Raw genomic sequence first — 72,089 nt, 5'->3', positions numbered from 1 at the left:
AAAGATTCAGCCACATTTCAATAATAATAGGAAATGTTGGTTCTACACACGCTTTTTGGACCTTTTTCATTCACTTGTTCTTTTGAAATTGTGAGCTAAGCATTCGATTACCAGATTTTCCAACGATGTGTATACAACAATTGATGAAAGTTTGCAAAAAATTATCCTCTACAAATTCATCCACTCTAAAATTTATAATCGATAATGAGAGGTCTCCACTCGAGCTCCTCATGTGTATGACTTACTTTCCTTCTGATCTTTCAATTAACTCCTGCTGATCAAATATCTACCTACTGGTGAAGCTCTACGCATGATCTACCTGCTGATGTGAGATCTACCTCGATTGCGCAACTTACAAGGTCGTCTCTCCGACACTCGCACTTTCGTCGTGCGCTCTAGCGACGATATGCTATATCGACGGTTTGCTACATGTAGCGCGCTACTGCCCACCTCTGATTATACATGATTTCTTGCCTATAGATACTTTGCTATCAGCCTCTATTTTTCTGCATGACCGGAAATATTATCTTGCAAATTTTTCATTTATTATTTTAACCGGAACAATATTGTCACAAGCCTACTTCCCAAAAAAGATACGTTCTAGTGAGCGCTAAATGACTTACACTGATGGTTGCCGCCGCGTACAACTTTAAAATGTTCTCTGTTGCGTACAAACGTCCTCAGGTTGCTACACACAATAGTTTACGTATAATTTAAGTTGTAAGTTATGTTCCCGGAGAGTGACACACGGCGGTAGAGGGTTAAGTTCTGTTGCTCTACCCAGTTTAGAGTCGTAATTTACTATATTTAAATTTTCTCTACTGAAAATTAATATGCGATGTCGCAATTATTTTGAGTATACGACCCCTTCGTCCTAGCTTGCAGTGAATTGTGAGAAAATTATACCCGGTTTATGGGCGGCCAGCGAAGAAATGGCCTCGTGTTTCAGGGTGCAGCTTATTGCAGCCTTTACATGGGTGGCCAATCAGTGGCCATCGTTGTATCGGCTTTATTATTCAATAGGCCAGCACATGCAGCTAAACTTCATCCTGTCTCCTTCTTAGTGCCCAGGTCTCATTCAGTCTCCGTAAGAGGATGTGTTTGGAAAGCAAAGCTCGGATTACCAATTATAGTTTTTACGTGGGCATCAATATTCGGGCTGCCGGTTGTGCTCTTGCGTTCACTTTCAACTCGACGTTGCTCTGCCCTATAGTCTTTGCACCGATTTTCTATTCATTTTTTAGAAATAACCGCTCTATGGGCTTATTATTGAAAAGAATTCTTGAAAATAGAGTGCAGTAGTTCGAGTTTCGTAAGGCAACTGATCATATTCGTAGGACTCCAGTGCGTGGTTGTGAGTGTAGATCACAATTCCCTGAAGGATTAACGATGTCGCCACATTTCCAGAGAAGTCCTGTTATACCTCGTCCTTGACAGCCCTCCTCAGGGGGGGGGGGTTGTTGTGAGGGTTGTGAGGCATAAGGGCGTGAGTTGTGAGGCAGAAAAGCGTAGAAGGGTTGTGAGGCANTCTCCCACTATCTACGGTAGTTGAGCGAGGCTAGTTGTACCAGCGAGGCTAGTTGTACCAGCGAGGCTAGTTGTACCAGCGAGACTAGTTATACTAGTGAGGCTAGTTGTACCAGCGAGGCTAGTTGTACCAACGAGGCTAGTTGTACCTGCGAGGCTAGTTGTACCAGCGAGGCTAGTTGTACCAGCGAGGCTAGTTGTATACCAGTTGTCTAGGTACCAGCTATAGTTGCACCGACATAGGTTTCCAAGAAGCTCTTAATATTGATTGTCAGATATTGCAGCACTTCCGACCCCCTCCCTATATAATATTGGTCAGTCTATTTACTAGAGTTTTAGATACGAATAGCATTGCCGACGCTTTATATATCCGTTGACTAATTTATTATTTATCAGCCATTCACTCAGCCACTTGCAATCACTTCTCCACCACCCCCACACCGAACTCCTGACGCAGTTCCATGGCCTGCTTGTTATTCCTGTCAGATATTGTTATTAGTTGCGATGAATGCATGGAGCAATATAGTCGACTTCAGTATTTATTCTGGCGACGTTTTAATAATGCAGTTCGGGAACTTGAAAATTGTGCGCTGGATGAAAGAGTATATGGTTGTATATATAAGTAAGAGTATGTATATATGAGTATATGCCACATCAGACCTACACTTCAGCGCCGAGATCACTATGTTATGTTATGTTTGAAGCAAGAATTTCATGTCAGTTTATATGGTTCGAAAAATTTGCTTCTGGCACCCGCGTACTCCGAAAAAATTTCCATCTGTCGACGATTCGTCCGTGTATAACTCAACAATTTAAATTAATACAGTCTGTAATTAATAGTTAATAGCGGGGTGCTGTACAGTCTGTATTATTCACAAATGACTATAAATATAAAGTAATTTCTAAACAGTATTCGCACGCTGGTCTCCTACACAAGTTACGAAGAAGCTCGTGTATTTTCTGCTATCAAATCTCAGGCCTCCGCGTTCATTATAAACAAGAGATTTTTATCCATCGACGGCTGTTCGTCCACCTAAACACGAGGTGCGATGACCTATCTTAATGTCATTGGGAGCACACACAGCGTGTGACCTTTAATGTGCTTAATTGGTATATGGGACGCGGGACGTCATATGGGACGCGGGACGTCATATGGGACGCTGGGGGGGCCCTACGCCATGGGACGCGGGGGGGCCCTACGCCATGGGACTCGCGGGGGACCATGGGACGCGGGGACCACGGGACGCGGGGACCACGGGATACGGGGACCACGGCACACGGGTGACCACGGGACACGGGAGACCACGGGACACGGGGGACCACGGGACCAGTGTCGCGGCTGGCGTGTGTTTCACTTGCGCACGCTCAAGGCTGGGCATGAAAAAGTGACGCTAATCTTTTAAGGAGCGAGGACCTTGACTTATATTTATTCTCCGTGTTGAATGTATAGGTTAAAATGGCCTAGTTTACGGCGGTCAAACTTCTAATCGCATTATTATGATTAAGTGGAATTTGTTTTACTAAGTAGAAAAAATTATTAATTCCCGGTCTTATCAGCTATTGAATAGATTTTCCTGGTATTGAATGACCATAATTAATGACGCATTTCATTTCCTTTTGATGATTTTCGTTTGAAATCCTATTTGCTGGAACAGGTGACATTTAATAAATTTGAGTTGTTTTAACGTCGGCAAGTCGTTCGCCTACATGCAATCGGGACCCGGCCTTGATCTATTAATAATAATATTAATAATAATAATAATAATATAATATTAATAATTAACCTAATAATCAACCTATGGCATCAGCAATAATAATATCATAAAATTAATTGAGTATCATAAGATTTGACGAGTCAGGCGGCACTGCGACCGGCTGTCATTGATTACCTTGTATGCCTACTCATAATATTTGTATATATTATACACAGATCGAGCTGGGCAGCTCTACTTTGAAATGTAGCGGCCGCTACCGCTACCGCTACATGCTCTAAATGTAGCGGGCGCTACCGCTACCGCTACAATTGCTTAAATGTAGCGCCGCTACTTCTGCCGCTACTGAAAATGTGCTACATGTAGCGCGCTACTGCCCACGTCTGATTATACATGATTTCTTGCCTATAGATACTTTGCTAATAGCCTCTATTTTTCTACATGAACGGAAGTATTTATTACAAATTTTTCATATATTATTATAAGTCGTTTTAGGATTTGGACGGTTATCGCACTGCGTCGTAGCTAGGTTTAATTTGTTTTATTGATTACCTAGTAAACGCGACTTATTTTATTGGTATTAACTTATCAATAACCATTAACATTATTCTTTTTATCAATAATTATCAACAATTAAATGACGTTTGAGCCAAATGTGGCTCAAGTCTGCGCCGCTGCTTGCATCCACCGAACGGGAGACAATTTTTCTTCAACAATACCTTCACACTTTTTTTCTAAATCATTATTGTCAAACGTCACGCGAAAAAGTGATTATTTAAAAGATGATATTTGCTGTAGGTCAAAAAGAGTATAGATCATTGCGTAACAACTGGTACGATGAAGGTTGAACGAGTCATAACGAGATGTTAGTTAACTGTTGAAATTCGTGCAAAATACTATTGCGAATTGCTCCTTCGAATTCGGTGAGATGGATAATGATATTCTCTTAGATAATATGATATATGGATAATGGCATTCTCTTAGCTAGGGAGAGGCTCAATTCGAACGAGAAACAGTTCTCCTTCAGAGAAATTCCTTCAACTTATTATTCGTCTCCTAACTCATCTTACTGGAAATTTATAACTAAACCTCACACCGTATTTTGCAGGTATTACGGTATTACAGTAATTGTGCATACATGCACAACTACTGTTGCATTACAATGTTGATTATTAAAATCGTAGGTGCCAAAAAATGCCGTTTCAAATTGACTTTAATATCTGACAACTTTTTTATCGCTGGAACTTATGCAATCGCTTAACTCAACTGGAACTTAGGCAATCGCTGGAACTTATGAATTGCCTACTTGTACAGGTGGCCTTCCCAGCGCAGAGGCGGGAATCGACGTTGCTTCTCTCAGTGGCGCTTCCCCTTCCAGCGGCCATTCCCCTTCCAGCGGCCATTCCCCTTCCAGCGGCCATTCCCCTTCCATTGGCCTTTCCCCTTCCAGTGGCCCGTCCCCTTCCATTGGCCTCTCCCCTTCCAGTGGCCCGTCCCCTTCCAGCGACCCTTCCCCTTCCAGCGGCGTTCCGCCATCCAGTGGCGTTCCCCTTTCCAGCGGCCATTCCCCTTCCAGTGGCCTTTCCCCTTCCAGCGGCGTTCCCCCTTCCAGCAATGCTTCTCCTCCGAACGAGGCATCTCCAACCCAAGTGGCTTCTGTGGAAAAAAATGCGTTAGTGCTAGAGGATGAACAGTCAGTGGCCGCAGACACGACTAACAAAACGCAATCTGTTGCCACTGATAATTTGTCTGTTGCGCCCACCGGCCAACAGCCAACAGGTGTTGTAGCGTTACCCGAAAATACTGGAAATAAACAAGCAAATGTTAAGGCAAGCAAGCCAATTTCTACGGACGAAAAATTAACGGGGTCCTCAGACGGTAATGTTTCCAAATCAAATAATAGCACTGATACCAACGCATCTGGTGGCAAAGCTTCAGTAACTGCGAACAAATCGACTAATTCTGATGGGCAAAAGATTGTCAAAGCGCCCGCTTTTGTTGCTTTGCCTACTCCTCTAGCTACACAAGGTTCTACCTCTGCAGCAAAGAACCCTTCTGCCTCTGCTGCAAAGAACCCTTCTGCCTCTGCAGCAAAGAACCCTTCTGCCTCTGCAGCAAAGGACGCTACTGTATCTGCAGCAAAGGGTGCTAATGTATCTGCTGCAGTTGCTCCTCCAGCATCAATCGCTAAAGATATCCCTAAAGTTCTCACGAGTCAGAAAGCAACAAAAGGCAAAGTGACGGCAAGCACAAAAATCTTGTCCAAGTTCACCGGCAAGAGCAAGACACAAGCCATCAACTACCTCAAGGGAACTGTCAAGGTAGGAAATTTGCTCTCTGACCCGAATAATTTCTGAAACGTTCTACTGGCAAATACGAGTATTCATTTGCAATTAGGTTTTAGACTCATTGTAGTTATCTCTTTAACCATTGATGAATGATATGTTTCAGTAATTATTAAATTTAATGGATGTTGTGGCTTAATCATCATGCAGAGATTGTCGTTCAATCCTTAATCACGACTATTCCACAGTAGGTTCGCTACGATTATTCTCATGGTAACGGTTTTTCTCTCCCTCAGGTTGGCGACATTTACACGGGCGGTTTCTCCGCCCCCCATGAATATATTTGCCCTAACAACGGGCGCGACCTGAGCCTCCTGATCCTGGTGACGACCGCCCCAGTGCATCGTCAGAAGCGCAGTGCCATCCGTCAGACCTGGGGCCACTTCTCCCTCAGGCGGGACGTGGCGTTGGCATTCCTCGCTGGTGCCACCACTGCCGATGTCCAGGCCGAAATTGATAAGGAGAATGTCCTTTATGGTGACGTCATTCAGAGCAACAACATCGATCAGTACAGAAATCTTACTCTGAAAACCGTATCCATGTTCGAGTGGATACAAACGTATTGTTCCGAAGTTCCTTTTGTACTCAAAACCGACGATGACATGTTCATTAACATGCCGCTTCTGTTGGCGTTCATCGAGTCTCAGAAGAACCAGAAACGAGTCATTTTCGGACGCTTGGCGCACAACTGGAAGCCCATAAGAAATAAGAAGTCAAAATATTACGTAGATCCTTCTCATTATAGCTTAAAAACTTTTCCCGATTTTACCACGGGTCCAGCGTATCTTTTCACGTCGGACATCGTTAGCGAGATGTTAGAGCAACTTTTAGATACGACTTATCTCTTCCTTGAAGATGTTCTCACCACGGGCATCGTGGGCGAGTTCCTGGGCATAAGGAGAGTGGGTGATGCCCGCTTTAAGAACGATAAAACTTCGTTGACGAACACATGTAAAGTTATGGACATTATATCTATTCATATGGTAGGATACGCGGAGCAGTTTGATCTCTACAAACGAACCTTGGATGGTAAAACAACGTGTAAACACAAGTAGCGTTTGTTAAACTTTTTCATTTCTTTCGTGCGCTCTTGGTTATAGCTAATTATTGTTGTCGTACCAGTCACTGGATGCCATATCGCCCCACACTCGAAGGCAGGGAACATTTCCTAGCTACCCTTTCCCGTCTCGTATTTCGTTTACTTCGCATCCATAACACGAGAATTGTGAGTTCAAGTCGAAGCCATATTATATTAGTGATACTTTCTTTGCCAGGGCGTTGAACTGATCGTTTTTCTAATTTTACACTAGAAAACCGTAAAACATCTGATAATAACGGAGAAACAGTTTACTTTCACGGGGCGACCTGCCACTAGAACGCCGGTGGGACCGTTTTTTCTAACAGTGTGTACGTTCTCATGGAACACAGTTGTGTGTTCCTATAGCGATCTGTGTGGTCGTGTTCTATCAAGAACGCTCTGTATACCAGAGTTCTTAGTCCATTAGTCGTAAGTGCTCGTTACTTTACTTTATAATTGAAGACATTCGTGTTCCGTATTGATTTTTGCGATTGAAGGGCTTTCGCAATAGTAAACGGGTTATGGAGCTTTGAGATACGTGTTAATTTTGATTTATTGAAGATGTTACAATAGGATAGGTGAGACATTTAAATCAGGTTTTAATGAGAAGGTTATTAGGCTTCGTGAGACGTTTAAATCACGTTTTAATCGTAACCTTAAGGAATAAGTTTGTGACGTTTTTTAGCATTGGTTCACAGTGTTCTATTTTATAGAAGTGTTGCGTATTATCTTTTCTGTAGAGTCGTAAGGAGAACTATATTTTTGTACAGTGTCGTGGAGCTTGGTTGTGGTCACTTCATTCTTAACTAGCACCAACTCTGCCTCCGTGCATGGCATAAACTTTATCTTTATTCCTATTTCATGTAATAAACGTCTAACATTTATTTCGTATACGTGCTTTCTATGCTTCGAATACGATGAAATCCCACATATTGTCGTCTCGCAGCAATAGTCCCAGTCATTAGGGAATTGCAGGAGTTTGAAACTAATGCATTGCTTTCGATCAAATTCAAGATATAAAAAAATTAGTTCAGTACTCACTGCAGTGAGCGACAGCTGGAGAGCGCATTTTCTCGTCCGTCCGTGAAATCACGGACGGACGGATGGGCGGACATGACGAGCGCAATAGCGCATTTTTTCCATAAATGAGAAAATGCGCTAAAAATGATGATGCCCATCTATTAGTTCGCATGACGCGTTAATTTGTAACAAATTTTATCGTCGCTATTTCAGGTTCAAGTTCAGCGGCTTGAACCCTAGCCAAGAGGGGTTTAGGGTTACTTTTTTTTAGGGTCACCGCAACTTTTTCTGAGCCTTGAATAATGAATTAGTGGGCATTTGCTGCCACCGATGATGCCTTGTACCATCATCGTCATCAAACGGTTGACTTCACCTGCATCATTGCATGTCATGAGAAAAACCGTTTGTTCGAAATTCAGATGCGTTAGGATCTGAAGCGTAATTCAGAGAGAAAATCCAACCGTAGAGAAATTCAGATCCGAAATTCTCTACGGTTGGATTTTTTTCTGAATTTTCTGCCACGATTTTTCTCCAAGTGACAAACCAACTTTTTTGTAATTTTTCATAAGGAATTACGAAGAAATTTATTTTATTTTAATGTGGCCCGAAGATCGAAACTTCAATTGACCGCTTGACTTCACCTTTTTTTTGTTCGTTCGATCCCAAATTTACTTTGAAACTCAATTATCAGAATATCTTCGTTAAATTAACTATGGAGGCCAGCATTGAAAATTAGCTTTAAGAAATAGTGATCAAAACTATGATTGAGAGTTTATGATTAAAGCCTCTATGACTTGGTAACGTATTGTTTTGCATAGGTTTAGCTATAGTAATATGTCCGTGCCTTGAGACGTCAGCTGCTCATTATTATTCATATTGAAGTAATTTACAAACGTCTAATTTAAACCACAACATTTCTGGCGTTGATTTGATGACAAAAAAAAATGAAAAAAGCCATTGTATTTCAAAGGAAAGACAAGATTGTGTCATTCTTAATCAACGGTACTCGTATCATCTCCAAAGTAATTTACAAACGACTAATTTAAACCTCAACATTTCTGGCGTTGATTTAATGATAAAAAAAAAGGAAAAAAGCCATTGTATTTCAAAGGAAAGACAAGATTGTGTCATTCTTAATCAACGGTACTCAAATCATCTCCAAAGTAATTTACAAACGACTAATTTAAACCACTACATTTCTTGCGTTGATTTGATGACAAAAAAGTAAAAAAAATCATTGTATTTCGAAGGAAAGACAAGATTGTGTCATTCTTAATTAACGGTACTCGTATCATCTCTAAATCATGCAAGATGTTAACCAAATTCAACTGCGGTACTGTGACTTACCGTTGTGGATTTGTAATAAGTTGAGGTTCCTGAAAAATTTTTTCGATCACTTTGTAAGCTGTCCTCGCGATCTCATTTCAGAAGGGAACAAATTTTGAAATTTGATCAATTTGTCAATGGAAGTTTTTTTTTCGAACTTTCATCTTATAAATTCTGATCCGTTGCTGCGGATTCAGTCAGACTCTTGCAGACGAAGCGCTGTGGCTGGCTGTCATGTAGCTTCATCAAAATGTAAAGGTTTTTTCCATCGCATATTTTCTTATCTGATTAATTTTATCTATTTCATTATTTTTTATTTTATCTGACCAGTTCATTTTTCGGGAATTCTCGAGTCCCAAAATTTTGCTTCCACTGTTCAGGAAAAAGTTAATCAATCCATTATAAATTCTGATGATATGTGTGAGGCTTAACGTCAATTCTAATATTCGATGTTTCCCTTTTTGCTCAATCCGAAAAGTCTCTGCAAGTTTCCTGCAGCAATTTTCCTGCTAGTGAAGCATCTTATTTTTATTCTCACATTCATTTTCATCAGAGAAAATTCATCAAATTTTGCCTCCGATTACCTCGACCGTAATTTGCCGCGACTCCAGAAAAGCGCGCTCGTAAAATCAACATGAATTTATCAAATTCAACGCTGGTTATTTATTTATATGACGAGTTGTGATGGTCGTGATAATGAAGATGATTATGATCAAGCTAAATTTAATAATAATATTCAATATACGAACTCGTAACATTCTCAGTACTTAATCAGTGTCCCGCGCTGATCCTGCCAGTGTTCAGAAGCTCCTATATTAAATGCTTGCATGTCCGCTTCCAGGGCCTATACTTTCAAAAAAAGTTAAGAGATCGTAAGTTCATCAGCCAATCATTGACGGCCTTTCAAGCAAAATCCACCAATCATAGACAAGAAAATAGAGCGTAAGTACTTACGCTCAATTAGCAAGATTTGAAAGTATGGCCCCAGGTCTTAATATCTACCAGAATTCCCTTAAGATTTACAATCGACCATTAAATACTAGTTGTAAGAAACGTAGAACTTACCAGATAAGTTGGGCTGTGTTTGACAAATGTTTTATGCAGCTAGACCAGAATATTGTTATTATTCAACTATGAAGAATATGATGCCTAATGTAGCTGCTTGAGCAGCGAACAAAAATTGGCTCGAAAACTCCGAACTTTTCCAAATTTGTATTTTTTTGCTTATTTATTGTTTGAAGTAGAATGTTTTGAGCATTCCGCCTTGAACACAATTTTTGATCAGCATTTTGATCAGCTTCTGGTAATCCAAATCAGAAGCTGGGGCGACTCTAAATTTTGTTAGGGATTGTTTGTTAGAAGTCGAGCGAGTTGTTCATGTGCTTTTATTGGTTAGGAAATTGTGAGCAAAAATTTTATATAAACTGCAGGTTTATTAATATGTCAGGCTGACTTGAGTAGCCAACTTAGGAGAACTTTTCATCGAAGGTTTGTCGTAACCTGTTGGCAGTCAATACGTGAATGTTGTATGTATAAATTGATATTTATTTCGCTGCTTCATTTCTTAAATTAACCCTGATTTTTATGTAAAGTCTTTGATGTGCAGTTATGATCACTTTGTATACTTCGTTACTAATGTATCTTTCATTCACGATTAACAGTTTTCAGAAGCAATCAAAAGATGTAATGGTAAAATTCAATATTATAAGTTTATACGTAAAACGTTGCTTTTCTGGATGCAACTTCTGCATTTTTAAATGCCGTGCATTATTAAAGTTTGAACATATATTATGTACTTCAAGCTTAATTCTTAAGTTTCTTTTAAGTTACAGTACGTATTTATTTGCGTCGTTCCAATGAGTTACCGAAGTCTCGCTCGTAGTAAATGTTAAATCTTCTTGTTAGGGCAAACCAGCCCAAGAATTGCAATGTTTCAGACGAGAAATGCTTTTAAAATATGTTGTTTCTATCCTCGTTCTTGTTCATGAATAGAATTTTGTGTGTGAATATGAACTTGATTAGCATTTACTCGGCCCTGAACATTAGTAAAATAGATATTAAAATATTGGCCGTGGCAAGAAGATAAGGCGTGCCGTTCTTAATTAAGAGGACCAGGGAATCTTAATTTTTAATTAATCAAGAGGACCAGTGAATCTCTCACCACAATTCCTGTTATTGATTGTTATGGAAAAAATCTTAAATAAAAGTTGGCAATATGTTGATTGAATTAAACTTGTCCGAAGATTATATTAGTCTACAATTGGATATTTATTTGCGGATATTTTTGTTTCAAAATTGAATTTGTTACAAAATTTTATGAATTTCTAGAATAAAACAAATCATTGGAAATTAATAATGTTACGGATGAATCTTTTATGAATTTTATTTATATTTTACAAACAGTTCGTTTCCATGCGTTTTATGTTCCTGTTAAGTGTCGACCGCTAAAACTTGTATTTTATTATGTTTAAGTAGGAAATGTTTTTTTTTTAATATCGTCTTTACAAAAAAGTTTGGATGAGCTTTCCTGACTTTCTTCCTTTCTGCCACTAATTGCAAATTGGTAGAATAAATAAATTAGTATGACTCCATAAGTAAGTCATGCTCCATAAGTGAGTCATGCTCCATAAGTGAGTCATGCTCCATAAGTGAGTCATGCTCCACAAGTGAGTCATGCTCCACAAGTGAGTCATGCTCCATTTAGACTTTTAAGCTCTGGAAATAACCGAACAATTTATCTTTCTTCTATAAAATCAGAAGAAGAATTACTGCACGTGAAATTATAACGTTCACTTTTACAATCAGTTAGAAGTATTTTTCATTTGACATTCACTATAAACTACTCACGCTTCGTGTAAGTTCCAAAGTAATTTGTACAATATTGTTGAACGAAGTTAGTACGCTTCGTGGGTTAGTTTACACCGTCGACTTGTGACGTCTTCAGCCAAACTACAGAAAAATTGAAAGTGTCATCAATGGTGCTTTCCTAGCGACGATGTCCTCATTTTTTATTTAAATGATAAATAAATGCTTTAACTTAAATGTCTTTAAATCTATTTCCTTGCTACCATTCATCTATTTAGGTTTAGCAGTGGATCCACATCTTGAAACGGTGAGATTGTCAACACTTCGCCTGTTCTTGGGGCGCCAAAGATTAGGTGTACAAAATACATTCTCACTTTGTATTAATTGATATTTTAGATGACCTATTCCAAAATTTGTACGTTAATATAAATTAATAAAATAAAATAGCACAGTTATATAGATGTAGATAACCATAGTTTCTATGTACTAAATATCAATTGCAGCATTGAAATAGTTCGGAAACAGAAGGCTGGCAATAAATAATGTCGAATTTTCTCGATGCCATTATTTCGTTGCTAAAGAAAAATTCCGTGATTGCTCCAGGATTTTGTCTGCCATATTAGGTTATGTGGCAGTGCCAGAATGCAACATATGTACCTATATAATCAACATGTATGATAGGTATCAGAAGGTTTAATGTAACTACTATTGAAAATGTAGTGATGTAGTGTGGGTGATGGTTAAGTTGATAAAACTCGTCGTCCACTTCGGCGGAGGCGACGCGAGGGCAACCATGAACATCTCAGGCCCAGGGGTTACATGCATATACAGTTCATAGCCTGCTAATCTCCATCTGGACAAAAAGGTTCAATAATTTAACACTATGTTCACGTCATTGAGCAACAAAGTTCCAATTAGTGATCCAATCTGTTCATTGCACCTAGAAAAATATATATCAGCTATAAGCACTTAGGAAGCTATAATAAATAAATATAATGCAGAGTACCAAGATTGGAGCAGAGAGGCGCGGGTTCGATCCCAGCTCTGTGTGCCAGTTTCTGGTCAGAATCGGCGAGAAGGCCGGGCGGTTAAGCACAGCAGAATTGTAGCAGAGAGTTGTGAGTTCGAGACTGTATTACTTCTACCAGATGTATTACTACGTTGAGCATTTAAATGCTACTGTTACAATAAACAACTACGTTCCATGATAGTCATCGGCTTGGGGCCATCATGGCTGACATCCGAATCGTATGAGGATTATAATATGTAGAACGCCGCCAACTGTAGTTTTCGTCATGATCAGTATAATGCTCCGGCCATTTATTAACAAAATATTAGGTCAACTTCAAGCAAAAAGACTACTCAAGTAATGATGTATAATTGGAATTTTAACTTTTTAAACCGACATTGATATACAAATTGCAGAAAGGTTGTTTTAGTATACCGCCAAACTAACTAGGATGCCAACTTCATGCAAGTTGTGATCATGCGAGTTAAAAAAAAGTATTTTTCCACATAGTTTACTGTCTGAACTCATTCGACCGGGCCCAGTTGGCAAGCGAGAATTGTATGATGTTTTGGATAACATGAGTTTCAATTGAAGGGCGTACGTGGCATTATTACAATATCTGACCTCTAACGTCTAACATCTCGTCTAGAGGTTCCAAGCCTGTTAGGAGAAATTACTCGGACAGGCGTTCCTTAGTTCCACTCAATGAACAATGAATCTTTATTTGTAGACATGCATCAAAAGTAGTTGATGTGTGTTGACCTTCTGCCTTATCAATCTGCTCAACGTAGCGTGCTATGTTTTGACCATCGCTGGTGCCTTGATAACCATTTTCGCAAAGTTTTCAAACTCATGTCGGAACGATCTTGCGAAACGTATTTTGATAGTTTTGATCATTTTTACCCAGTAGTTCTTACATGAATGGGGCGTAGATTCCCATGCTGCAGATGAACATGCAGGATCATGATATTATATATATTGCTACACTTGTATCTAAGACTTATTGTGACAGAAAACACTGAGTCTTTAACGCAACCATGATGAATTGAGTCTCTAAGTCGAGCATGAATATGCCTCTTAATTGTACGTGTGGTTATAACCACTTCTTTGCATGTTAATACATAGTATTTACCAATTCCTTTTACCATTCACAATTCATTTCGAGAAACGCAAGCATATTCAGGACCACTTCCGTGCTTATTAAATGCAAACTTATTTTTTACCTTGAATAAAAATGTAGTGCCCACATATTTGATTTTCTTCACTGCGGGAGTTCCATCGAGGTGAATAACTTACAAACGATTTTATTGTGTGAAAATGAGCAATGTCACAGGTTCTGCTCCAAAACCAGGATCATTTGTGGAAGAAATAATATCATATATCCAGACGATAATTTCATTGCCGCCGATGTTGCCGGGTGGATGTCTCACGTTGCTTGTGAGGTAACCGTGTTACCTACTTTGAATTTGGTTTGGCAACAACCCTTCTATCTAGTATGTTAAAGGTAAATGAAAGACTGGTGTCTTATATCTTAAATTGAAGTAAAAATACGGTGACAATGTAATGAGTGAATAAGTTTAACTGCATTCAGGAGTTATGATTAGGGATAGGGAAAGGGAGCATGGACAGGGTAACGGAAATAGTTTCATAGTCATCGGAAGCGATGAAAATTTGTACACTTGCCGGCTTATCAGACCCTATAGAGCATTCTAAGAGTCCTTTTGCCTTTATCGAATCCTGGGAACGCTGTTATCATATTCCGAGAATCCCATTTTCAAATACCGCAAATCGTTTTACCGTTATCAAATATCGATAAATGTCTTCTCTTTATCAATTAGTCTACACTGCCATCATAATAAATGAATATCAGTTTCAAGTTTTAATAAACCCCCTACTCGCGATGATTTCACTAATAAAAAATAAACACAAACGATTAATATCCTAGGACGATGGGTACTTGGAATACTCGTTCATATTGCACCCAAATCCAAGAATTAGCAGGCTTTAGAAGTTTAGATTCACTCACCTGCACATGCACAAACTTTTACAAATATATAATGATTTAACTGCAGGTTATCCCGACGACGTCGGGTTGTAGAAGCTGAAGCGTTCCTACAGACATAAATGTGTACACAATTGAAATTAATATCAATGTTAGGAATCGGCAAAAATTCTGATGAACGCTGAAACCGCCATAATTAATCTATAATAGATCGCAAATATCGTGATTTTCTTTATGCAAACAATTCGTTCGAATCAAACTACAAATACACGAATGGCCTACCTAGAGTTAATTTAATCAAAATTCTTGGTCACAACTCACAAAAGTTAAGCCGCGTCGCACAAGTCACTAATTAAGCCGAGAAATGAAATAAATTGTTTAAGCTTAATGAAATACTAAATGCCACCGCGTATTTAATTATTTGTGTAGGAAATTGATCACTGAGCTAAATAGTTATTAGTCAAATCAGGTCACTCGAGACAATTATATTCATTTTCGGTATGATTTAATATGCTGGAATAAATACAAATGTTACCAATGGCGTAATTGTACTAGAACACGAATTTTGCCAATGAGATCTATATGAAGGACATATTGAACGTGGTTTATTTTAAAGAATATATGACAAAAATTTATTTATTGCTGTACCAATGATACAATAACCTATTTTTCCCCTGTATACCTATATGAAGAACCAATGGCACAAATGATCAAAAACGACTTTTTTTGGACGGCTTTAGACCTGTTTCTGTACCGTTATATGCGCTGCTGACAATTTGCCTGGAGTTCCGTTGATGACTAAGTCTTCTAAAAACATCAATACTTCAATAAAATATGCATTAACTTTCTCTTTCTTGTATTAAGTGTTATGGTAGTTTTAGAATCTTTATTGATATTTATTTTAATAAATTTTAGTTCCTGTAAATTTTATTTTGGTGATTGTCTATCGTACAGACGCGACTCGACAGTCGACAGGCAGTGTTGATGGCACACCGCTGGAGAAGTGAAATGTGATGATGACTAACAAGTGGAAATCCACTAACTGTATGATTCTGTGAATTGGATTTTTAAGATATTATGTAAGAACAATGATTTCATGAATATTTAAAGGAGCCATTATGGGTAACTGTTTAAGCAGCGCTAAAGGATCAAGCGGCAATGAATCGGCCTCCTTAGCTGATAGAAATCTGCAAGCCAGAGGACAACAGTTCAAAACAGATTCGGTTAGTAGCCTAGGCCTACCTAAACGTTATTTTTTTTGCAGGCAAAATACTTAATTTGTTTTTGCTTTATTGTGGAATGATACGAATCTTATTCTGATGCATTACTACTTCAAGTACTTGAAGTAGTAATGCAATCTACAACAGCTGATTTCTAGTTTTAATAATCAATAAGTTATTCCAATTTTTCAAAATCCAATACCTAACAATTAGAACAAATTTATTCTATTTGTGTACTACTAAATTTTATTTGAAATTTATTATGATTGTATAATGAATATTATGCAGGATGGAATTCTATAAATGATGTGACAAATGAGGAATTAATGTTGCACCTGAAAGAATGAAAGTTAAAGATCTACCTAGATTTCAATTAGATTAAGAAAACAAAATATTAGTTAAATATTAATTCATTAATAATTTGTCTCTAACTCTAAGTTAACACAACAAATTTACTTCTATGCATTAGGGTAAACGCGGTACGTACTACCTATATTCCGACACATTAAGGACGCATCGAGAAATGAAAAACTATAAAAAACAGTATGCGTTACGTAAGTTCTGTAACTTCTGTTGCCTTCACATGACTCTCAAAACACTTCTCTACGCGTCAGCAACGATGAAACGTCACAAAATGTTGCCATATTTATTAAAAAGCCTTTAGAATGGAAACCTACCAAATCCCTATATTCTCGCCAATATCTCGAGCTGAAAGGCCCTACTCTACAGCCTGGATATTGCACCTGAAAGAATGAAAGTTAAAGATGTACTACCTAGATTTCAATTAGATTAAGAGAACAAAATATTAGGTAAATATTAATTCATTGGTAATTTATCTCTAACTCTAAGTTAACAGAACAAATTTACCTTCATGCAGTACCTAATAAGAAATGATGCCAAAATAAGATATCAAGTTATCAATGCAGTGCACAATGCAGTCTGACACCTAACTCAGTAACTGTCCAACCCCATGCACCATGGTCTCATTGCAACTCCCTCTAGAAATATGTGGAGTTTCAAAATTGATGTAAATGAATCGGTAAAGATTTTAACTGGGAAATTCCTTAGTTACTCATGTTGGTTCCAAAATGATATCAATGATGTAAAAAGTGACAATGACTTACTTTCATGATCATTGGTTGCTCCTGCTCAGCCAGTCAGCCATCTTTCCAGCTCCTGATTTCAGTCCTTTCACTTCACTCCTTAGTTTCTCTTATACCCTATAACTTATGATGTTAGAACTTTGATGTTCAATTGTTGACAATACTGTCAATATACTGTCAATACTGTCAATCAAAATTATTCACAATATCACAATCAAAAATATATATTACACTATCACAATAGAAAATTTTATTCACAAATAACAATTGGNTGGTTCCAAAATGATATCAATGATGTAAAAAGTGACAATGACTTACTTTCATGATCACTGGTTGCTCTTGCTCAGCCAGTCAGCCATCTTTCCAGCTCCTGATTTCAGTCCTTCCACTTCACTCCTTTGTTTCTCTTATACCCTGTGACTTATGATGTTAGAACTTTGATGTTCAAATGTTGACAATACTGTCAATATCACAATCAAAATAATTCACAATATCACAATCAAAAATATATATTACAATAGAAAATTTCATTCACAAATAACAATTGTCCGTAACGCTAAACAGCTTCCATCTTGACTTGACGCAGTGACATCAAACAATGCAATATCTTACTGCACCAGATATAAATAAATTTAAATAGGTAATTAGTAATGGAAAATATGTTACTGGAACACTTTAAGAGACTGTGCCTAAACAGAATAGGACATTATTATCATATTAGTCTAAGGTACTATACAATAAAGTAGTCCATTTGCTTGCTGCTGCTGGTGCTGTCATCTGTATGTGGGCTATTCTAAACTTGAAATATGCTTCACATCTTGTTAAATTTTATAAAATTGAATAATTGATACTTGTCATTATTGAATATCAACAAATATAATTCATTCTATACAGGGTTCAAACCAGCCATGGAAAACCTGGAAAGTCATGGAATTTGGTTTTTCATTTTCCAGGCCTGGAAAGTCATTGGATTTCATTTCAGGTTATAGAAAGTCATGGAATTAGCAAATAAAAGAGAAAAGGACATGTTTTTCTGTGCTGCATGTGTTTACTATGTGTGCAGTCTCTTGTTTCCTGCGTTCTGATTGAAGAACCAATTATGTGAGCTCGGTCACCGAGCTCAGTTGCGTGAGACACCTTTTTGATCTGTTTCATGACTTGTAATTAAGAATAGAAGCTTATAGTGACTGGCTTGCTTGCCATCCGAAGCATGAAGGTAAAGCATGAAGCATCTATACATTGTGCGGGAAAGACTTTGATGTGTCAAATATGGGGAAGCAGCTCTGAAGAGTCATGCCTCATTTGAAGAGCTATGCATTTACAAGTTTGCTATTTATCAACTGTAGGAAATGATAGAATATGCATGGTTAGTCTTGGTCATGCTAAACCTGTCATATATGAAACTTGGAAAATTATATTGATGGTCAAGGAGAGTCATGGAAAAGTCATGGAATTTTTGTTCTAAATACCGGTACAAACCCTATTTATATTACTAATTACTTTTTGTATTAACTTATTCTTTCTTCTCATGACTAGTTCTCGTGTGTGTATGGAGAATTCACGTGACAACTTTTCATGTTTTCCTTGAAAATCATGATTTCAAGTGATGAATTTCACTTGGAAGGAAATATGGAGATACAACTTCAATGATGAATTTGAAGCATAAACATGTACCTAATGCATAAAATAAGCAATCAATAATTCAAGGTACTTTTGTACCCACTGAAAACTGCATTAACATGTATTGGCATCCCTTGGTAAAAATGGGCTAGATTCAGCTAGCTGTGGCAGCAGCTGCAGCAGCGTGATTGATTGAGAATTTTTAATTTGGAATTAAAAAGCTTGGTTTCAGTTTTTTAGGAGCCTAAATCTCAGCCTGAAACATTAAAAATTTATGTTTCTGCATGGATTTTAATGCTGTTAACATTGAGAAACTTCATAGTATCTCTCGAGCAAGAAATACTGGCTAAATAAATTTCAATTTAGAAATGAACGTCACTTCAAATCTGAGTAATCCAAGCAATTTAACTGGGGAAAAAACCCTTGTTTTTGGAGTGAGTCATTTTTATCAAAATTAAAATTCTTATTCTTCAATATTTGCCCTATTAAAAAAATTACATGTAAAAAATTAAAAAATGAGTGTTGGTTTAGAAACTTTAATGAAGGTATCTGCATTGCTCAATCAAAAAAAAAAAAAAAATGGCAGCCATGTCTGCAAGATGGGGTAATAAGGGACACCCCTAAAGACTCATTTACAGTAGAACCTTGGTTAGCAAAGGATCCAGTTAATGAGCAGAATGGATTAACAACAAGGAATTTTGATTACATCTACCTCTGTCTCTTATACACATCTAGATGTGTATAAGAGACAGATGCATAACAGGCCTAAGTTTGCAAAATCCTGCCTCATTTATGAAAGTAATTCACACTTATGAACCATGAACATTTTATAAATGACATGACATGTTTGAAAACTCATCATGGGAGAATTATTCTTAAGCCCTGTTTTATTTTCAGCATTATCTGAAGTAAAGTTAGTAAATAATATTGATGAAAATGCGCAAAAAAAAGTGATGGTTTTTGTTACCCATGCTCCTGGGGGTTTCTTTGACCGGGTGATAAAATCAATTTTATTTTTTGGTAAAATAACTCCAAATAACTCCAGGTTTTGGTGCATTGTAGTAGAACTCTTCTAGTTACATATGCAAATGACATATTTGTCATTTGCATATGTAACTAGAAGAGTTCTACTACAATGCATCAAAACCTGGAGTTATTTTACCAACAAATAAAAAAATTGGAGGGGGTACTCTGACAGGCTTTAAATAATAGCTCTATTTCGTGGGTCACATTTTTAATTTTTCAACCTATTAGATATGCAAACTTTTTAAATCTTTCTATTGTGTTACGTAGCCTCAGTATTAGGCCTTTTGTGGCCATTGACAAAATTTTTCTATGTCAAATAGTTTTTGAGTTTTGGGGGTTTTTGTTAAAAAAAACGAAAAGTGGTCAAAGTAACCCCATTTTACGGTATAGGTATGCAGGTTAATAATTTCTGACACCTGCATTTTTAGGGTGCTGCCTATGTCATTGTTAAATATATCAACTGTTGCTAATTATTGCTAAAAATATCAACTGTTGCTAATTATTGCTAAAAATATCAACTGTTAACCTAGCTTAGGTACCTAACCATTTCATGTTTTTAGAAGATATGTACGTACATGCACTTGGCAGGGAGCCAATATTATTCATGCATATTGGGCATTTTATAATTTGAGATTCATGTGAACTCAATTTTTTTCTATATTAAGTTATTATACAAGGAATAGAACACTTTTCTCTCTGAAGAATCATGTGGCATTCTTCTATTCTAGATAACTTCTCTCTATTTGTCCAGATCTAAGGGCCCCGTTAAAATGTTCATTATCAAATATGCATCTATGCAAGACAAACCTTGATAAGTAATGCAATGCTGTTCAACGTCCATGGCTGGAATTCATTCATGTGTTCATGTATGAGGTTCCATGTGCTCAGCCAGGAGTATTGAAAATTAGCCCACATAGGCATTGCACAGCTTGAATTCTTATCTCAATGCCTCATTACTGATAACATAGAGATAGTGGCAAAGATAGTTGCAAGATATGAGCTTGGTAAAAAGTGCCTCCTTGTTGTGAGCTCAGTAACATATGCTTAGTTGAGGCATATCATTGTGTTCAAATGTGTTCCAGATGTTCATTCTTATAACCACAGAAAACTTCCTGTGAAATTTTTCTGTTTACTAATATAAAAGTTGTTCATGTATTAACAGTGCTTCCCAAGATTGGCAGAAAGAAAGTTGTTGTTACAATTCCTCAAGAGATAGCTATGTTTAGGATTGAGAATCTAAAAGTTTTTCTGAAAAATTTATCATTCAATTATTATACCTTGTGGACATTTTGTGAGTGAATAATGGCAGCTTTCCAGAAAATTTGGAATTGGTTTGTCAAGAAAATTTCCAAAGATTCATCTTCTGGTGATTCATCTTCTTCTGCCAATTCAAAAGGCAAAAATATCAAGGTAGTCATAGAACAATTATTTTACTATTGACTCACTTACCTTGATTGCAGATTATCAATATTGATTCTATTCAAATTTATGTGCACTCATTCAGATATGTGTGCATCTCATTTGGATATGTGTGTGTCTCATTCAGATACTATGTATATATATGTATTCAGTGAAGCACATTGTGCAATGTTAATAGTATTTCCCTTCCCCAGTTGTACATATTGCTGTTAATCAGAAATCTATTAATTGCTGTTAATCAGAAATTATTGCTGTTAATCAGAAATTAACCTGAATTGTTATTTACAGAAATCTGTTATAAAATTTTAATAGGATTTCTCATGCTTTTCTCATAAAATCTGTTTGCAGGTGACAGTGCCATCACAAGCCAACCAGTCATTGACAGACCCATCCCTCGGAGGTCGGTCAGCTGGCAGTGGTCTATTGTCTGACAGTGGGGTCGGTGTGAGCCAGGCTGCGGGTGTAGGCCCCGTAACAACTTCAGGCGTGGGGGTGGGAGCTGGTGGCCGTGTCAATGGCATGGGGTCACTACCTTCCTCCTTACCTGACAATGAAAGCAACTCTACACTTTCTGGCAAGGTTTGTACTCAGTGGGGATATAAAAGGAATTGAATTGTACACATTAATTATTATTCTGTTTACTTCTAGTCTTTATGATATGTTTATAAATTTGAAGTTTTATGAAAATTTGAATCAAAATCTTGTTTAAATGTGAGATTTCGCTTTTTGTACCACATACATTAAGCTCAATAAATAACATCATATTCACATGAAAACTGAAACCCATTATAAATAAAAATTGGTGAATTTTTAGAGGAAAAAAATAAAGCTACTGGTCACAGTTGGCTGTATTGCGTCTTTAGTTGATGCATGTCAATTATTTCATTTGATTCTTCATTGTTTCTCATGCAGTTCAGAGAAAAAAAAAACTATGCTCTCCACAAGTTGCACATGAAATGTCTGAATATAGTAATTCATTGAGTTGAATAAACCTCGAAGCCCCCCCCCATCATCAACTTACGCAAGGGACTGATGAGTGCTAATGCAATTCACTTGAAAATGTTCAGTACTTCGCTGTCTTTTGTTTTTTAGCTCAGCCCTCACTGCTGGATAGTTTTGTTTGTAACAAAGGACGGATGACGTGACAGCTTTTTAGGCTGTCAGGAAATTGTTGTATACCTCTGCAACTTTTAACGCTCTTTTGTTTTATATCTGAATTATGCAATAATTTTACATGCTGGCAAAATTAGCTGCATTTATCAGGTTCAATATCTTTTTGAAGAAGACATTCTTATTATTAGGGATGGGACTTTTGAATAATGATGACAGTTTACTATGAGTCTTGTAAGCTATTACCAGCTTAAGATGATCATGTTAATGTATCTTGTGTGTTAATTTTTCCAAAAATATTGTGGCTCCGTGAAAATTCAAAGCTTGATAATTACTTGAAGTTATTTTTTAGCTTTTTGTTTCACTAGTTATTTTAACAGTTACTATTACTGAATAAATTTCCCCAGTGAAGTCTTGGAGCACGCACTAAATTACAGAAAATAATTCTTTAGGCTGGGTACTCATCTAAGGGTTAACAAACCCAATTATTTGCATACAAAAAGTCTTGATCCATGGACACAATAATTGGTTCGTCTTGCTATCTTAAACTTGTGCAGATATTTGTTGCCCTGTACGACTACGATGCTCGTACAGACGAAGACTTGAGCTTTAAGAAGGGGGAGCATCTGGAGATCTTGGATGACACGCAGGGCGACTGGTGGTTTGCTCGGTCCAGAGGAACAAAGAGAGAAGGATATATCCCTTCAAATTATGTTGCCAAATTAAAAAGCATTGAAGCTGAGCCGTGAGTATCGTGTGCAGGGTGACGATTAGATCTTGCAGATTTCTGTCACAGGTAGACGAAAATTTTGAAATTCCAAAAGACTGGTTTTAGCTAGATAGCAGAATTAGTTGAGCATGAAATGTAAGGTGATTGTGCGCAAGCATGTATTGACTATAATTATACAATAATGCAAGATAATATTAATAATACAATAATTATATATAATATAATTACAATATAATAATAATTACAAAATAATAATATTAATAATACAATGATAATACACGAACTGTTGAGAAGACACAGCTCTTCATTTACTTACTTGTGTATCAAGGCTTGAACAAATCATCACTTTTTAATAGGAAGTAAGGCAGAATATATCACGAATTTTTTTTTCAGATGGTACTTCGGCAAAATTAAGAGAATTGAAGCAGAGAAGAAACTGTTACAAGCTGAAAATGACCACGGATCTTTCCTGATACGCGACTCCGAGAGCAGACGAAATGATTACTCCTTGTCTGGTGCGTGGCTGTTGGCATTATGATTTTCTTATTATTTGTTGTGCCAGATACGTAAAGTTCAACTAAACTAAGGGCGGCTCAGGTCTATATGATAGAGGCATGAAAAGAAAGGAGCGCCTCACTCTAAGAACATTCTTTAATATGGGGTTACATTGCTTTGACCAGAGCTGAACCATAGCGAAGTGTAATTGTTGGACTTGTCAGGTAGCTATTGGTGGTAGCCTTTTAGGCAGGACTTGGTTGTTTCTAGCTGCATCAATGGTGCGGGCGGAAGCTTCTGACGGAGTGATTGCTTCACATGTCTTGAGCTGGATGTGCATGCTACAAGCAAGGAGCCAAAGCTTGACAAGAAACGAGACTGGCAGCTAGTCTTCATGAGCCTTTGTCTGGAAGTCATTGAGCGGAAGGGTTGGGAAGGTTGGTCTGACAATCACTAGCTTCAATTGAACACTGGAAAGGACCAATTGAGCTGAAAACAATGGTCAATGGCGGCATATTGAAGTACCGTATCTGGTGCAAAGCCTCAATTAGCAGTCTAGTCTTGTTTGAAAGCAAGTAGCAGCCGTGCATGAAGCAAGTAACCATCAAATTAAACTTGTGTAATTGTTGAAGTAGCCTATGAAATTCTTAGTCTAAACAATGAAAGAAAAGTAAGGATCTCGTAGAACCCTGATTTTGAATAATTTAGCTAGAGTTAGATAGATTTAGTTTAGAATGTAGAGTTGGGTAGAAAAATACATCTCTGATATATCTGTGCCAGAGATGACTGCAGAATTACTAGCAAACCCAATTCCGTTGAACCTAGGAGAAAAGATACACTGCAAAGTCTTCACCCTGTCTCTTATACACATCTAGATGTGTATAAGAGACAGCCATACATCACTTGTTCATTTTTGCTGATCNCCCCTATATGCCAGGTGCACCTAGACCCCTATATGCCTGGTGCACCTAGACCCCTATATGCCAGGTGCACCTAGACCCCTATATGCCAGGTGCACCTAGACCCCTATATGCCAGGTGCACCTAGACCCCTGTATGCCTGGTGCACCTAGACCCCTATATGCCAGGTGCACCTAGACCCCTATATGCCTGGTGCACCTAGACCCCTATATGCCTGGTGCACCTAGACTCCCATATGCCAGGTGCACCTAGACCCCTATATGCCAGGTGCACCTAGACCCCTATATGCTGGTGCACCTAGACTCCTATATTGCCAGGTGCACTTACACTCCTTTATGCCAGGTGCACTTACACTCGTATATTATCCGGTGCACGTTCAATCCTACATTTCCAGGTGCAATTAGACTCCTATATCAGGTGTTCTTTCACTCCTATATTGTTAGGTGAACATAGACTCCTATATCAGGTACACTTAAACTGCTATATCATCAGGTGCACTTACACTCCTATATCAGCCTATCAGGTGCACTTACACTCCTATATCAGCCTATCAGGTGCACTTAAACTGCTATATTATCAGGTGCACTTACACTTCTATATTGTCAGGTGCACTTAGACTCCTATATTGCCAGGTGCGCATGCACCCATATATATCTCCAGGTGCACTTGGACTCCTATACAATCAGGTGCACATACACTCCTATATTGTCAGGTGCACTTACTCTCCTATATTGCCAGGTGCACTTGCACCCATATATATCTCCAGGTGCACTTAGACTCCTATACAATCAGGTGCACATACACTCCTATATTGCCAGGTGCACTTAGACTCCTATATTGCCAGGTGCGCTTGCACTCGTATATATCTCCAGGTGCACTTAGACTCGTATATAGCCAGGCACAGCAGATAGTATTAACTTCCGATGTACTGCGTTGAGTGTTGACTGTTATAATAACTTGTGGTGCTCTCTCTGTGGTATCCTCACTAACTGGTTGCTGTTCTCCCCTCTCCCTATGGCGCCCTCCTGCCTCCGCTCTGCTCCCTTCAACGCTGCAGGCGGTGAGTTACTTTCCCTGCACGAGGCTCTATGAAATCTTGTTGCATATTCAGAGAAAAGACGGAGATTTTAGTCTAGATAGCAATGCACTTTTTGCCCTTGTATGATACCGTTCTCAGCAATAACAAACTATGTGAAATCGAACCCACACATGATATGTCGAAGTGGTAGCAGAGTCTAATTTAAATAAACTAAATATTCTTTCACAGAACGATTGAAAGAATGGATTTCCTGTGCAGGTCGAGAAACCGGTGACAGCAGGCTTGTCGCACAGCACTCGCGATCAGTGGGAGATCGAACGCTCGTCTCTGAAGTTCGTCCGTAAGCTCGGACACGGACAGTTCGGCGAGGTCTGGGAAGGCTTGTGGAACAACACAACACCTGTGGCCATCAAGACACTCAAGCCAGGTAAATTATATTTGGAATTCACTAGAGTTGCATTGGTATTGCTTATATGTTGTAGCTAATTTTAATGATAATGATAATTTAATACTACCTACACTGTTATTCGTGCCAACTCTTACAAATCTTGAATGAATCAGGAGCGATACCGCCATGTTTGGAAAAGGACCCCGGTAATTAATTTCTGTGGCAAGGAAGCCTCCGGTGTTTTGTGGTTATGCCGTAAAAATCGAGTATTGAATTTTGATGAGTTTTAAAAATTGTTCTCTGCTCATATGTTACGTTCCTGCCAGTTTCTTCTTTTCCTTCTTAGGTCATTCCCTGTGTGTATTTCTGCTATAGTATTTGCATGCTAATATTTTATGTGTTGCAGGTACAATGTGTGTGTGTGTGATGTGTGTTAATATTTTATGTGTTTCAGGTACAATGTGTGTGCTAATGCTAATGTTTTATGTGTTACAGGTACAATGGATCCCAAGGATTTCCTGACAGAAGCACAAATCATGAAAAAGTTGCGGCACGGCAAACTCATCCAGCTGTACGCCGTGTGTACGCTGGAGGAACCCATCTACATCATCACGGAGCTCATGAAGAATGGCTCGCTGCTGGAACACTTGCAAGGTTGCGCGTCTAGAAATACCTTTGAACTTTTCATATTGTCTGAGTCTGTAGCTTTGAGGACGTGGTTTATGGTCAATGATTGTTATTTTATCTTTGAACAACAAGGTTTCTTTAATTGCATGTAGACAGGAGGCTTTTAAATCATGAATTTCATTAGTGAACATAACATATTTAAAAAATATCGGCTTGACTAATATGCCATTGTAATTTCAATGGTAAATTGATTATTTTACAAGCTAGAGTCTTAGTTAAAGTTCAGTATATATCTAATTTAAAGTAGGCTTCACTGATTTGCCGTCATACTTTTGATGGGTAAATAAATAAATATGTTAATAGCTTAATAATTGTTTGTAAATATATTAATTGAAGACATTTGACAGGCAAGGGACGATCCCTGAAACTGAACATCCTGATCGACATGGCGGCACAGATAGCAGCTGGCATGGCTTACCTCGAGTCAGAGAACTACATCCACCGCGACCTGGCGGCCAGAAACGTCCTCGTGGGTGACAACAATGTCGTCAAAATCGCCGACTTCGGACTGGCGCGGCTAATTAAGGTGACTTATTTGCACTTGAGGGCCATGAATACTATAGCATGTTCGTTAGGTTGGGTAGATTTATTACAATTATTATAGAAAATGTAGTATAGTATATAGTAGGTATAATTAAGGGGAGTTCTTTGTGCCTAAGATCCGTGACTACTGTAGCTTGTTTGTTAGGTTGGGTAGATTTTTCATAATTATTAGAGTAAATTACGTATTGGAGAGGGAAAAGTATGCGTCAAGATGGAATTATACGTATTGGGTTGTTGTAGTTCTTTATTGTTGGAGTTTATTTAAATAAAATTAATTTAGCTATTAGCATCGACTCTAGTAAGGCCACTGTAGAGCCGAACAAAGGCCTTAAGGCGCCGTGCTACTCATTGAGGCACTGGATGCCTGTATGCCTCCCTGATGGCAGTGCCAGTCCACGCTTGTTTCTGACCACTGGATAGTATTGTAGTATTCAACTCTCATTTTTAGAGCTTATGCTGCTTTAAGTTGTATCTCAACTAATGAATTGCTTGGTGCTTTTGGAAATATACCTTTGTAACATTTGAATTCTAGAAACATCTAAATCGTTTACGTTTAAGGTACTACAGCTTAAATATCAACGAATATCAATGACATAAAATTATTGCATCCTTCAACACCAGGTAATTCGTCTTTTTAATTTTTCTCAATTCTATAGGGTAATTACTGGAACTTGGTAGGGGACTTAGTTTAGCTCATATTACTATCGTTTAAGTATGGAAAATAGTTCTGTTTCCTATGGAACTTGTACAATGTGTACTTATTTCCAATACCAATAGAACAATTTGTTGTGCACACTGATTATCTTTTACAACGGGAACCAGAAGCACCGCCCCAGCTGCAGTGTCGCTTGTTTAACTTTCTTGTAGAACGCGTTCGCCTTCACGGATAGTGGTTATCTCGTTCATTGCGGTCACTCAAACTTGCTGGTGTAGCCACTATTTCTATATTCTGTATATTTCTTTTGTGTTTATCGTATCCAAGACTATTGTGATGCATACGTACTGAAGCCAGGTGATTCAGGTGCTGGTCTCTGCTGCTATAATGCTGAACATGCGCATCACAATAACGCTACACTGTTAGAAAAAACGGTGAAAAAACGGTCCCACTGGCGTTCTAGTGGCCGGTCGCCCCGTGAAAATAAACGGTTTCGCCGTTTATATCAGAGGTTTTACGAATGTCTAGTGTTAAATTAGAATAAAAACGGCGACACTGTTTTTCTTTTCACGTGCTGACCGGCCACTGAAACGCCGGTAATACCGTTAACGGTAATTTTTCTAACAGCGTAATGATGGTCAGAGCTTATACTCAGCAGGCTTATCCTCAGAGCTGCTCTCTTTAGTTGAGAATGAGATTTGATTCTACTAGTTGTTTACGAGCAAAAACGAAATCAAATGGTTTGAAGTATTATTGTAGGGCAAATACATCGGGACTAACCACGAAAAAATCTGCACGTGAGAGTTCCTTTGACGGGTCAATTAAATCGGTTGCTAAAACTCTACAATTCTTATTATTCATTTCTTGAAGCTAAATATAATTTTACTTACACTCCTATGCCTTCCATCGAGAATAAAGTATATTGAGTATTTTCATAGTGAAATACTCTAAAATTACAATGTATGACGATGTACGATTGCTCGAGCAGGACACGCACATATGACATTCCAACACACTAGATTTAGTGTGAAATGCTCGCGTTTTGTTGCCTTCACTCCAATAATATGTCTTTTACTATTTGCCATTATTTAGGAGTTGCGCCTACACTCAGATAACCAGTTCTGTTACTCACTCTTTGTCCGTATTTATTGGTTCTCTTCTTGCTGTTGTTCTACTTGACGACGCCTTCTCCTCTTCTCACACACACCTCCCTCACTTCTCGTCATACAGGGACAGGTAAGAACAGAACTGTCGCCCGCCGTTCTGTTTTTATTGCTTATACCTCAAGCAAATTTCTCCCTTCTTAAAGCCAGTTGTTTGAATACTTATACCAGTGGTCTGTTTGTTTGTGCTCATCAATTATTCACGTTCTGTGCTGCTCTTTTTCTAATAAACTATCACTTAAATGATCTATGCTTTTGCTCTTGCATTGGCTCTCGTGCTATATTGCACTCGTGCTCGTCACATGTTCTTGCCTTCACACATTCACCATGACCACATACATCAATGTGCCTGCCTTCACTCATTCACCATGACCACATAACCACATACATCATTGTGACTGCCTCCGCTCATTCACCATGGCCACATACATCATTGTGCCTGCCTTCACTCATTCACCATGGCCACATACATCATTGTGCCTGCCTTCACTCATTATCATGACCACAGCAATGTTCTTGCCTTAACTCATTCACCATCACCACATCATTGTGCCAGCCTTTCCTCTGGCACCATAAGCTCATCATTGGAGTTATGGATACCCTAACAATACCAACAAATACCTCATCATTTTATTTGCAGTTGTTTTCACACTACCAGCACAACACTCCGCTTCGACTCGCCCGTTTGAATGTTCTACCGTTAATATAATTGTTAATTCTGTTGGAGAATGAACTAATGGAAGATCATAAATAAGAAGATGAAGCATAATTCCACCCGTTGTCTTGACCATGCGAAACATAATGTCATTTTCCTCTCATATCCACGTCGAGCATAATGTCTCATAATGTAAAAATTAACATTTCTGTGTCTATGTGAATGCATTCAGTTCTCTTGGTTTTTCCTAATGTTTAGCTGTCATCGAGTATTACTATATCATCTTTTTAACGGAGTTTTCATCAAATATTAGTTTCTTATAGTTCGTGATTGCTCGTTTTGGAATTATTATGTTGAAATCTCACGGGTGTGAAAGACGTAGTTAATCAAACCTGCATTGGTTTGAAAATTTCCATCTATTTTGTTTTAGCTTTAAATTGTATCACGGTAAACTCTAATGGATGTGTGAAATTTTCTATTGTAGCTAAAACATTAAAGCTACTACAATCGGCAGTGTTATTTCTTTCTTAGTGTGCCTCTTTTCTTTGGTCACTAAACTCGACTTTATTTTGAAAACTTTTTGCCGTTTTGACGTGTATTTTTAATTAAACCATAATGTTTAGACTGGGGGTTATGTTCTAAATGTTGTTTTGTGGCGTTGTTTCCGTTGTTCCAAATGTGACGTTTGCCTTTCCTCTGGCACCATAAGCTCATCATTAGAGTTATGGATACCCTAACAATACCAACAAATACCTCATCATTTTATTTGCAGTTGTTTTCACACTACCAGCACAACACTCCGCTTCGACTCACCCGTTTGAATGTTCTACTACCGTTAATGTAATTGCTAATTCTGTTGGAGAATGAACTAGTGGAAGATCATAAATAAGAAGATGGAGCATAATTCCACCGGTTGTCTTGACCATGCGAAACATAATGTCATTTTCCTCTCATATCCACGTCGAGCATAATGTCTCATAATGTAAAAATCAACATTTCAGTGTCTATGCGAATGCATTCAGTTCTCTTGGTTTTTCCCAGTGTTTAGCCGTCATCGAGTATTACTATATCATCTTTTTAACGGAGTTTTCATCAAATTGTAGTTTCTTCTAGTTCGTGATTGCTCGTTTTGGAATTATTATGTTGAAATCTCACGGGTGTGAAAGACGTAGTTAATCAAACCTGCATTGGTTTGAAAATTTCCATCTATTTTGTTTTAGCTTTAAATTGTATCACGGTAAACTCTAATGGATGTGTGAAATTTTCTATTGTAGCTAAAACATTAAAGCTACTACAATCGGCAGTGTTATTTCTTTCTTAGTGTGCCTCTTTTCTTTGGTCACTAAACTCGACTTTATTTTGAAAACTTTTTGCCGTTTTGACGTGTATTTTTAATTAAACCATAATGTTTAGACTGGGGGTTATGTTCTAAATGTTGTTTTGTGGCGTTGTTTCCGTTGTTCCAAATGTGACGTTGTTTTCTGTCTTTGCCTCATAAAAAACTGTTCTATGGTTGGCATTTATTAGTTGGGGTTGATGTTTGATCTCATGTCTGTGTTGTAGTTCCTAATGTTCGTCTGGATTTATATTACATCGGGAAGCAAATCTGCCAACTTTATCTCATTCTTAACTGCACTCGGACGCTAATTATTACTTGATTGATGCCTGTATTATGACACAAACAAAACTATAAACGTGAATGTGCTGCCTTTTATTTTAATTTATCAGAGTGATAAATAAATCATTACTAATGTTTTTACTTAACTATCTGAATTTAAGCAAAACTTTTAATCTCCTTCCTAAATTATTTAGAAAATGAATGTGCTCTTTATTGTGTAACGCTACCATTCATTACGCTATTTCTGTCTTTTTGCTAGATTTTTTTCCTGTTATTCTGACTCCGTGAGGTGCAGTATAGTGTAGTTAGTCTCCTGATCCTTATCTTCATTCCAATTTGATAAAACTCGGTAATTATTCTCCCTTACGTTCAGTTTTCATCTCTGCAGTTAGAAAATATCTAGTCAGGGATCCTCGATGGGTTTTAGAATTCAGAAAGCTGTGGCCTTCTGTGTTACCTTCTGTGTTACCTGTGTGTTACCTTCTGTGTTACCTTCTGTGTTACCTTCTGTGATACCTTCTGTGTTACCTGTGTGTCTGACGAGACACTCACGACGATGTTGTCCCCGACAGGAGGACGAGTATGAGGCGCGCGTCGGGGCGAGGTTCCCTATCAAGTGGACGGCCCCTGAGGCCGCCAACTACAGCAAGTTTTCCATCAAGAGCGACGTCTGGAGCTTCGGTATTCTGCTCACTGAGCTCGTCACTTATGGCAGGATTCCTTACCCCGGTGGGTGGTGGTGTGTGTGGTAGAAATTTAAGACTACGTAATTGTGATTTATCCTGGTTTTAGGCAAGCTTTTATTTTGATTAAATCATGATTCTCAAATAGATGTCTACATTTTAACGTGTCACCACACTACTTTACAATGTTACTGTCAGACGGCTGTAATTCGTCTCACGCCCTACCTCCGTCATCTTAATGCTCTTGTAGAGGTTAATGTGAGTTTCAACATTGCTGTAAGAGGACTCTAGTTCATCTTACCCCATTCCTGCATCATTGCAAGAGTCCTGTAGTTAGACATTATTATGATGTTGCTATTGCAGGCATGACGAACGCTGAGGTGCTGCACCAAGTGGAGCACGGATACAGGATGCCCGCTCCCCCCAACTGCCCCCCTGCCCTCCACGAGATCATGATGGAGTGCTGGTAATGATCGCGGCCATTTGTCCTGTTATTATTTAGTAATTATAATTTTGTTGCACCATTATTCTGCATATTTATGTCTTTTATCACATTTTTTTGGCTATTGGTATGACACGGTGCTGATGGCCCTGTATCTCGTAATTTAAGTGTATCTGTGCTATGCAAACAATATGGCGTACTAATGGCGCCAAGTGGTTGCTTGCATTTTTTGTTCAGAATGTAATGTTGGTATTTATGGTAATTATTGGGACTGATGGACTTCATTGTGATGATGGTGAATGATGTGAGTATGAGGCGCGCGTCGGGGCGAGGTTCCCTATCAAGTGGACGGCCCCTGAGGCCGCCAACTACAGCAAGTTTTCCATCAAGAGCGACGTCTGGAGCTTCGGTATTCTGCTCACTGAGCTCGTCACTTACGGCAGGATTCCTTACCCTGGTGGGTGGTGTGTGTGTGGTAGAAATTAAAGACTACGTAATTCTGATTTATCCTGGTTTTAGGCAAGCTTTTATTTTGATTAAATCATGATTCTCAAATAGATGTCTACATTTTAACGTGTCACCACACTACTTTACAATGTTACTGTCAGACGGCTGTAATTCGTCTCACGCCCTACCTCCGTCATCTTAATGCTCTTGTAGAGGTTAATGTGAGTTTCAACATTGCTGTAAGAGGACTCTAGTTCATCTTACCCCATTCCTACATCAATGCAAGAGTCCTGTAGACATTATTATGATGTTGCTATTGCAGGCATGACGAACGCTGAGGTGCTGCACCAAGTGGAGCACGGATACAGGATGCCCGCTCCCCCCAACTGCCCCCCTGCCCTCCACGAGATCATGATGGAGTGCTGGTAATGATCGCGGCCATTTGTCTTATTATTATTTAGTAATTCTAATATTGTTACACTATTATTCTGCATATTTACGTCCTCTATCACCTTTTTTTTTGGCTGTTGGTAGAATCCAATTTGATTGCGATCCTGACACGCATATGAGATGACACGGTGCTGATGGCACTGTGTCTCGTAATATCAGGGTATCTGTGCTACGAAATCAGTATGGCTTACCGATGGCGCCACGTGGTTACTTGCATTTGTTGTTCGGAAAGTAATGTATGTATATATGGTGGTTATAGGTATTGATGGACTTCATTGTCGTGATGGTGAATGATGAACGCAATTGTGATGATGGTGAATGATGAACGTAATTTTGATGATGGTGAATGATGAACGTAATAAGGATGATGTATGCGCATGCTTCCGCGCGTGCATGACCTTACCTTATGACGAGTTTGGGACTTCCTAGTCCACCGTCACGCTGATGCACCGACTTGGCCGTCCACGTCCATGCTTCCTTAATCCTAGCCGTGCGCGCCATGTTGGCGCTTCCTTCACCTCGCTAACTCACGTCCGTTGCTCACAGGTACAAGGACCCGATGAAGCGGCCGACGTTCGAGACGTTGCAGTGGAAGTTAGAAGACTTCTTTACTCTGGACGGCTCGGAGTACAAGGAGGCCAGCGTCGCCTACTAGGCTTACCTCTGCACAACATTCTCTGCACATCTCCTATTCTCTGTATCCGCTACTCTGCATGTCTCCTTCCTACGTACTCATTGTATCTTCTACGCAGAAAATTGTCTTCTCTTCGCATCCCATTTTTTGCCTATCTTCTACACTGCAAATCATCCAATCTTTCATCCCGTCCACTTCACATCTTTTCGTCTTCGTCACATCCTTACCTTTTCTCGTTCTTTAATCTTCTAATCCTTTGATCTTATCATGTCTTGTGTTGCAGAAATTATGCAAAATCGATACGCAATTTAATGAAAATTATGTAAAAAAAGTGATTTCAGAGCTGGAGATCATATGAACATGTGCAAGTGCGAAACCAATATGTATCTGTTAAACGAATTTTTAAACCCTGGAACAATACTAACTGAACAAAACCTGTTCCTGAAGACATCACAAACAATCGTCACAATTCCATTGAATTATAGTCGATATAAAATGACTAGAGGTGCCGAAACCTACGATTAGTTCTGCACAAATTCTTACTTTAATACCCTTTTGGTGTTGAAGTTCATTCAATCAAAGATCCTTATTATAGATTTTGTGCAGCGCGTAGCATTTACCTGTGCGTGCTTCCTTACGTGTGCCCAAGCTCTTTGATTCGTTTTATCAAATCTCTTGGTGGAGCTTTATTTATGAGCTTTCTGGGCCTCTGAATCCAGCTCTGGGTGCCAGCAATGTAGCATCTAGCTCTGGGCACTGCAATGTTGAACCCACTTTGATTGCAGTGCTACTCCAGCAATTCTCGTTCTGTTCAAGAGCGTTAGGTGAGATTTGATGGAAATACTTGCCATTTTCGGTACGAGTTTTGAGTTTTCCATATACATGAGAACGACTAAACCGAGAGTAATTGATAGCGAGTGTATGAGCCTTCTTGTGTAACATCTAAGACCGTACATGGTAATTATTTTTGTACATAGACCGTATCATATAAGTACTCTGGTACATCGGTGTATCTCGCTTTCAGCCCTGCCGTGCCCGTAGTTCATAATGTGTGTCTTTCTATTTTATTCATGGTCGATAATCTTGAATTTTGTACAATAGGAAACCATAAGCTTTCTTTACTCTCACTTACACTTTATGTTTTGCATGAAGAGTAAACTGCAATATTCATGTATCTCATAGCAGACACAGTATTTAATTTATTTTCGCTGATTTTCTAGTTCGAGTGTTCGAATTTTTTTAGCTTTTTCTCTGTAAATACTCATGCCCGAATAAGTATCGGATTCGTTTCTTGAGGAGTCGAGCATTCATGACCTCAAATTATGTGTTTTTGTAAGACCAGTATTTTTTACAAATACTCCTATTGTATGTGCTTCGACCAAATCTACATTGCTACTTCTTGGACTTGTTAAGATTGATTGTTTTTGAGGTAAAATTCAACTTGTTGTTTATGTTTCAGTTTGTGTTACGTGTCTATATTTGAGGCAGTACATGGAACACGGCTGGACACGTGCTCCCGACGCCCGGCATTAGTGAAGCTGTGACGTGCGACGAGCCAATACAAATAATATCTTCTCATTAGACTTACTTCAGCGCCATACTTCTTATTGCTGTGTGTTGCTTCTTGTGTACTTGTGTGCTGTGTGTGTTGCTTCTTGTGTGCTGTGTGTGTTACTTATGGTGTACTTGTGTGATGTGTGTGTTGCTTCTGGTGTACTTGTGTGCTGTGTGTGTTGCTTCTTGTGTACTTGTGTGCTGTGTGTTGCTTCTGGTGTGCTTGTGTGCTGTGTGTGTTGCTTCTGGTGTACTTGTGTGCTGTGTGTGTTGCTTCTGGTGTGCTGCTTCTGGTGTACTTGTGTGCTGTGTGTGCTGCTTCTGGTGTACTTGTGTGCTGTGTGTTGCTTCTGGTGTACTTGTGTGCTGTGTGTGTTGCTTATGGTGTACTTGTGTGATGTGTGTGTTGCTTCTGGTGTACTTGTGTGCTGTGTGTGTTGCTTCTGGTGTACTTGTGTGTTGTGTGTGTTGCTTCTTGTGTACTTGTGTGCGTCTTGATTTTGCGCCTGTGTGCGTTCTGTGTTGCGGATGTGTATGTTTTTATTTTGTTGGTGTGTGCGTTGTCATGTTGTGCGTGTGTGAGTTTTTATTTCTTTCGTGTGTACGTTCTTACGTTGTGCGTGTACGTTTTTACGTTGTGTGTGTGCGCATTTTACTCTGACGTAAGAACGTGTGCGTGACCGTCTGCATTTCATGTACGTGAGCATGACAGCCTCATCTATATAGTTAAGCTCCTTCATCTCTTGTATAATCCGTCATGTAGTCTAATTATTTTAGCCGTAGCTCGTATGGGATAATTTAAATCTATGTTTATTTTATTTTATTCGTTGGTGAGGAAGCACAAACGCATTTTTCATGTCCAAGTAATTTGCTCAATGACTTATTTGCGACGCCATCATAAGAAATGCAGCGTTGAGTCCTTATGTAAATTCTGGTAATCATTGATTGTTTTATAGTGTCTCATGTTTATTTGTTTTTCAGCGTAGCGTCAAACTCAACATCCTCCTTTAGTTTTTACGCTATGTGGAATGATTTTAATGAGACATTACGGATCATTTGTTGACTCTCTACTCACATTATGGTGGCTATTAGCTAGGTACCATTTGGTGAAACGTGCCTTTACGTCGCGTTCGGGAGCTGCTTGTAACGCGTAACTTATTTCTAGGAAGAACAAATTTCTACAGTCCAAAGGAAATCGTATACATCTTTACTCGACGAACGTGGTTACTTGATACTGTTTTCTTTAGGTAAATTCTTTGTTGTATTTCATCGAACAGATCCCAACATAGTAACCGCTTGAGTATCCAACGCTCTCACTCGGAGAGTGCGTTCAATTTTTTCGTATTGGGTTATGAACAATACTCGTATTTTTATTTGGAAGGAGTAACGGTAATGACCATGTTGAGTTATATTTCGGTTGTTCATTCCTTTGCAATATTTTCATTATCTTGTATTTACGAATATAAATTTTACCAGAACGCCATATACTCATTTTAATTTGCCTTGTATTCTGTTTTTCTCTCCTTTGTGTCAATGTTAAGCTCTTTCTTGACCTGAAGGGAAATACTCGACAAAATCAATCAATGGTTCGATTGATCTTGCATGAAAGTAGTTTGTGCTTGGGCAGGAATTTAATCCCGAGCTTGATTCACGAACAGATTTCATGTGCGCGCGCAACTGCAATCGTGTTTTTAAGCGGTGAGTGTAACAGATGGCTATCACGGGTCGTCGTGTATCGGGACGATCAATTCAAATATTGGCAGTGACGATCAGCTTGCTCACAAATTTGCGAATGCGCGATTCTGGCACCAAATGCTTCCTGTCATCTAAATTATTAAATTTATTGTTTTTTGTTGATATTATCCATGCAGTCGTGTAAGGTTACGTCTCTGCCAACTCACAAGAGTTGGACAATTAACTGCTGGATGATGTCGCGTGTGCCAATGGCAAGCAACTTTTGGAAAGCTGATCAATTGCGACTCTGGTCCATTCGCACCGGGTCTAAAAAATAGGAACGAAGTTTTAATTGTAATGTAAAGCTGGTCATAATTTCGAGGACATCCCCTGATTATTGAAAGGCTCTCTTCTTTTTTTAGGCCTTCCTTGTAGCTTCTCTGGCGATACTCCCTTTAGTTAACTCGTCTCGCCCATGCCTCTTACCTTCCCCGTCCTGACTCTGTTTAATAACAGGTACCGTAGTCTTAGTCTTGGATCTTGGACTGCAGCGCCACATGAAGTACAGTAAGTTGTGTTTTTTATTTCAGTCTTGATTAAATAATGGAGGACGATTTCATTTCTTATTATCCTCGGCTGAGCCTGTCTGTAGATTTGGATGATTGGAGTATCTGGTTTGGTCAGAAGTTATACTTCAGCGATAAAGTTGACAGATTTGCTTCCCGATGTAATATGAATCCAGACGAACATTAGGAACTACAACACAGACACGAGATCAAACATCAACCCCAACTAATCGCTCACTTTTTCGTTACGTCACAAAATTCGGATCGCTTCTCCGCCATATCGCAAAATCAGTTAAATTTTCCGCCACGTCGAAAAAAAAACAGATCTTTTATCCGCCACGTCGCAAAATTAAATCATTCTTCGACCATATCGCAAAATTGGATCGATTTTCCGCCGTGTTGCAAAATCAGATACCTTCTCCGTCATGCTGTAAGATCGGGTCATTTCTCGCCATATCGCAAAATGGGATATCTCTTTCGCCATATCTAGATCTAATCACTTATGAGAAGTTTCACAGAACCAGATAAATTTTCCGCCATGTCGCAAAAGCTGATCGTTTATCCACCACGTAGCAAAATCGGATCACTTATCCGCACGTCGCAAAATAGGATCATTCTTACGTCATATCAAATCGGATCAATTTTCTGCCTTTTAGCCAAATCGAATCTCACCCATACAAGTAAAATATCACGACGAGTGACGGTTAGCAGGCGATTGTAACTTGATGCTATTGATAAATAATATCACATGAAAATGAGGTTCCTCGTCTACGTCGAAAAACAAAAAAAATTTTTACGCATTGTTATAATTTATACAGACAAAATTTAAATCCTTTGAGTTTAGTCAGAAACAAAACATTGTTCTTAAATAAAATGCAATAAAATAGTCCACATAACTTGTGTTCCGTCACATGCATATGAATTATGAGCAAAAATGGTTTAATTTTGCTCAATTTAATGTTGTTATGCAAGTTTATTCTGTTTTAGCCTTAAAAAACAAATAGGGATAAAAAAGTCTTGAGCTTGATAGCCACCACCTTTTTTAGGGACGTTGAACGGACATCAATAAACCGTACGTTATTCTGACTTAAGTTTATATTTTGAACACAGCTTGTGTAAAGTTGTGAAGATGGCCCGAGTGATGTTAAGGAATTATTTTTATATAGGCAGTATGTGACTTGACCGCAAATTTTGGGTAGAAAACCGCGAGAGCGAGTCTGTTAATGGCCGAGGGTATCTAAAGGGCTTGCTTTGTGGAACTCGAAACTGTCACGGCGTCCCTTGGTGGGCTTATGCATGCGCGACGTCTGCCTATATAAGGACTCGAAAATTCGCGACAAAAGATTGTTCTACTGTGGTGATCGCCACGCAGTACGGTCTGCAGCTATCTCCGCGGACGTAGGTTACGGCCCCCGGCCGTCACCTGACAGGGTCAAAAATAACGGCTGGGCGGAGCTTCAAGACATTCATACCACCACCACTCCGGTATAATATAACATAGTGATGTCGGCGCTGAAGTGTAGGCCTGATGTGGCCTGTCGCCGATTCTTTTCCTGTTCGTGCCTTGTTCACAGAAGATCTAAATCTTGTCATTTGACCGGATATTTTCATGATTGACGATAGTTTGAAATAGCTACTAGACTTCCACCGGGTTCGATATGGTGCTAGGCATTTCAAATCTGAACATATATTTTTCCATAGCTTTATCTAGTCTGTTCTTGAACGCGTTCATACTTGGAGCGCCAACGATATCATCGGGTAGGCTGTTCCGCATGTCGGAGATTCGAAGCGAGATGTTGTCGCGTGGAGAAGTTACAGCGCAGTTTATTTAGTTTATAGCCGTGGCCCCTGGTGTTGATTATTGTTTTGAAATTCTAGTAATCCTTCGGGGACCTTGTATAAATCATGAGTATACCTGTATTATTTGTATACTTCAATGAGGTTCCCACGCTGACGTCGATAACTGAAGCTTGGAAGCTTCATAATCTTTAATCTTTCTTCATAGGACTTGCCTTTCAAGCCTGGAATTATCCTTGTTGCACGTCTTTGAACATTCTCCATTAAATTATCGTCCTTTTCAAATCTCGGTGACCACACCGTCTCTAAAAACTCTAGAGCTCTTCTGCATCTAGGAGCTCGTAGGAGCGTCTGATTAGCACAAGAAGTTTGTTTGATGTGTTAGCTTGCGTTTCAACATGCTAAGAAAATTTCAGCTCCTTGTCGACATAAACTCCGAGATCTTTTTCCACACTAGACTTTTCAGTCAGTACTCTTTCGTTGCAACCATGTCTTCTCATACTGTAATCTTGTTCATTGTACCTCCCGAGGTGAAATACTTTAAACTTGTCAGCATTAAAGCGCAGCTGCCACGTATCAGCCCAATTAAGTAACATGTCAAGATCATCTTGCTATTGCGCTTTATTTGACTTATCTTTCACTGCATTATAAACTTTTGTGTCGTCGGCATACATGGAGCACACGCTGGACACTGCTTCTGGCAGATCGTTTATAAAAGCAACGAACAAAATAGGCCCAAGAACGCTTCCTGTGGCATGCCACTGCTCACTGATGCCCAATCTGACACGGTTCCGTTAATACTGACACGTTGTCGTCTACCTACTAGAAAATCTGTGATCCATTGGAGTACGTTTCCCTCAATTCCCAAAGACTTAACTTTAGGCAACAGCCGCTCATGCGGAACACTGTCAAATGCTTTGGGAAAATCGAGGTACAATGCATTCACGGGCTCCCTTTCGTCGAGCAGGCGAGTCCAATCGTTATAATAATGTTAGAAATACACGAGTAACGGTCGTAGGCTCGCGCTTATTTGTTTGGCCAACATTCATTGCTACGGTTGTGACTTAGCCGTAAGACAACGCGTGAGACAACAAGGCCTTCAATAATTATAAAGCCGGCAATGAGAACCTTCAAGTATTGAGCGCTGCACAACAATTCTCATCGATACGGTCATCAGCACGGTACGGTCACTTGCATCATCATCACCAGCAGCACGGACACATTCATCAGCAGTAGTAGCACGGCAACAAGCTTGGAGTAACACCATTGATACTGAAGACCACTATTCATAAGTAAGGTGACATATCTTCAATTTAATGTTGTTATGCAAGTTTATTCTGTTTTAGCCTTAAAGAAATAGAGATAAAAAAGTCTTGAGCTTGGTAGCCACCACCTTATTTAGGTACGTTGAACGGACATCAAAAACCGTACGTTATTCTGACTTAAGTTCATATTTTGAACACAGCTTGTGTAAAGTTGTGAAGATGGCTCGAGCGATGTTAAGGAATTATTTATATATAGGCAGCATGTGACTTGACCGCAAATTCGGGGTAGAAAACCGCGAGAGCGAGTTCGTTTATAGTTCGGAATGGCCGAGGGTATCGAAAGAGTATAGAAAGGGCTTACTTTGTGGAACTCGAAACTGTCACGGCGTCCCATGGCGGGCTTTTGTGTGCGCGACGTCTGCCAATAGTATAGGCTATAGGTTCAACCTACGTTGTTTTTGTGCACGTAATATGAGTAAATATTCTTTGTTTCGCTTGTATCTTATCCCACCATTTAGACTTAGAACGTATGAGAGTTGAGACCTGGAACTGACTTGTTTCTCGTTCCGGTTTTTGTTACCTGATAACAGTCGAAATACAAAGTTTACAAAATTTATGTATGTGCACTACGTGAAATGAAAATAGTGACGAAAAGAATGTCAGCCTACTTGATGATGTTCACAATATAAAATTTCTGTCATTTCAGGTTAGCTTATCGTTCGTTTCGTTATTTTCTATTCGTATAATTTTTTCCTTGAACGTAAATATAGATCGAGCCACCAGTCAAGTGTTGACTGATCAATAAAAAATTTGTTATCAAACTTATATGTCAGTTTAAGCTTGAGATGGCGAGGTGGAGAGCTTGAAAACATGCTGATATCTCAACCAAAAATCCACGACTACTGCTGATATCTAAACGACTAGAAAAAAAGGCACGTCTCAAAAGGCACGACTAGTAGCTGATATCTCAATCTCACAGCACGACTGCCAGAGGTACTGCGCTAATAGAAAGATGCAGTTTCACACAAAATTAAGGGTTATTTCAGACAGGAGCAAATTGTGTACCAGAATTTTTTAGGTAAAATAGATAAAACTGTGATCGTGGGGCTGACCAGCACCAATACATACCGAAAATTAAATTATCACCACAAAATACATCGCCAGACATGGAAAATGTCTATAGTCCAACCTGCAAGTATTCTAGACTCTAAAGCTTTCGCAACCTAGTTGGAGCAACATAATTCCTGTTAATTAAATTATCTTGATTAATTGCTAATAAAACTGCTTGATTGAGACAATAAGAGTAAAATTGTTCAGGTATTGAATCCTTGGAACCTCAATATTTTTATATAAAATATAGGGTTTCTCAAATCTTTTATCCTAACTCACGATTGCAGTGAAAACATCCATTTACACCAGCCTAGTATGGAGAACATCCACTATCCAAGCCGTGACTGGATTTTTAGATCCTTCAATTCTTGTATTTTCAATCAGTGAGTCAATTTTTTCGAGCGCGAATTCCTTTTTCAGATCGTGAAAAGCCTTTTTTGGGCCGCAAACTCATTCGCCAAGCCGTGCTTACGTATTATGCCAAATTTGGAATTTTACCTTAGCAGAGAAGTGGCAACTACAGTCGAACATTTTCCTTCACCTAAGAGGCCTTCGGCTTCACTCCCGCGCAGTAACCTTCCAAGCATTTACTTTACTGCCGACTAAGTATTGGATAGTGAGCTTCTATTGTCTATCGCAAATAAAAGCAATTTTTTTAACATCATTCTGAACAAAATTATGCTGTAAGATGACGAAAGATGAATATAGATTACGTACGTCTTCGTATAAACGGCCAATATCTTGATAATTATCTGATGTTTTCGTACATGTTCTTCGCTACTTTCTGCTTTAAGGCCTTCCATTCTTTTTTAAAGTTAAATTTCGAATATTGCGCGTCTTTTATTGCATCAGTTCAGTATGCAGCATTTCTGAAACTTGAATTATTGTGTTTCACCTATTGAACTATTTATTTATTGAACACGGTAATGATAAGGAATTTCATCAGCACGAAGTCTCGATTACGTGATATCATCATATCGGCTTGGCTGGAACTTTTAGTTATTTATAGAGTGATGGGGTAGAAGTTTTTGGTGTCACAATAGCGACCTCATTAAATTTAACTCTATTGACTGTACAAGCTTGTACGCAAGTGTCCTTGCCTGGAGAATGAATATAATTCTGAGAAGCTCCGAGGTCGAGCGTTCAAGTGCCAGGCATCAGGCATCTCAGTTAGCGGGTAGCCGCCGTGTGGTGAGGTTGGTTAGTGTGCGACACGTTGAGGTGAAACGTGACTGAAACAATCAAGACATGTGCTGTTGATTGCGAAGTGAATAAAGCTAGTTTTGAACGTGAGTCCTAAATTTCAAGGCCTTAATTCAGCTTCTGTCACGTGTAAGTATGATGCTGCAATGGGTTAGTGTTCATTTGAGTTGGTTTGGTTAGTTGTCAATCATCTGAATTAAATGCCATTCAAGCTTGAATTAAAAAAACATCATGGCTTATGCTGAATACAAGCGTTTCAATCATATTATGCACAAATAATATGAACAAACATCGATGGATCGAATTTAAGTATGGATATGGAAGCGGCTCACATGCCTGCTTGTAATTTAGACTTATTTATTTAAATTCGTCGATTCTCTTGATAATTCGGATGTACGTATACTAAAATTATAATAAACCAATTATTTTTTCGACGTTTTCTTTTTAAATCACGTATTTTCAAAGTGACATTAAAATTTAAATGAATAAATCGATTCGCAATTATGTTAAATCTTCTTCTTCGTTTGGTTATCTGGGGTTCGAGAGTTGTAGCTTCTGCGTTGCATATGACTGTAATTGGTGGTAGTTAAATCGTATAATAATGGCTCGCTGAAGGCGCGTCTTTCAGCTTCAGCGTGTTTTGTCTTCCTCTGTAAGCTACTATAGAGGCTAAAAATCCAGCTTAATATTAATGATATTTGAAAAACCTTGTAATATTGACTACTGTAAACTACATTTTAACTTCAAAACACATTTTTCTATACACAGAATTCTCGAGACATATATTAGCAAGACAGAATAACGACAATAAACGTTATAACAGAAATTTTTAATTCCCAGCACTGCAATAAACGGGTATCAGCACAAGCACAACATGAATATTTTTCTGCCGCGACTTATTAGGACGCTAGCGCGTAGGCGCATAGGCTCAAGGTGAATTTTTCTCCCAAGTTCGAGATAACAGACGACGTTGGTGGGTGAGATTATACCAGCAGTGATCGACTACACAAATCAGTAGTAATAGTTAAAGTTTAAGTTCTTATTGTCAAAAAAGCTCACTTTGTTCTTTCATTTGTTGAATGAGAAATGGGGAGCGGATATTGTTTATCAAGTTCAAACTTAATCCATACTTTATTCCACAGTGTGTAACTAATTGTCTCGGATGCTTCATGAATTATTTGATCGTTTTGGTTGGACTTTCTGTTGATGCTTTCGATTTTTGTGCATGAATGTATCATCAAAGTAATTTGTTTCAGTCTTTATAACATTTTTTTTTCAATCCTCATGTTGTACTTGTAACGTTCAGTCCGCTGAGTGAAATGTTCGGTAAACCAACGGTTCTTGGAGCATCATTACGAGTGTCTAAATATGGGATGCTGTAAGGGTTAATTTTAGGCATTACCTGTTGCTCAATGTTTCTATTGAGTGTGAACGTATAGTGAATTGAAACACTGTGCATAGACTTTGTTATAGCCTCTCGTGGGGAAGGCTTGCCTGCATACAATGCATTTTATTATTCATGCCCACTCGTTTTATGGCAACAGCCACCCGTCCCCATGACAATGAGGAGAGAGGTTTGGGGGTTGTGCGGAACTTCCTTTTTGATGTACGGTTAGCCCGATACTAAGGCGACCCATGCGATTTTTGTAATGATGCTTTGCCGCTGAGAATTGGAAACTTGCGCGGCAGTGCAGGTGTAGGATCCGTTCGCCATGTCAGACGCGACGTCTTAAAATAACCCTCTAACGCCGTATGTCACGTTACGGGATAATAAATTTCAACTTAAATTATACGTAAACTATTGATCGTTGCAACATGATGACGTTGGTACGCAACAGAGAATATTCTTAAAGTTGTCGTACGTGGCGGCAACCATCAATGCAAGTCATTTTGCGCTCACAAGCAACGTACCCTCTTTGGGTAGCCTTATATGACAATATTGCTCCGGTTACTCATGTCAGGCGGTAGAGGGTTAAGTGAAAACCAGCCAAGTTACTGAAGTTTCTATCACAGTACCAATCTTGCGGTAGAACTTCCCTAAATTACCGAATGCGGATAAAATACGTTCGGAAAGTAATCCAAATTATTTGTTACATGAATTGCCGCAAGATAACGTTTGTTACAAAAAACCAACATATACTACTACTCCTAGCTGACTCGATTCCACCCCGGTGGGTGCAGACACCGCAAATCCCCCGTTGGGTGCAGGCAGAAGCCTTGTTCAAACATGGGTGCGTCGAAGGACTATACAGTAACTGTATTGGGTCCCGGAGCGAGGCCGGGGCACTGCATTGCAGGAGGCTTTTTTTGTTAGGCCTTATGAGGCCAGTCATATAGAGTGGTGGGCTGAGAGGAGGATGTGTGTAGGATATAGTAACTTATTTCTACACATTTCAAAAATTTAAAAATGTAAAATTTATAATTTTAAACATTGGGCAAGGGTCAATAAATAAATTATTATTTAGTAAAATTGGCAATAAGTGATGTAATTTAAGTGTCAGAGATCGTTGGAGCCTCAACCGGAAAACAGGTCAGCGATCATGTAGCACTTACTATTTTGTCTTCGTTGCTGAGCATCCGGATAACGGAGTGAAGTGTTGGCGCCCGCTTATACGGATGCGGTGCATGGATGCATGAATGCAGAGTCTGCACTCTAATTTCATGTCACATGCATGCATGCTGCGCCTGCATGCTCCTCTCATGCCACATGCATGCATGCAGCGCCTGCATGCTAATTTCATGCCACATGGCACGCGGATGTCATGCCACATATGTTCTAGTTCAACACCCCTTGTTGACTAAATCGAAGATGGAAATCACGCGTTTTCCGTTATCCGGTTAGTTGGTCGTTTTTTCTTGCTTTGTTGTTCAAAATTGGAATGCATGACCAAGAATGTTGGCAGTTGACTGCATGACTATGAAACTTCACTGCAGTTTGCGTTTTAATTGTATTGTATGCTAACACTGTAGTGAACTATCAATCATATCATTTTATTCTAGTGTACTGCACTACAATAGAAGGTTTATTAAGGTTTTATTAAGGTTTTTATTATAATCAACATTCTATACCTAAGCTCTATCTTCTCTCTCGTTTATCGATGCTGTCGATTGTTAGTTACTTTGCTCATTTCATACAGTAGACATTTTTTTAAACAGTCTTCCACTTTGTAGTTTTGAGTTATATTCGATATTTCTATAAAATTGACTTATTATACACTTTTTTATACATCACAACTGAAATGTGTGAACTCTACCTTCTCGTGTGGTGCCATTGCATGTGTTGGTTCTATACGTCTGGCAGCGCATTAACTCTATTCCCTTACAAACTTTTCCGTTACCAACCATTGTTAATTTCAATTAAGTTAACTAGATCGTGCTAAAATTACATGTAGATACAATTTTAAGCGCATGTTTTTCTTGCAGGAAGCCAGTCTGAGTATTTAAATAATAATATTATTATTGACCTATATGTGGCTGGGGACGAGGCGTTGTTATATTAGTGTTCCATGTATCACATAAATGTCCTACTTAAAACCTAAATACAAGTTCGAAAAATAATCAGTTTGCTTTTATAACGGAAGTATTACTGCTGCCCCCATCACCAAGCTAAGGCGAGCCCTTTTAATTTTATCACAAAATGAATTTTCACGTAAAATATATTTCTGTACAAATTATTTTTCTGTCAATTTAGGCAACCTCCGCACAGTCGCCCCTGGAGTCTCTGTTGGCTGATGCAGTGCACCGTTGCAGGCAGCACATCATCGGTCGCGATGTGGGCGACGCAAGCAGCAGGCGTCCTGCTGGCCATCATCTCTTCCTGTCACGCAGGTAAAGGCTGCATTCTTTTCTTTTTTGAACTAATCCATGTATATAAGGAATACAGGAAAACAGGAATTATGCATAAGGAATACATAAGAAATACAGGAATTATACATAGGGAATACAGGAATTATGTATAAAGAATACAGGAATGATACATAAGAAATACAGGAAAACAGGAATTATGCACAAGGAATACAGGAATGATACGTGAGGAATACATAAAGAATACTGGAATGATACATGAGGAATACAGGAATGATACATATGGAATACATAAGGAATACAGAAATATACATATGGAATACACATGGGATATAGTCTGTGCCACCTATTCTTTTTCCATGCTTTTCCTTGTGGTAAAATTATCACGCAAAACAAATCTCTATTTTAGTGACCCATTTATGATCGGGCTACGCTCCGGCATGTGTAGGCTTGAATAGGGAAAAATTTGATGATCTGATGGGTAACAGTGTAATTAGATCTCATGTGATGGGAAATACTTTACTTAGATTTCATCTGATGGGTAACACTTTAATTAGATCTCATCTGGTGGGTAACGCTTTAATTAGGTTTCATCTGATGGGTGACACATTAATTAGATCTCATCTGATGGGTAATACTTTAATTAGATCCATCTCATGGGAAACACTTTAATGAGATCTCATCTGATGGGTAACACTTTAATTAAATCTCATCTGATGGGTAACACTTTAATTAGATTTCGTGTGATGGGTGACACTTTCATTATGATATCGTCTGATGGGTAACACTTTAATTAGATCTCATCTGATGGATAACACCTAACTAGCGTAACCGCTCTAAGCATGTATCCTCTACAGTGCATAGCCCGTTGATGGTTTGTAGGTCGTAGCTAATCAGTTCTACTAAGGTTGTAGGTTTTACGATGGTTTCAAGTTCTATGAAGGTCAAAAGCTCTAAGAATGTCGTAAATTCCACGATGGACGTAAGTTGAAGCAGATTTCGTGCTCGCTGGACCGGAAAACGCAGCGAAGTTCATACGCCGCGCGTCGCTGAGCATCCGGCCTGTCGGCTCCCGTAAACCTGAGGTCAAGGTTAAGGCCACGGGGCAACCGCAGGTGTAGGGCACGTATTATCACTCTGTAGGTCACGTATCATCGCTCTGTAGGTCACGTATCATCGCTCTGTAGGGCACGTATTATCTCTCTGTAGGTCACGTATCATCACTCTGTAGGTCACGTATCATCACTCTGTAGGGCATGTATCATCACTCTGTAGGGCATGTATCATCACTCTGTAGGGCATGTATCATCACTCTGTAGGGCATGTATCATCACTCTGTAGGTCACGTATCATCACTCTGTAGGGCATGTATCATCGCTCTGTAGGGCATGTATCATCACTCTGTAGGGCATGTATCATCACTCTGTAGGTCACGTATCATCACTCTGTAGGTCACGTATCATCACTCTGTAGGTCACGTATCATCGCTCTGTAGGGCATGTATCATCACTCTGTAGGGCATGTATCATCACTCTGTAGGGCATGTATCATCGCTCTGTAGGGCATGTATCATCGCTCTGTTGGTCACGTATCATCACTCTGTAGGTCACGTATCATCACTCTGTAGGGCATGTATCATCGCTCTGTAGGTCACGTATCATCGCTCTGTAGGTCACGTATCATCGCTCTGTAGGGCATGTATCATCGCTCTGTAGGTCACGTATCATCGCTCTGTAGGTCACGTATCATCGCTCTGTAGGGCACGTATCATCGCTCTGTAGGTCACGTATCATCGCTCTGTAGGTCACGTATCATCGCTCTGTAGGTCACGTATCATCGCTCTGTAGGTCACGTATCATCGCTCTGTAGGTCACGTATCTTCCCTACATTCCTACCCCTTCTACTCTGCTTTGTAATTTTTATCGTATTCCTACGTGTACAAGTCACTTATCTTACTTGTATTCTCATCGTCATTTCCTTCTTTGCTATTTCTGTCACCTTGAAATTCCTCATGATTGCGATCCCATTAATTAAAATTGTTTAACTCAACTCGTAAAGATGGTGATGCACAACGATGTGTGATGAAGCAAGGATGTGAATGATGCGCAAATGATGTGGGTGATGATGCAAGGAGGTGAATGATGCGCAAATGATGTGGGTGATGATGCAAGGATGTGGATGATGCATAAATAATGTGGGTGATGAAGCAAGGATGTGGATGATGCATAAATGATGTGGGTGATGAAGCAAGGATGTGGATGATGCACAAATGATGTGGTCATTCAGCAACGATTATGGATGATGCAGAAATAATGTGGGTGATGTAGCTATATCACAAACTACGTGAGTGATGTAGCAATGATGTGGATGATGCAGCAATGATGTTGAAGATGAAGCAACGGGGCAGGTGATGTAGTTGCGATGAGGGTACACGTCATGAGTCACGCCTCACCATCATCATGGCTCCAGCTGTTGTCATTTGCTTCCTATTTCCCCGGAATTACTTCACTGTATTTCCTGTTGGACTTTCCATGACATCTTCTTATTACTTATTTGTAAAGATACAGATAAGTTATCCTTTTGTAGTAACGATTATTCCATTAAGCTGTCCTCTTATATTGTTGGTCAAGGTTGAGTCACAATAGCAGCTCAATACAACAACATTAAGCTATTGTTGGCACACAATTAAGAGATGATGCGATCACCATCAGTACAGTGAAGCATATTACCTGCATCATGAAGCAGAGAAATAATGACGTTCAAAGAACCTAGAGAATTGAAGGATGGTTGGCCACCGATAATTCTGACATGAAGTTGCCGGTGTAGCAGTCTGCGTTGAAATATTTATATAAATATATGTAAATAAATAAGTATAACGGCAATAAGGTTGCTTTTTATTCCACTCAAACTGCTATAGGTTATGTTGTCTGATGTATTCATTCTGAAAAAAATACTTCTTATTGAAAATTGTGCATTGTTTGAGGTTGTACTGTACATAATAATTGTTTAAAGTTAAATGTTGGATTAATTTCTGAAGGATATTTTTTAATATTAATTAAACAATTGAAACTTAATTCCCTCTCATATATTAGGCATCAAATAAAAGCTTCAAATCAACTTCCTGACATGAATTTCACTTTCTATTTCTTCTCTGATAGCTCTTATAAAATTTCAATTCTACGTTTCTGATGAACTCACTCGTTTCATCGGCGGCTAAAAGTATCAGTAAGTGAACTGTAGACAACTTTAAATTTTGTCTAGAAAGTTGCCATATTATCTTTATTTTGAAGATAACAGGGCAACATATTGCCTTTTTATCTTCATTGCCACGTTTTTCTTAGCTTCATTTCGTGTCTGTCTGTCGTCAAAAATTCAAACCTTATTTAGAGCACTTCTGAAGATCCTAGAAACTTAAAATTTGGTATGCATGCTTATGCTGCCTAACAATTCAAGATATTACCATCAGAAGAAATAATAAAAATATTAAAAAGAAAAATTACAAAAAACCCTAAAAATTCATGTTTGGGAATCGAGTTTTTTGTCGAACATCCAGAGTTGCCAACCTTGGAAAATGATTTGAATTGCTAAAATTGCTAAACTAAAAAGTAGAAAATAACTAAATATAAAAAAACATTTTTAACAACCACGTTTTTCTGGTGGTTACAAAACTAAAAACAATGAATTAAAACAAATAAAAAACTTAAAAAAAACACTTTTCTTAACGGACAAAAAAGAAAAACATTAACTACTACATAACATTACATAACATTTACATAACTTTAATGTTATGTAAGAGTTAATGTTTTTCTTTTTTGCCCGTTACGAATACGTGGTTTTAAATTTTTTTTATATGTTGCACATGAAGATAGCAAGGCAAAATATCGCATTATTATTTTAAATTTGAAGATAATAAGATAGCATATCTCCATATTATCTTCACTGTGTCAAGATTTGTATTTTGATAAAAAATCTGATGGTTTGTAGGCAGCGTGTGAGGCAGCGTGTTAGGCAGCGTGTGAGGCAGCGTGTGAGGCAGCGTGTGAGGCAGCGTGTGAGGCAGCGTGTGAGGCAGCGTGTGAGGCAGCGTGTGAGGCGTGCCCTTGAGGCTGCCGCTGGAGTTGACGCGTGGGCAGCGCTGCGTTGAACGGAGCTTGCCAGCTGCCCTAATAATTTTTACTGACGCTGTGTCTGCGCTAAGTCTGCGCTGAGTCTACGCTGAGTCTGCCCTGAGTCTGCGCTGAGCCTGCGCTGAGTCTGCGCTGAGTCTGCGCTGAGCCTGCGCTGAGTCTGCACTGAGTCTGCGCTGAGTCTGCGCTGAGTCTGCGCTGAGTCTGCGCTGAATCTGCGCTGAGTTGGCGCTGAGTCTGCGTTGAATCTTCGCTGAGTCTGCTCTGAGTCTGTGCTGAGTCCGAGCTGAGTCTGCGCCGAGTTGCTCTGAGTCTACTCTAAGTCTGCGCTGAGTCTGTGCTGAGTCTGCGCTGAGTCTGCACCGAGTTGCTCTGAGTCTACTCTGAGTCTGCGCTGAGTCTGTGCTGAGTCTGCGCTGAGTCTACGCCGAGTTGCTCTGAGTCTGCTCTAAGTCTGCGCTGAGTCTGTTCGCTGAGTCTGCGCTGAGTCTGCGCTAAGTCTGCGATGAGTCTGCGCTACGTCTGCGCTTAGTCTGCGCTGAGTCTGCGTGAGTCTCCAGCGTATCGACGCAGACTTCGTTCGTCTCTTTACTCTGAAAATTAAGCACCATTCATGTTTAGCATTCATTTACAACATGTAAATGTTGTAAATGAATGTGGCGATCAACAACATGTGGTGCCATCCATGCGCTTCCATCCATGCGCTTCCATCCATGCGCTTCCATCCATGGGCTTCCACTCATGAGTTTCCATTCACGTGCTTCTATCCACCACGGTTTTAATTGAAGTGATTCTATCCACGTGTTTTTAAGTGGATTAATTTGATCCACTTGGGAGCGTCATCGGCGGAATGGCTTGGCTAGAACGCTTTCATGTTGTCTTGATAATATTACCTTCTATTAACAAGATAATGATTAGAATTCAGAAAGGTACAAAGAATAATCTTATTACTCAGTTAAATTATAACTTAATATTGAAAGAAGTGAATTCATGCCATTTTTCGTTCAAAATTGGTATTAAAATGGAAAAGATTAGATAATTCCTGTTTTTTTATATCTACATATTTAAAACACTTTATTCATTGAACCTACATAGATTACATACGACACTGATAAATCTGTGCAATGCTCCGATAAATCACATAAAGGAAATGAATTTATTGATAAATTTGTAACGTTGCGTGGGAGACGCGGCGCTATAGCGCGTGGGCGGAGGTCCGTTATGCCGGGCAGCGCCGGGGCCATAGGCGCGTTATCGGCGGCCATGAGGTGTCATAGGCGTGTTATCGTCGGCCATGAGGTGCTATAGGCGTGTTATCGGCGGCCATGACGTGCTATAGGCGTGTTATCGGCGGCCATGACGTGGCATAGGCGTGTTATCGTCGGCCATGACGTGGCATAAGCGTGTTATTGGCGGCCGTGACGTGTCATAGGCGTGTTATCGGCGGCCATGACGTGTCATAGGCGTGTTATCGGCGGCCATGACGTGGCATAGGCGCGTTATCGTCAGCTATGACGTGTTATAGGCGCGTTATCGTCAGCCATGACGTGTCATAGGCGCGTTATCGTCAGCTATGACGTGCTATAGGCGCGTTATCGTCGGCCATGACGTGTCATAGGCGTGTTATCGGTGGCCATGACGTGGCATAGGCGCGTTATCGTCGGCCATGAGGTGTCATAGGTTTGTTATCGTCGGCCATGACGTGTTCGTGTTATCGTCGGCCATGACGTGCACGGTGATAGACTGTACCTGGTCATGTTATCTTTGATACGGTACATGGTCGCCGTATCTGCAATACAGATGAAGGCATGGTTATGTTGGCCAAACAATGGTTATGGTCGGCAGTTCCTGATAACATTTACAACTGCCGGAATTATTTCGCCCCCAAAAGGCCTTATTGATCTTAAATTTCTTAATATCAGTAGTCCAACATCTATTTATACGTAATCGTTTTACAGTCCAATTCAAGAATAATTGTTGACTAAAATTTGGATTAAAATGCAGTTGATCAGGAAACGTGCCTATATGGAGATAATATAACCAATTCACTTTTAGGAGTGAATGGTTTAATTTGATTGACCAATGCCCACGTTTTTATCTAAGTAACTAGGTTATGTTCACGTTATTTTTGAAAGAGAGTTTAATTTTGTTACCAACACGAAGGGTTGTTATATTTAGAAGGAATTTGCCTAGTGCAGGGGCGTGGTGCAGCAGGTGTTTCATTTCCTCATCGACGCTTCGAAACAAACGCGTTGCTGGCAACGCTGGCAATTAGAATTTACTGTCAACGCGTGACAGTCGCTACTAAAGTCAACTTTACTGTCAACGTGTGCTGATGAGCGCTACTAATGTCAACTTTACTGTCAACGCGTGCTGATGTTCGCTACTTATTTCAACTCCACTGTCAACGCGTGCTTCGACAGTCGCTACTAATGTCAACTTCACTGTCAACGCGTGCTGATGACAGTCGCTACTTATGTCAACTTCACTGTCAACGCGTGCTGACAGTCGCTACTAATGTCAACTTCACTGTCAACGCGTGCTGACAGTCGCTACTAATGTCAACTTCACTGTCAACGCGTGCTGATGACAGTCGCTACTTATGTCAACTTCACTGTCAACGCGTGCTGACGAGCACAGCAAATGTCAAGTTCACGGTTGACTTTCACCGCCAAGATTCCCTGTCAAGTTCATCAGCCGTCAACACCAACGTCAACGCCCCCGCACGGGCGCGCCTTTGCCGCCCTGGCGACCTTGGCCACCGAAAATGCGCCTTTATTTCGCCTGCGCGATTTGGCTGAAGGAATTAATAGACATTTTATCGAACATAACTGCCGAGCTTTGCTTCGCTAATGATAGATGACAATAATGATAATAATGAAGCAATGACGATGGATCAATGATATAAAGCTGGTATGATGATGCTGAATCATTTATTAATGATAGCAAAAATGATGTTGGAGCAATGATGAATATAATAGCAATAATGATGGTTGAGGGATGATGAATAATAGGAATGATGATGTTGGAGCATTGATGAATAATATCAATAATGGTGTCGGAAGGATGATGAATAATAGAAATAATGATGAAGCAATGACTTATATATATTTTTTTGTTTTCACTATCCCGAGTCCCAAAGGACATTGTTTTATTTCATTTATGTAAGATCTGGAGCAATTCTTATTAATTCTCAAGCCATTATTTGTTCATAATGCTCGTATCAGTTGATGTTTCATTTATATGTTTTTTTTTATCTATTCATAATGAACAAATTTAGATTACACCTCACATTGACATTGAATAATATTTTCAATAATAAAAGAATTATTCATAATTCGAAATTCATTGAATAAAAATATTTTTAATTCTGATCATCTTTACGAAAAATGGAATCGCAGTGCAGCTTTCGAATTCGTACAAGCATGAAGAAACTTTTTCAGTTCTTATTGGTACAAGTTTTGTTCTTATGAATAACAATTCTGAGAACAATGTTATTCTTCTGATGGTTTTGAATAATAATTTTAGCTGCTCTTTGAAGTTGCAATTACTTGCCGGGTTTGTTCATTGCGAAATTTTGTCGATTAACTGTAATTAATCACGATGATGGCCTGTGAAGAAGAAATGTTCGGGCGTTTTTCGTTTTTTCATCGAAATTCGGCAATTTCCGCGAATTATTTTTTATACTTGATTTGTAAGATGGCATTATCGCTTAGTCCATAAACATCTAGAGTTTCCTCTGTACGCCAATTTCCAACTTTAATTGTGTCCAAGAAAAATTCAGACATCACAATGTTCACCGATTGCCAGGCTGCTTGTATAGTGTCCGTCAATATCCTACCATCGCAGCGTATCCTGCAATATCCGTTCCCCTTTAAACTGTTCATCGACATCCTACCGCCATTGAGTGTCCGTCAAGGTTGCCTCCTACGTTCATCTCCCTGCAGGTCGCGAAGGTCGAGTTCTACTTTCTACCTTTCAACTGCGCGTGCCTGCGTAAGCTTTTATTCCTTTGCGCCAAACTGCACCAGCTTGTACATGTGCAGTGTGCAGTGCACAGTGCACATTGCACAGTGTACAGTGCAGTCATGCTTGGTATTTCCATCGGTGTTGTACATCTACGTGTGCGTGTTCAGATTCAAACGTGCGTGTCTGTGCATACATGAGCTTTCGTTCCGTATTTTCCAAGTGCGTCAGAACAACGCTGCTGACACCGCCCCCTTATTACTGCTGCTGCTGACGGTCCTGCAGCAACTGCTGACGGTCCTGCCGTAGCTGCTGATGACTGACATCCTGCAGTTATTTCAGCCATTGATATATTCTGAAATTATCACAATCTGTTCGACCATTTTTGGTTGCACTTCAGTTACGAGCATTGCATTTTGGTCGGAATGGTTGACTGATTAGCGGTTTTACAGGAGACGAGTCGTGCTTTGAACTGAAATTATCATAAGGAGTTCTGATGCATGCGCAGCGAACAGCAATATGCGCGTTGATATGCTGCTGTTCACAGCTAAATAAGGAGGCAGGAGGGCAACGATAATATCTATATTACTTCTTAGACTGATTTTGAGTTTACTGTGTGCGTTGTTTCACGCGTTTCTAGTGTTTGACCCGCTGCTACACACCAGCTTCATCACAACATATCAGTAGCCCGCTAAAAACTCACGCTTCATCACTTCATCNAGGTAGTAGGATCTCAGGTAGGGATTAGGTAGTAGGATCTCAGGCAGGGATTAGGTAGTAGGATCTCAGGCAGGGATTAGGTAGTAGGATCTCAGGCAGGGATTAGGTAGTAGGATCTCAGGCAGGGATTAGGTAGTAGGATCTCAGGTAGGAATAAGATAGTAGTATCTCTGGTAGGAATAAGATAGTAGTATCTCTGGTATGAGGTAGGTAGTTGTATCTTAGATAGTAAGTAGGTAGCAGTATCTAAGGTACTGGAGCTGGACGTAGGTATAGTAGGTTTGATTGGTATCCGGGTAAGAAGGTGTCATCTGTTTCCCGCTTAATAGTGTAGTTATCAGGTGCTCGTATAAGTTGTTTTAGTCACCCCAGTTGGTGCTAGGTATCTCAGGTACCCTAGTAAGTGCTCGATATCCTAGGTACCCTGGTAGGTACTAGGTGTTTCAGGTACCCTTGTAGGTGTTAGGTATTCTAGGTCTTCTGATAGGTAATATAGGTATCTCAGATAAACCGCGTGCAGAATCCTGACATTCTTTGTTTATGAGTAATTAATGGTTATAACAGTTACGTATCTACACTATAAAACAAACACATCTTGGCACAAGTGTTATCTTGGCATTCAATGTTTATAAATAATTAATGGTTAATATCACAGTTANGTTATCTTGGCATTCAATGTTTATAAATAATTAATGGCTAATGTCACAGTTACGCGTCCATACAATATAACTATCAAATCTTAGCACTAATGTTACATGTACCGTGGCCATCGTTCGACTCCCATTGAGTTCAGATATGCCGGCCATGATTTTTAATGAGGTAGCTGCCCCGCTGACCGAGGCTGTGGCGTGGGCGGTCGCCAAGGTTGCCGGGGCGTCCATGTATGGCGTGCTGGAGCGCCGTACATAACTGGCTTCTTGTTCAGTACAGCCGCTGGCTGGTGTTCTGGAACAGCCGGTGGTGTTCTGGAATAGCCGCTGGTGTTCTAGAACAGCCGGTGGTGTTCTGGAATAGCCGCTGGTGTTCTAGAACAGCCGGTGGTGTTGTTCTGGAACAGCCGCTGGTGTTCTAGAACAGCCGCTGGTGTTCTGGAACAGCCGCTGGTGTTCTAGAACAGCCGCTGGTGTTCTGGAACAGCCGCTGGTGTTCTGGAACATAGAACAGCCGCTGATGTCCATGAACCGCAGGGCTGACGCTGCTTTAAGTTCAGAACTGCTGATGTTCTAGAACAGTAGGGCTGAGACTGCTTCAAGGTCAGAACAATCACTGGTGTTCTTGAACAGCAGAACTGCTTTATGATCAGAACAGTCACTAATGTTCTAGAACAGCAGAAATGCTTTATGTTCAGAACAGTCACCAATGTTCTAGAACAGCGGGGCTGACGCTGCTCCAAGTTTAGCAATAGAAGCCAGTGTTCTGGAACAGTTATTCATCGCTAATTTGTTATTAATCCTTCTATTATACGAGTAGTTTCATGTTCGTTTGTTTTGCCGAAAATTAATTGAGAGACTGATTTATTTCTCATTTCAATCGCTTTCATTAATTAACTTGTAGTGACTGAATTAAACATATGATTATAAATTTCGATGTATTAAGTAAAATGACGCATTTGAAATCCTCTGTCAATGATTCAGCGATGTATTAAAACAGGCGTAAATGATCTGTATTCCACAAAAGCATTGACAAGATCCATGTAATGCAGATTTTATGCATTTTTTATTGCAACACAATCACACTAAGCTAGGTATTCAACTTACTTACATCCATCTTTAACATTACACAATTTAAATTTGCATTCTCTAACTCTGCACGTACGAGACTTGGGGCTTATTGCTAAAACGACACTTGTTGCGGCCCGCTGATCTGAGTTTATGAATTATGTTCTTATCTCAATTCAAGCAAACAAACGAAGACTGAACTAAATTCCAATTATGTCTACCAAAAACATTCGTAAAATTTCTTCTTTTCTAGACAGTTGAACTTGGATATTAATTAATAATGTTAGTAGTAATAATATAAAGATATAAAACCGTCAGTTTCTGTCCACAATTGGCAAGTCCAGTCATACACCTGGCATGAAAGTACGCACACCAAACTTGGTTGCCTTTCATAACCTGTTCTGCAAGCCGCGGACCGCTGAAGCGTGCGTGCGGTTGACGTTTGGCTGTGTAGCCTGGATGCTTGATGCGTCACTGGGATCAGGTCGTAAGTTTTGATGCTCAAAAGGATTACAGAAAATATCTAAAAAGTAGAAATTTTTTAATAAAGCAAACTTTAGAGCATGGCATTTTAGGGTGAAGAAATAAGTAATATGTGTAAGACAGTGAGATTTACGTGCGCATATTAGAATAGGCATTTATTACCTCGTGTCCATTCACAACATATAGCAGTTCGAGATGCACACCCTTACCACCTTCATTGTTACTAAGCCCTTCGTTGTCCTTTGTTGTTCATGCGCATACGCATTAATCTTATTTATTATTCTATTCTTCACTTCGCTGTGCATTAACTATTAAAATTATCATTCGGTTCACTTGTAGTCAATGATAAATGATGAACGTGCACAATGACCAAGCAAAGCGCTCCTCATTCAGAACCTATTTTCAACAAATCAAACAGATGGTCAGACAATGCTGCAAATGTATTATAACTCTACGTAAATTCATCTCTTTAACCAGGTAAATAAAGTAATATCTGGTGCATCTTCCAACGCATTTATAGCCATTCTAACGCAATATTGTCGGTCCTTATTTCGCTTGCCAGGGATAGAAAAAAAATGGTCGCCTGCACCTACTGACTAGAAGACGGGACGTTCTAGATGATGCAGACTCGGACGCAAAGATGACGCAGACTTGCGCTGGGACGTCTAGATGACGCAGACTTGTGCTGGGACGACTAGATGACGCAGACTGAGGCGCAAGGATGACGCAGACTGGCACTTGAATATTGATTCGACGATCTGCTGTGAACGGAGAGACGACTGCGTTCAGACGGCCGAGAACTAGAATCGGTCAGACACTCGTGCAGGCGGGCGAGACAACAGACGAATTCCTGAAAACTGATCCACGGGACGACCGATTACTCGACTGTTATTGAGAAGGTAATTAGAAAACTGATATGGGAACAATCAAACCAAAGTGGCGATTATCAGGTGAAAGATTTTTTAGGTCTCCTTATGTGGCATCATTGCCGCTACCACACGTAATGGTGACGTAGAAAAATATTTAATAGGTTGCTCTGAGCAGAGAGTCTAATAGAAACTGAAGAAACTATGTAGCTTAACTTTGCGGGCAGTTATTTGGTCTAACATTATTCATATGACATTAATGAGTTTATTCATTAATGAGTTGTGTTGTGGTTTCAATCCCGGTAATAAGACAGTTGACGATGATTACAAAAATTTCAGATTGACTTCGTAAAAAGAAGTCTAATTACAGTCAGTGCCATGACGCGAATTCCGAATTTCTTGCATTCACTTACATTCGCTTAAACTGAAGAAAAAAGTAAACCGTGTTGTGAAGTGAAGTGAAGTCGTAACTAGGAGTACAATTGTGATTTTTTTTTCGGTTTACTGTACGGTAAAATATGTCATGTGTGCAACATATTTCTGAGTCAGTGCGAACGGTTTCAAGTTTGTGTTTGGTTTCCGAACGATCAAACATGAAACTTTTTATAAAAGTTCATCGGTGATGAAAAATCATTGATTAATAAAAAATCACTGATGATCAAAAATCATCGATGATGAATAATAATCGTTCACTGACGTCAGCAAATGAAAAAAAATTGCATAGCCGTTTCAAAAATTTTATGAAGTGTCTCAATCTAATGTGTAAGCGTCAATCGTATCGATTCAAAAACTGTGTCATAAAATAAACGACGAAACCCTTTCTAAAAGGATAATAATTTTGTCGTAGAGATGTCCAATAGAAGTGCTAAACAATAAAATTAAAGTTCATTTAAAATTGTCGCTCTCATTGTTGCCATATTAGTTTAGCTTCCAATATAAGGAATCTCTGGCATTGTAATGAAGATTACCAAGCTATCATTTAATCAATATTTCTTATTCAGATAAATAACCCGCTGTCAGTAAGTAAAACTATTACCGACGTTAATTTGATTGCGTGTAATAATTCAGCGGAACACGTATTCCCAGAAATTGGTTCGATGGTGGGATCGAAAATTCGACTTAATTTAATGTAGCGACGCTCGAAATTTTATTACTTTTCATTGAATTTAAAGAAATGCTCGGGAATACTTTGCCGTTTACGTATATTTTATGGTGCCGAGTTTTCTGTGGGTAAGATATAAGAAAAAATTGTTGCAACGATTACCGTGAATATTTGGGGTTCTAATTATAGAAGAAAAACATGAATTAAAAATATAATATAAAATGTTGGAGTTTATAGACGTTTTTCGGGTGTCTGATTATTTTCAGTAGCGGATATTTTGAGATTTGTCTACTTCTCACAGTGAGTTTGTTTTTCTACAAGTGCAGTGAGTAACCCTCTGTATTACGACCCTTCCTTCTACAAGTGCAGTGAGTAACCCTCTGTATTACGACCCTTCATTGTACCTGTCGTTAGTTCAGGTCCATGCTAAACTGCTCTGCCTATGTGACACAAATATTGCAGGGTTTGTGACGGTTTTATAAAGTTTCATACGATTTATGGCGCGCTATTTTCATTAAATACAAGCGAAATTCGGGGAAATATGCATTTAAAGCCTTCGTTAACGAAGCGAACATGTTGGTTCTGCACACGATTGTTCCGTACACAGTGAGTTATCCTTGCCTTAGCCGCGGTTGTCCTGTGAAAGTGAAAGCGTTTGGAATTTTTGGAGAGGTTGTCAGGTCAGCAGCACTTGGACTTAACAGGAAGGCCAATATCAGACCTGGGCCTATACTTTCAAAAAAAGTTAAGAGATCGTAAGTTCATCAGCCAATCATTGACGGCCTTTCAAACAAAATCCACCAATCATAGACAAGAAAATAGAGCGTAAGTACTTACGTTCACTTAGCGAGTTTTGAAAGTATGGCCCCTGATCTGTCGTATTCCATAGAGTAAGTCGGGGAAAGTCACGCGAAACGTGAATATTGACTTATTTAGCTATATACGTGTTACAATTTCCATTTAAATTTAAATGCGAAGTCGAAGAGAAGAATATTCTCTTTACAAAATGAAAAATTTTTAGTTCAAATTTAAAAAAGTTTAGAGTTCACTTCAAAAATAGAAATTTAAATATCATTCATATGTAGATTTCACTTTCAGGAATTCAGTTGTGAAATTTCAGTAGATGTCCCAAGAGATTGTCATCTCTGGATCATTGACATCGCAGGAACTTCGTTACTTGATGGTTCGCTGATTGAGACGCTCTAATTTCTCTTGAATAGTTACGCCAGCACTCTCTCATTAATGAGATTGATCACTAAATAGAAATTATATTCTAGCATAAATGATGGTATTTTAATAAAAGTTTGCCGCATTACTTAATATTAAATACAATTAAAGTACTATTTGACATTATTTAGTTAGCAGGGCTTACAATTGAAGGTGTCGAGTCTCGCCTTGCAGATCTCGATGGCCGACGCCACACTTAGCTTTTTGTGGTGGGCAAATGATCACGGCAATATTGTGCTCAGAGAATGTGTGACTCTTCTTAGAATGATTGCGTTCAGAGATTTTGTGCCCAGTTGTTGAATGCGGTAGAAGATGTGGCAATTGGGTGATTAAATTTAAGATATGTTTGACCATCGGGTCATTTCGGGAAAATACCAGCCGTTTAACATCATTACAGTTTTTTCTAGTCCTTGCTAAGATCAATGCAACAGCCACTGCTGCAGTCAATGCTTTCGCTGCTGCCGCTGCTGCATCCTGCAAGGCTGCAGCAGCAGCCTCAGTTCCGCTAGTTGAGTAGTCAACAAAAACTGGCGGACGACAACGTACTTGCGTAACGCTGTCAACTTGGGGCACGGGATGACGTAAGAAAGAAAACGTTTCCGCCCGCTGCAAAAACTTGTGGACCCCAAAGCACGACTATGAAAGAATCCTACGAGATGAAGGAAGGAGCGCAGCTGCAAAAGAAAACGCGGATGGAGAACAAGTGATAGAAAAAGGGATCTAACGGCTTGGATTAAGAGGGATCCAGCAGCTTTTAGAAAGAGATATCGAACGACTTGGAGGATGATTGATTAAATGGCTTGGATGAAGAGGGATCCATCAGCTTGGAGAAAGAGGGATCCAAAGACTAAGAGGAAGAGGGATCCAACTTTTTAGATGACAAGGGATCCATCAGCTTGCAGGAAGAGGGATCCAACGACTTGGAATAAGAGAGATCAAACGGCTTATAGGAAGAGGGTTCCAACGACTTGGAATAAGAGAGATTCGACGGTTTGGAGGAAAATGATTTACCGAGCGCAGAAATTTTTTTGGTTAATAATTCACGACTGATGAATGAAAAAGAATGCGCACTTGCAATAGGTCAAAACTGTTTACTTAATGTAGGTCGAAACATTAATTAAATCATTTAGAATTTGTTATAGAGCGAATGCACTTAACGAATGTTGAATATTCCGTCGTTATTGACGCGCCGAAGCTGAAACATTACGGAAATCGACGACGCAGGAAGAATGATCAATGACTATAAATATGTGTTTTTTTTAGATTCATGTTACAGAAAATTATGTTATCGTTTTGATGATAATGCGCTTTAATTTCATTTACTTGGTCAACAGAAAATGAGATCACATATAGTAATCGAACATGCACTACGTTTATGAAGAACTAATATAACGAGCTGCTTTTTGGTCTGTTAACAACATCGATGCATCGGTTTGGCAAACAGCAATTAACTCTACGATGTACACACTTGAAAACGAGATTACCCGCTACGTAGACTAGTTTAATGTAGAAGTTTGCAAGTTTATTTTAGAATAAAATTTCCCGTTTAAGTTTAACGCCACAACGCCTCTTCCTCGCCACTTAGCCCACTTACCATCCAAGCTAATTTTAAATTTTAATCCATTATATCCACTCCTGTGACATCGAAAAACATTGCATTGAAAAAAAACCTTGCATTGGAAAACTTTCACTTTCACACCGCGTATTGTTGATATATAATTAGAAATCAATGGATAATAAATGAACACCTTTATGAATAATTCATTTCTTTAAGGTACGAATTTTTCTTTGAGACACCAAGATTCGCATAATCAATAAGTCTGCTGTTCATAATGAAAACTTCCTAAGAATTATTTTACTTTAGATCGCACAATGACACGATCGATGATGCTTAAAAATTTTTCGGACTGCGGAAAGTTCTTGATTGTTATTGTTATCTTATTAATTATTATTCACCGATGTACTTCGTTGCCCAGGACTCAATTCTCCTCAGGTATGCGAAAATCACCAGAAAAGCCAGCTTTCATGGCACTCAGAGGAGTGAGTGAGACAAAGTTCAAATAGAGATGCACTTTTTGTCCTTGTGCGAGTCATCCTGATCCACTTTGGCCGGGCGTATCAATGCTACGCTCGCTCTCTGCCCGTAGTGTGTGAAAAGAACTTATTCACTGCCTGGAAAATATGAGCCTTATATTTGTCTGAGTGCATGCAAGCGTTCACCACGCATGCTAATCACGCGTCAAGCAGGCGCCTGGTGTAGGGCCAATAGCCTCCTCCTGTGACCCACTCCTGTGACCCGCTTATAGCCTCCTTCTGTGACCCGCTTATAGCCTCCTCCTGTGACCCACTCCTATGACCCGCTTTTTCTGAAGAGAAGAAAACACTCGTACGTTACTTCACTGCATCCAGCAGCACCTCTCCTGGCCGATGTGGTTCTTAGCATCAATGGGAGGCTTACTGTTGAATGTCACTTCTAATTGGAAGACGATTGGTTTTGTGCTGCTTTTAAATAGTGGTGATTATTGATATGCGAGAATAAATAATCATAAGTACTGTACTTAAATTAAGGTTGTACATGAACTTTGCTATTCAGGGTTCATCTTATCACAGTATAAATAAAGAGTGTAACTGAACGCAATCTGTTATGTTGGGCTGTGCCAGTATAGTGTTGGTCTGATTTTTGCTTGAATCTGAGTTAATAAGTAATTTAAACAAACTAAATCTTATTTCCATCGTTTCTTGTAACCAGCCAAACGATATCGGCATCCACACTACGCGTTAGTAATTTTATTTCATTGTTGAGTTTTCAGATGTGCATCCAGTAAATTTAGGAATAACTTTGATTATATTATTCACGACAGAAAATTGGTTAAATCAAAAATCCGAAACGATTAATCTTTTTTGAAAGAATCTTAATATTTGGTAGCCAAATTAGCAAAGACTGATGGAATCTCACGTTTCTTAAGCGCAACTTCTAATTGGAGATAAGATCTCGGCAGCGATCACTCGAGACATCGCAATCATGAATTCAAATTCGATTTATATTCGTTCTCAATTAATCAATTTGACTTCCATTCTTCCGTAACAGAAATCTTCCGTGATCGAGCGAAATCTGAAAATCTTGCGAAAGGTCGAAGTCGTGATCGAAGTTTTAACGAAGTGGAGCAATCGATCGAATGTCCGCCATCTACGTGACGCTTTGTTCTGCACCAGCTGTCGCTACGAGGGGCGGACAGAGTAGAGAACTGCCAGCTGCGTTAACAAATCGTTCAATAATCGAAAATTAACCTATGAATTTCCTTGGATTTTATTCGGAAATTTTCTTGAATTCTGCCGTCAATCATAATTAAATTTTAGATAGTTATAATATAATTAAATAGAGTTGCTCTTAAAATCTACGGGCACTGTAACAATTATCGATGTAGGAATTTGTTATAAAATATCGTAAATTTTTATTAGACTTTTTTACTGAAATTTTCGTATGTTGCCGTTTTTACCATCTTCATTTCATGAATCAAACATCATTTAATTAATTAATATTATTTTGATGAAATTATTATCTGCACAGTCATATTTATACCACTTCTTCACATATACAATTGCGACGATTAATATCTGCACTATTAGGTCACTATCACTTTCTAGGTTTCTGTAGCTAGGTTTTTATAGCGATAAATACTGATGTTATTGTTATCGCTACACACATATAAAATTTTTATCGACGTATACTTATCATAATGCTATTGCTATATACCTCTCAAAAAAATTTTTATATCATTAGTCTGCTTTAAATCGCAAGTTGATCAAGAATTGAAAGTAAAGAAAACCGGAAGCAAATTTACGACATCTTCATAAATAAAAGGAATTTTAAAAAATGCAAAGAAATATATATTTAAGTGGAAATGCAAATGATTGAAGATGTTGTGAATATGCTTAATTTTTCTTTACTTTTAAATTCTCGGTATCAGATTTTAAATTCTCGGTACGAAAAGAACATCCAGATACCCTGATAATGAGCGCTAATGAGACGCGGTGCCCGCGTTTGAAGCCGCGCACGAAGCAGCGTTCCTTTCTCCACCCGCGGCGACCCGTCGCAGCCCAGCAACTGGGCCTTGTAACCGCAGTCCTTGTTGCCTTGCAGCATCTGGGGGCTTGTTACGCCGCATGCCTTGCAGCAGCTGTGGGCTTGTAACGCTGCATGTCTTGTAGCATCTGTGGGCTTGTAACGCTGCATGCCTTGCAGCAGCTGTAGGCTTGTAGCGTGCACATCTGTGGGCTTGTAACACCGCATGTCTTGTAGCAGCTGTAGGCTTGTAACGCCGCATGCCTTGCAGCAGCTGTGGGCTTGTAACGCCGCATGTCTTGTAGCATGTTACTGTAACCAGACCAGCCTTGTAGCATATTACTGTAACCAGACCAGCCTAGTAGCATGTTACTGTAACCAGACAAGCCTTGTAGCGTGTTACTGTAACCAGACCAGTCTTGTAGCATGTTACTGTGACAAAGACCAGCCTAGTAGTATGTTACTATACCCAGACCAGCCTAGTAGCATGTAGAAGCGTTATGCCGTAGGCAATGCAGCATCAGAAGACTACCACGTACTGCACCTTTAGGAATCTGAGAACTTTCAGCCTCAGTATATTAGATGAAAGTAGAACTCATTTGTTAAACACGAGCGGGGATAATTGCGCCCACCTGTTCACACTGAACCTGCACACTTGTGACACCTGCTTACTTGTTTCATTTGCACAACTGCTGTAGTTCTCATATCACTTTAAACTTATTAATCCTGAACTAGATGACTCGTGTAACATTCACAATAAATAATTTTTATCTCTAATTTCTCGTCTCTAAATAATTTTTAGTCAATTTATTAGGTTATTTAACAAGAGTAGTCCAAGTATTCGAATCGCATTCTCGAAAAAATTGTATGCTCGAGCCGCCGTATTATAATTATGCATAAACATATTCATTAAACTGTGTTCAAAAGTACGGATTTTTATTTAGTGATTGGTAAGGTAATTATAAAGGAGTTTAATTCGATTAGTATTCAGATTAATTTTTAATTCATGATCATTCCCTTGACGCGATATGTTTTGTGTGTCTGGAAGATTTTTATAACCTGGAGAAGATCAAGCACCATTTATGGGAACCGTTAACCGGTTATGCCCCGGCGCCTGTTTGCACCCTGTACAGCCACCCGCAATACCAACGAGTCTATCAATTCCAGATTATTTTTAAACTGTGACGATGAAAGCCTTCTACCGGTGTCCAAAGCGCTCCCTATTATTTTATTCAGATTAAGATTGCCTTGGATAAGGATGAACAGGATGAATATTACGGATTTATTTATATGGGTATTGAGTTCAGGTTCTGACTGTACTTATTGGGTTAACTGAACCGTTGTGAACCAGCAGCCAGCTTGTCCACTGATTCGTAACGGTCTTTTGAATAAGTTGACCAGCAGCCAAGAACTATGCCTGACTATCAGTTGTTGTAATTTCAATCTGTTGATTATATAGCAGCCCTCAGAAGTGTCTGTTTATCAGGTCTTGCCAATTGAAACAATTGATGAACTGCTGTTTTTTATTGTTGTGATGTTCATAGTTTACATTTTTAATGACCTTATATGACAAGCCGTGCATTCTACGCACTCAGGTCATCGTTTTAAATTACGCTGCATGATCTCCGTGTTCCCCCCACGCAACTCTGACCGCAGGTCACCAATGCTTTCCCGACTTGTTCTAGTGCTCTATTGTCTGACCTGTTCTAGTCCGCTTTCGCCCGACATGTTATCTTGCGCTATCGCCCGACATGTTATCTTGATCTATCGCCTGACATGTTATCTTGATCTATCGCCTGACATGTTATCTTGATCTATCGCCCGACATGTTATCTTGCGCTATCGCCCGACATGTTATCTTGATCTATCGCCCGACATGTTATCTTGATCTATCGCCTGACATGTTATCTTGCGCTATCGCCCGACATGTTATCTTGATCTATCGCCCGACAAGTTATCTTGATCTATCGCCTGACATGCTATCTTGCTCTATCGCCTGATATGATATCTTGTTCTATCGCCTGACATGTTGTTATCTTGATCTATCGCCCGACATGTTATCTTGCTCTATCGCCCGACATGTTATCTTGCTCAATCGCCCGACATGTTATCTCAACATGTTATCTTGCTCTATTACCCGACATGTTATCTTGCTCTATCACTCGAACTGATCTAGTGCTCTATAACCCGGCCTGTTCTTTTGCGCTATAACTCGACCTGTTCTCGTGCGCTATCGCCCAACCTGTTCTCGTACTCAATCAAGATTCCAGTCGCGTACGACTGTTGTCCGCTCGTGTCGTGCTGTGGTCGCGACCACTCTTTTCTTCTGTGGTTCTTATTCACTTCTGCTCTTGTGAGAGCTCACCTGTGCTCGTGCGAGCGCTTTAGCTATATTAAACGCCTAGATTATTCGAAATTAGGTAAGTCCTTAATAGGTTGGGCTCTGAGAAGCGCTCAATATTTTACTCTAGCAAGTGATCAAGTCATACTCAAGTTAGTGTGTTCAGTAGGCCAGTTGGGTTGTGACGAGGATACTATTGTGTATTGGCATCTGCTCTATCTCGACCCTTTGTTCTTAAGAACATAATTGTTCATCATGTTCGCATAATTTTGGCGCAACAACAACAGCTCAACAAGAATTTTACGAGTTTCCTTTTAATTTCCCCGTCCATACCACGTTACGGGCCGCTTGTCGGTAATGGTTGATGGAACGCTTGTCAGTAAATCTGTAAGGCGAAGCTCACCATTAAAAACAAATTAGATCAGTACTCACTGCAGTGAGTGACAGACAGCGCATTTATCATGTCCGTCCGTCCGTCACGGACGGACGGAAGGACATGACAAGCTAATAGCGCCTTTTTTCCATAAATGAGAAAATGTGCTAAAAAGTAATTTAATTATAAATTCATCATGGAGCTCACTTCTCGAATCATTCCTTGAATTTCAGTACACGAGAGACTCATCTACCCTCTACACTATCGTAGTTCTTATTGAAGCAGAATAGAAAAAGCTAGATCTCCCTCTCACAAAATGTGCACTGAAGGGTGAAGGTATTTGCCACAACCATGTATACTTACGAGACGGAGGTCACGGTCTCTCCCAGAAACCGACGCATTGGTCAGACTTGCCTTCCACCTGTTGTAGAAGGTGAAAGTAACATTAATGTTCCTCTGTCTTTGGGGTGTGGCTTCCAGACGAGAGGTTCAACTGCAGGACTGGTATCGGTTAACTGGTCAACGGGATCTCATCGTGAAAATGCCGAGTTTATAGCATGCACTCTGGAATTGGTCAGTAATAATGGTGACATCTTCCAGTAAAAATGCTGAGTTTATAACATGCCATGAGGTTAATCAGGTTTACCTCAGTCTTGCGGTGAAGGTTAAATTGACAAAATGTCAGCACAATTCTCGTAAATAAGTACCTATATGTACCCTGGACGGTTTGAAAACAAAAAGATGGTCTATCAAGAATAATGTGAATTCGATTTGGCTTTCAGTAACATAAATGCTGTTAGATTTAGTTCACTAAATTCAACGCACTTTATCGCCTGTCTGAGCCTAAATATTTCTGAAGTCAACTTAAGAAATAAATTCGTTTTCTGTAGTAACTCGAAAGCCACGCGCATTGACTACTGACACTATACGAATTATTGGCAATAAGTTGTTGTAATGATCTTACGAAACGCTAGTTTTGAAGTCGATCATTGAATTTTGAATTGCACGTGCGTGCTTTTTCTTACGTCATTTCTCCTATTATAAATGCACAATGTCAGAAACTAGTTCATGGATATAGTAAAAAAGATTATTTAATCTTTAATCTAGCTATACAGAGGCTGTGTTCGTCGATTAAATCGCTTTATCAGTGAATTTCCACCGGTTCACTACTCTACGAACATCGAAAGGTGTTTCCTTTAAACATTTCAAAATGTTATTCCTGCAAATGAGTCAATAATTGTAAACTAACGCTACATTCACTTGATGAGTTCGCTATTCTGGTCATTATTTTAGCGCATTTCCTCATTTATGAAAAAAGGCGCTATTGTGCTCGCCATGTCCGTCTGTCTGTCTGTCCGTCCGTGACTTCACGTTTCCGTCGACGAGAAAATGCGCTCTCTGTCACTCACTGCAGTGAGTACTGAGTTATATTTTTTTATAACTGAAAAGTACAATTTTCTGCCTTCATTGAGGATGAGTTAAGTCAGGAGTGAGGAGACTAATATATGAACGCGTCGAGCTCCTGCACACAGAGAAATGTGTGAGGCGTTGTCCAAACAACGATGCGCTTTTTGCCATAATCTGTGTCATTCTGACCCACTTTGGCCTAGCAAAAATGTGTATCACAGCTAAGTAGCATGTGTGTCATCATTTGGACCCTGCTTTTTTTCTGAGTGTATCGCGACTATCTCGATCAAGCAGATGTTCTTGGCATGTCGAGGCAGTACCTCTTGGCAGGTACGATGTTCTTGGCATGTCGAGGCAGTACCTCTTGGCAGGTACGATGTTCTTGGCAGGTCAAGGCAAGGACCTCTTGGCAGTGTCTGTCCGTCCGTCCGTCTGTCTGTCCGTCCGTGACTTCACGTTTTCGTCGACGAGAAAATGCGCTCTCTGTCACTCACTGCAGTGAGTACTGATCGAGTAATATTTTTAATAACGGAAACGCACAATTTTCTGCCTTCATTTCGGGTGAGTGAAATTAGGAGTGAGGAGACTAATATATGAACGCGTCGAGCTCCTGCACACAGAGAAATGTGTGAGACGTTGTCCAAAAACGACGCATGTTTTGCATGAACTGTGTCATCCTGACCCACTTTGGCCTGGCAAAAATGCGTATCAGAGCTAAGTAGTAAGTGTGTCATCATTTGAACCCTGCCTATTTTTCTGCCAAGCTGCCTCGACTCGCTCGATCAAGCAGATGTTCTTGGCATGTCGAGGCAGGGGCCTCTTGGCAGGTACGATGTTCTTGGCATGTCGAGGCAGGGACCTCTTGGCAGGTACGATATTCTTGGCATGTCGAGTCAGGGACCTCTTGGCAGGTACGATGTTCTTGGCAGGTCGAGACAGGGACCTCTTGGCAGGCACCTTGACACTTCACAGGGCCAGCGTTTATAGTTCAACGCTTGACTGATCACGCTATTATTAAGGAACAATTTGCAGTACAACGAGTGACGGTTGGACGGGTGTGTTTTGAATTATTGATATAAAAAATTATGTCTGCTGCAGGATTACGAAATAAGAATAAATGTCGCTGGTTAATTATTTGCTTCATCAGTTTGCCGATGCTTATGTTGATGTGATTTAAATGTATTTATTCTTCAGTGAAACTTGCTGTTCAGGTGCAGGGAAATGGTCAATGTTATCATTGATTTCTGTTCGTTGCCAACGATATCACAGACTCATGCTAATATTTAATGGTGAAAAGTTATGAAAAAATGCTTGAATAAATGTTAAAATAATTAAGATATTTATTTTCTTCATGGACGTCATAGATGCCATTCTCAAGAANCTAGGCCAGCTGTGGCTAGGCCATCTGTGGCTATGCCAGCTGTGGCTAGACCATCTGTGGCTATGCCAGCTGTGGCTAGGCCAGTTGTGGCTAGGCCAGCTGTGGCTATGCCAGCTATATGGCTAGGTCAGCTGTGGCTATGCCAGCTGTGGCTAGGCCAGCTGTGTCTAGGCCAGCTGTGGCCATGCCAGCTGTGGCTATGTAAGCTGTGGCTAGGCCAGCTGTGGCTAGGCCAGCTGCGGCTAGGCCAGCTGTGGCTATGCCAGCTGTGGCTAGGCCAGCTGTGGCTTGCTAACTTGTCCAAAATTCCACGTTTTTCCTCGGCATTGCAGCGAAATGGTATTCAATGCCCACTTGCATTCTAAATATTTATCAACTTGCATTTATATTTTTGATAGCTACTCAGAATTGAAACATTTTCACCTTTTTTCACCTGATTAATGACATGGAATTCTATTCATTAACCAGAGAAATTTTATACATATTTTAAAGCACAATGCGATATGATGTTCTATAACAATATATGATATCATATCTAATTTGTATAATAGTAAGATACTAATATATAATATACTAATAAAATATAATTTGAGCAGCGGTGCCCAAGATGTCAATGGCAGAGCCGGTGTTCGGCGACCGTATCGCTCCCCTGCAAAAATCTCGCTTCCGACGAGCGCTGACTTCTCACGCCCAGACACCCGTATTTCTTCCCACCGTCACACGGGGCCCAGACAGCAACTCTAACTTACACCGAAGATTTTCTTCAGTGGAGTTGAAATTCCCCCCAAACGCGACGCTTGCTCGCTACGGAGCGCCGCGTATGGCTCTGCCAGTTGAAGAGCCTTTCCCTTTGGAGGTGAGACTGTGCTCTGCGTCAGAGACTATGATGACTTATTTACAGAGACGTTGGTAGTGGAGACTGCATGCTCTTCGAGTATAAGCAATGATACTTGTGCCTGAGACAGTGATGCGCTACGAGCAGAGATGCCTTCAAAAGAGACTGCAAGACTCTATAGACTGTGATATGGTTGCTAGAGACTGCGATGCTCTGTAAGCAATGATCCTGGTGACAGAGACAGGGATGTGCTATGAGAGAGATGCTGTCAAAAGAGACTGCAAGACTCTATAGGCTGTAATATTGTTACTAGAGACTGCGATGCCCTATAACTTAAGCAATTATCCTGGTGACAGAGACAGTGATGTGCAATGAAAGAGATGCTGTCAAAAGAGACTGCAAGACTCTTTAGGCCCTGTATGGTTGCTAGAGAATGCAATGCGCTATAAGCAATGATCCTAGTGCCAGAGGCAGTGTTAATTAAGATATAGGAAGTGAAGTTGTTAACAGAGACTGCGATGCTCTAGAAGCAGAGGCTTCGCGACAAAGACTTCTTGCTTTAAGCAATAAATAAAGCCTAATAAAAATTCAATGAATAATTTTCGTTGTATTGAATTTAATTCTGTATCAAGGGAC

At 39.5% G+C, this 72,089-nt stretch overlaps 3 protein-coding genes across 3 annotated transcripts in view; all 3 read left to right on the top strand.

The window, feature by feature from the left end:
- Nucleotides 1-2,705: 2,705 nt before the first annotated feature.
- On the top strand, nt 2,706-6,873 carry LOC108667373 (mucin-5AC-like). The gene is made up of 3 exons (XM_018154392.1): nt 2,706-2,871; nt 4,554-5,560; nt 5,821-6,873. Exons 1-3 carry the CDS (start codon nt 2,706-2,708, stop codon nt 6,637-6,639), a joined length of 1,992 nt encoding a protein of 663 aa, XP_018009881.1. The 3' UTR covers nt 6,640-6,873.
- Nucleotides 6,874-15,785: 8,912 nt separating this feature from the next.
- On the top strand, nt 15,786-34,843 carry LOC108667372 (tyrosine-protein kinase Src42A). The gene is made up of 10 exons (XM_047881657.1): nt 15,786-16,047; nt 21,561-21,791; nt 22,880-23,067; nt 23,446-23,581; nt 25,765-25,933; nt 26,390-26,548; nt 26,929-27,107; nt 31,788-31,944; nt 32,262-32,364; nt 33,784-34,843. Exons 1-10 carry the CDS (start codon nt 15,943-15,945, stop codon nt 33,890-33,892), a joined length of 1,536 nt encoding a protein of 511 aa, XP_047737613.1. The 5' UTR covers nt 15,786-15,942; the 3' UTR covers nt 33,893-34,843.
- Nucleotides 34,844-67,468: 32,625 nt separating this feature from the next.
- The window catches only part of LOC108667371, a gene marked incomplete in the record, with an annotated part of 9,723 nt that continues 5,102 nt past the window's right edge, over nt 67,469-72,089 (top strand). The window contains 2 exon segments of the mRNA XM_018154390.2: nt 67,469-67,536; nt 71,215-71,474. Coding sequence (XP_018009879.1) covers nt 71,226-71,474 — 249 coding nt within the window.

Source organism: Hyalella azteca, unplaced genomic scaffold (genome assembly GCF_000764305.2).
Source record: "Hyalella azteca isolate HAZT.00-mixed unplaced genomic scaffold, Hazt_2.0.2 contig8508, whole genome shotgun sequence".
NCBI classification, from domain to species: domain Eukaryota; kingdom Metazoa; phylum Arthropoda; class Malacostraca; order Amphipoda; family Hyalellidae; genus Hyalella; species Hyalella azteca.
The sequence above is the reverse complement of the archived record's forward strand: the minus strand, read 5'-3'. Positions and strand labels throughout refer to the sequence as shown.

Bases quoted from the DNA above. Each gene is read 5' to 3' on its own strand.
- LOC108667373 (XM_018154392.1), top strand. From the start codon at position 2,706: ATGGGACGCGGGGGGGCCCTACGCCATGGGACTCGCGGGGGACCATGG. The intron at 2,872-4,553 runs GTGTGTTTCACT...CTACTTGTACAG, and splicing joins GGACCAGTGTCGCGGCTGGC to GTGGCCTTCCCAGCGCAGAG. The intron at 5,561-5,820 runs GTAGGAAATTTG...TCTCTCCCTCAG, and splicing joins ACCTCAAGGGAACTGTCAAG to GTTGGCGACATTTACACGGG.
- LOC108667372 (XM_047881657.1), top strand. From the start codon at position 15,943: ATGGGTAACTGTTTAAGCAGCGCTAAAGGATCAAGCGGCAATGAATCG. The intron at 16,048-21,560 runs GTTAGTAGCCTA...ATCTGTTTGCAG, and splicing joins AACAGTTCAAAACAGATTCG to GTGACAGTGCCATCACAAGC. The intron at 21,792-22,879 runs GTTTGTACTCAG...AAACTTGTGCAG, and splicing joins ACTCTACACTTTCTGGCAAG to ATATTTGTTGCCCTGTACGA.